At 43.8% G+C, this 72,089-nt stretch overlaps 1 protein-coding gene across 1 annotated transcript; it reads left to right on the top strand.

Moving 5' to 3' along the window:
* The first annotated feature begins 21,229 nt into the window (after positions 1-21,229).
* On the top strand, positions 21,230-59,987 carry LOC137096671 (cytochrome P450 2J2-like). The gene is made up of 9 exons (XM_067466335.1): positions 21,230-21,446; positions 35,072-35,234; positions 36,256-36,405; positions 37,011-37,171; positions 39,354-39,530; positions 40,041-40,185; positions 47,697-47,881; positions 48,658-48,799; positions 59,167-59,987. Exons 1-9 carry the CDS (start codon positions 21,270-21,272, stop codon positions 59,355-59,357), a joined length of 1,491 nt encoding a protein of 496 aa, XP_067322436.1. The 5' UTR covers positions 21,230-21,269; the 3' UTR covers positions 59,358-59,987.
* Positions 59,988-72,089: the final 12,102 nt, after the last annotated feature.

The following is a 72,089-nucleotide window of genomic DNA, read 5'->3' as shown; positions in this document are numbered from 1 at the left end:
TTTTTTCACTGATTAAACAAACAACAACTATAAAACTTGCCCCAGACATGCGGAAATAATAACGAAACGATTTCAAAACGATAATGAAACGAATACAAAACGAATTCGAAACAATTACGAAACGAATTTAAAAATTCGTTTCATTTTTTAGTTGCTCCTGAATGATTCGTTATCGCTTCGTTATAAAAAAAATAACGAATTTTTAACGAATTACGAAATTACGAAACGAAACCACCCAGCCCTAAAAGATACATGTACGGTTTTGTCAATAATCCTTTAGATGACACATATTTGTAAATTTCTTTTTGATTCCAGCTCCCATTATGATTATAATTTACGATGTGTTATGGTGGGGGATGGCACAGAGCTGATAACAATGAGGATAGGTTGTCAGTCCTATTTGGGGTTGTGTGTTGAGTTCCTTTGCTTCTTCTGGCATATGGAAATGGAATGCCCTCAACAGAGCGGCGAAGAAGGAGAAGAGCTCAATCTGTGCCAGCTCTTCTGCCAAAGAAATGGCATCTACTGTGTAAGGAGAGAGGGAAAGGGAGCAGACACATAATAACCACATCTCATAATCACCATGCCCTTCAGGACATCCATTCAGGTCTTCATGAAGTTCCTGTTGAAGACATAGGCATCCTGTTCAATAGCTATGAGATCATAAGACAGATTTAACAATCTCATAACGACTGGGAAAGTTCTCTATGTTCTTGACCCCCAAAAGCTTATCTTTTGAACCAGCCAGCTTCCAAATCCAAGAGTATGTAGATCAGGGCATTTGGAAATGATTTCTGCCATGCTTTCCCAGTTATGGGACATTATTATTTTGCGCGCTGGGCTTGAAATGAATTGCTTTTAAAACAGGACATATAATTTTAGCCCAGCGGAAAGCCAGGGGGCCTGAAGAGAAATTCGTAAGGATTTTCACTATAAACAGTCTTTAGAGGGTTTGTGAAATATAACAAAGTCTTTGATTGGTGAACAATCAACAGAAACTTCTTTGTCTTCAAAAGGTTAAACAAATGCTTCCAGGCTCTGTGCAACTGGTGGCTTCTAACTATTACTTTACTCTAAAAGGAAATCCCTTTCCAAACTTCTCCCAGGCTGACTGTGAACCTAAACCTAATTGATGTGGGCTCCACTACTGGGTTGAACTGCATCTTAAAGCACCGAGTGGACCTACCAGTAGTCACTTCAGCTGGAGTTCTTAGATATTCAAAGCTGTTTTTCCCTCCGAAATTCCTCAGAGCTTTAGGGCTGTTTCCCTGGGAATCTTTGGGAATCCCTTTGCTCTTAAGACTGTTCTCCCCCGGGAAATCTTAAGGGTTGAAGCCTTTGTACAGGAGAAGTCTGTATACGTCCTGTACATTTACTTTCTTTGCTGAGACAGACTGAAAATGGCTCCCTTCCCTTCACAATTGTCCTGAACAGGGGGCGGAACCAAACTTAACGATGATGGACAGGGGGCCTGCCCTATAACTGCAAACTTTAACAGGAAGCCACCCTTCTGCAGAATCCCAAGCCTTGGGCTGCAAGCAAACACTTAATACAAGGTAAATAAAGTGGGAGCTTCTGGTACAGTTGTACCAGCACAGACATAGAACCATAGAATCATAGAGTTGGAAGAGACCTCATGGGCCATTCAGTCCAACCCCCTGCCAAGAAGCAGGGAAATTGCATTCAAAGCAATCCCAACAGATGGCCATCCAGCCTCTGTTTAAAAGCTTCCAAAGAAGGAGCCTCCACCACACTCCGGGGCAGAGAGTTCCACTTTTGAACAGCTCTCACAGTCTGGAAGTTCTTCCTAATGTTCAGGTGGAATCTCCTTTCTTATAGTTTGAAGCCATTGTTCCATTGCGTCCTAGTCTCCAGGGCAGCAGAAAACAAGCTTGCTCCCTCTTCCCTATGACTTCCTCTCCCAGCTTATCTATCCGAACACATCTCTCCATATTGACCTTCTAGGAACTTGAGATCATCTGATGAGGCCCTGCTCTCGATCCAACCTGCCTAGGGATATTAGATCAGCCCCTTCCCTCCTGACATTAGGAAAAAGTGAAAACTTGGCATTTAATTGTTACCGGCTTATACGCCTCCCTGAGTCGCCTTCGGGCTGATATGGACGGGATAGAAATGACATAAATAAATAAATAAATGTCTCCTCTCAGCCTTCTCTTCTTCAGGCTTCTTCATGTTGAGAGATTGAATTGTGGTCTGTTCTAAATGCACCCTACTGCCATTTCCCTGCAAGCCTTCAGTTAGGATTGCTGAGAAAGCCTGCCTGCCTGCCTGCCTGCTTTCCTTCCTTCCTTCCTTCCTTCCTTCCTTCCTTCCTTCCTTCTTTCCTTTCTTTTGGCTCAGTAGAAACTGGTAAAAATCAGTTCCTTAGAACTACATCATCCTTACATCATTAAATGATGAAACTCCATTGTTATAGTTGTTTGGATGATGCAGGATCTTGGCTGCAGTGTACACCCTCATACTTCTCACTTTTTTGGTCATTGCAGAGGGAGGAATATGCTACTTCACCTACTCCGTGACTCCCATCCTCCTTAAAGGGCAAATTGCAGATGCTTAAAAGTACATGGCCATACATGTCTGCGATGCCTCCTACTTGCCACTCAGAGAGGCCCACACTGAAAGGATCTCTGCATAAACAAAACTTCAAGTTATGTCTGCCAAATTCCTTAGAATGTTAAGAGTTATGCACCAGTGGTGGATCCAGGGGCCACTTTTTTCACCCTAGACCCCTCCACAGGCTGTTCAAAATGTTTCTAAAAAAAAAAGTAGACAGACATGTATTTCTTTGAAAACAGCTTTACAAATGCAAGATCCTACAGCTCTTTCAGCAGAGGCAATTCCAGAAGTGGAATATGCCACACTTCTTAGGGCAGTGGGCAAGAAAAAGACCATGCGATCAAAAATAGCCTCGGGATCTGTATGTGTTCCAGGGTCAGATTCTAGCTACTCCTCCCTTCAACCAAGCTCTTTCTCACTGAAACAATTCAGAACTTACAGTGAGATATCTTGTTCATCTTTACCTGATCCAAATAGCAGAAAATCTTCTTTGGCTACAAATTTTCCACTCTTGTCCAAAAAATGTTATTTGTTTGTTTCTATCCTGCTTTTCTCCCAAGTCGGTACTCAAAGCAGTGAACAACATGTGAAAAGTAGAAAAACATAGGTAAAGGTAGGTAAAGGTTTTCCCCTGACATTAAGTCCAGTTGTGTCTGACTCTGGGGGTTGGTGCTCATCTCCATTTCTAAGCTGAAGAGCCAGTGTTGTCTGAAAACACCTCCAAGGTCATGTGGCCTGCATGGAGCATCGTTACCTTCCTGCCAGAACGATACCTATTGATCTACTCACATTTGCATGTTTTCAAACTGCTAGATTGGCAGAAGCTGGGGCTAAAAGCGGGAGCTCACGACGCTCCCCGGATTTGAACCATCGGCCTATCGGTAAGCAATTTGAGCAGCTCAGCAGTTTAACCCACTGCACCACCGGGTTACATACCATAAAAATGGACTGGTTGGATCTTCTCACAGTCCAAGGCACTCTCAGCACTTTCTTCCAACACCACAGTTCAAAAGCATCTATCTTCCTTCGCTCAGCCTTCCCTATGGTCCAGCTCTCACATCCGTAAGTTACTATGGGGAATACCATTGCTTTAATTATGCAGAACTTCATTGCCAGTGTGATATCTCTACTCTTCACTATTTTATTGAGATTGGACATTGCTCTTCTCCCAGGAAGTAAGCGTCTCCTGATTTCCTGGCTGCAGTCTGCATCTGCAGTCATCTTTGCACCTAGAAATACAAAGTCTGTCACTGCCTCCACGTTTTCTCCCTCTGTTTCCCAGTTGTCAATCATTCTTGTTGCCATAATCTTGGTTTTTTATATATATTTAGCTGCAACCCAGCTTTTTACTATCATAATACTAGTCATTTCACAAGCTGCATTTCATTGATGAAAAACAGAAACAACCTAAACTGCAGTTCAAACTACATTGCATCCAGACTGTTTGCAGTACAGCTTTAAAAGGATCTTTCTAGTTTTGCTAGAAATTTAAATGAGAATAAATGAAAAACAAACTATTTACTCTTTTATCTGAATACCTCATTTTGGCCAATGAATCTGGCCATTAGTGAAGTGAAGCAAAGAGAGGCCGAAATCCTCCATGTTTGCATAGCTCTAGTTCAAACATCCTACCACTGACTGGCAACTGTCAAGCTGCATGAGATAGGCATGCTGTGGTGTGGAATATAGGGATGTACATTTTTCTATGGATTCATCAAGCAAACCATAGGGTAGGTATAAATGTGCCCAGGAGGAGCAGAATCTGAGGCCATTTTTTTTCTGGATTCTTGGGATTCTGCAATATTTCAAAGAATTGTGCTTCTTCTTGAAATATTCAAAAGCTAACAAGAAAGCAGGAGATTCCAGCATTCAGGAAAGGTCAACACTCTTCCCTCCCCCACTATGCAATTTTAACTTAGGTTGACGTATTATATTGGGGAAAGAGGGGGCACATCGGTGGAAATTCAAGTTTACTATTATGGAAACTGATCTTGAGATCCTACCGATTTTGCACTAATTAGCCAGAAGGTTTCATATAAAATCACTAGAGTTATATTATTAAGGGGCGGTTTCGTTAGTTAATTTTGTATATCGTTTTTTTTCCCGTTAATTTTCCATATACGAAATGATATCAAACCTTTTTCCAAACCCGGAAGTGTATTTTCAAAATCGAAACAGCATGCGCCAAATATTTTTGTATTTCCGTCCATTTCGGAAATACGTAAGATGGCTAGATGCTTGCTGGGAGCTCCGGGAGCCAATCAGAAGAACCCACGGAGCTGATTGCCCTGTGGGTTCTCCTGATTGGGTGGGCTCAGAGGCCAGAGGGACCCTGCTGCTGGTGGTATCGAAGCCTGCTGCTCCTCCTCCTCCCATCCTCCTCCTTCTCCGCCTCCAGCAGCAGCAGCAGCAGCAGGGTCCCTCTTCCTCCCCGCCCCCATCCAGTGGCGCAGCCTGCTGCTCTTGCCCTGGCTGCTCTTGCCCCACCCCTGTGGATGGCCCCTTCCACTGCTGGCGCCCCCCGTCACTCCAGGCTTGACAGGGAGCCAGGGGCGGGGACAGCTCAGCTGGCCACCACCCCGCCAGTCTCCCTGGTCATGGGGCCTTCTGTTCCTCCCCCCCCCAATCCTCCGACCCTTTCTCTTCCTCCTCCTCCTCAGGCCGTGCCGCTCGGAGATGCCGAGGGCGAGGGGGGAGGAAGAGGAGGAGGAGCGGCAGGCCCGGTTATCAGGGAGACTGGTGGGGTGGTGGCCAGCTGAGCTGTCCCTGCCCCTGGCCCCATCTCAAGCTTGGAGTGACTGGGCAGTGGCGGCAGGAAGGGGCATCCATGGGGGCGGGGCAAGAGCAGCCGGGGGCGACCTCTCCCGCCGACCTCCTCACTCCACTCCCAACCACCCACTCCCCATGAGTATATGGCAGTGGAGAGGGAGGTTTAGGGCCCTTCTGCACAACTACATGATCCAGAATAATACCAATGGCAGGGGGATGTACAAAAACAAAAAAACCCCCCAGAGTTGAGTTTTTTTCTTTTTCTTATTTTTTTTCATATTATCTGCTTTGAATTGGATTATCACAGGGCCCTTCCAGGCAGAATTTATATCCCAGGATCTGATCCCAGGTGTTCAGTTTATCCCAGATTAAAAATTAATAATTAAATTTTAAAAATATTGAAAAAATATTGAAAAAAAAGGGCGCCATCTTTACAAAACGTTTTGTAAATATTAACGAAATTTCGTAAATACCAAACTTTTTTTAGGGAAAATTTCGGATATATTTTAAAATACAAAACGCTGAGGCACCCTAAAAACGAAACGATATTAGAAACAAATTTTTCCGTTGTTACCCAAGCCTAGTATTTTACCCTATTTTTTATTATTATTATTACATATATTATTTTACACTATTTATTTATTTATTTATTTATTTACTTTGCTTAAATACCGCAGTTCTCAGCCCGGGGGCGACTCACAGCGGTGTACAACATAGAGGGTTCAGAATTCAAACACAGGTCTTCCTCTATTTATGATTATTATTACATTTATTATTTTACTTTATTATGGCATTTATTATTTTAATCTATTGTTACATTTATTATTGCATTTCCATTTTATTATTATTATTATTATTATTATTATTATTACATTTATTATTTTGTTGGAAGGATATGTAAGTAAGTACATTTACATTAAAAGTTAGAATAATGATTTAATCAGAGTTGGGAAGTCTTATCTCAAATTACAGTTTTATGTAAATATTCGAAAACATTTCACCTACTGATGCCTCAATTAATGTAATTTTATTGATATCTATTTTTATTTTGAAATTTACCAGTAGTGGCTGCATTTCCTACCCTCGGCTTATACTTGAGTCAATATGTTTTCCCAGTTTTTGTGGTAAAATAAGGTGCCTCGGCTTATATTCGGGTTGGCAAAGAACCGAGCAAATGCTTCACAGCGTGTGGCCGAATTGTCAGGGCTCCCGCCTGAGGTGGCAGGAGTTAAAAGACCTCTGACAATCCGGAACAACTCCGCCGGACGGTTCCTTGCAGACGCAACAGTTTTCTTTGCGGCTTTTATTGCCGCGGCATATGCCCTTAAAAAGGACACAAACCATGCTCGATTTGACTCGCTCAGATCCGAACGCCACACGCTCTCTAGTTCCCTCTTCCTTCGCTTCATCACTGCCAACTCCTCAGTAAACCAAGGAGCTGGTTTAGCTCGGCTACTTGAGAGGGGACGTTCCGGAGCGATCGTGTCAATTGCCCTGGTCATCTCTCCATTCCAGAGAGTGACCAAGGCATCGACAGGGTCATTTACCGAGGTGGCGGGAAAATCCCCAAGAGCCGTCAGGAATCCATCCGGATCCATAAGCCTCCTGGGGCGGGCCAACTTAACGGGTCCTCCACCTTTGCAGAGGTTGGGGGGCGCAGTGAGCCTAAATCTGACCAGGAAATGGTCGGTCCATGGCAACGGAGAGATGGTCAACTCCTCAACACCGCCACCTTGCTCCCATCCCTGGCAGAAAACCAAGTCCAATGTATGTCCAGCACAGTGGGTGGGGCCAAATATTTGTTGGGACAGCCCCATGGTTGCCATGGCAGACATGAAGTCCTGAGCTGCTCCTGTGAGGGCCGTCTCGGCATGGATATTGAAGTCTCCCAGCACAAGAAGCCGTTGAGACTCCAACGCCAGTCTCGAGACCACCCCCACTAGCTCAGGTAGGGAGACTGTAGTGCAGCGAGGTGGACGGTACACTAACAGAATCCCTATTCTGTCCCGGTCACCCACCCTCAGGTGGACGCATTCAAAATTTGTTGACTGCGGGATGGGACTCCTGGTCAGATGGATGGAATCTCTATAGACCACTGCGACCCCGCCTCCCCACCCTCCGGATCTCGGTTGATGCTGCACGGAGAACCCTAGAGGACAAAGCTGAGTTAAATTCACACCTCCAGCTTCATCCAACCAGGTCTACGTGATGCACTGAAAGTACTGAAAACCTTGATAGTGACCTGACCCGGCAAGCTCATCTTGATTTGCAGGTCAGGCGAAGTTCTCGCCTGGCCAGCAGACAAGAGGCCAGCTTGGTGAAACATCATCGCAATGCTTTCATGTAATGTTTTCATGTTAGAAAGGTATTTAGGCTTCTTGCAAACCAAGGGAAAGCGTCAGTTCAACGTAGCTTATTAGCCTGAAAGTTTCATGGAATAACCTTAGCCTGGAAAGCAGTATGCTTGGGATTTCTTGCATTGTGATTCATGGGGCAATTGTTTCATTGCTTGTACCTGGGACTCTGGTTTAAAGTTTGCCAATAGGATTGTGTCTCTTGCTTTTACCCAAAGATCTTCAGAACTATATTCTGCAATTAACTATAATCATTGGAACTTTGCAATGCTTATTCTTTATTCTGACTTGGATTTTTTCCTCAATAAACTATAAAACTACAGCTCTTGTGTGGTGGTGTTTGAAAGCAAGGTGAAGCTTACTCTGAGTTGCAACAGTTTGAACTGACCAAAAACAAAGTCCTTGCTACCTTCAGCCACCATGAATCCAGCAGACATGCAGGTGCTGCACCAACAGGTACAGACTCTTCAACAACAGATGGCCGCTTTGGCTCCTGCAGCTCCAGTGGTGAAAACCCCTATGGCCCTGCCAAACAAGTTTTCTGGAGAGAGCCAGCACGTGAAGGACTCCATGGGGCAATGTGATGCCTATTTCCGTGTATGTGCTGCGGAGTTTCCCAATGAAGAGGCCAAAATGGGCTTTGTGTACAGTCTGCTGGAGGGATCGGCCCTTTCCTGGGCCATGGCTTTGCTGGAGGCCAACACCCCTGTGTGTAGCATGGCCGAAGCCTTCATGGATGAAATGCTCAGCGTCTGGGGAGGCCAAGTGAATCGTGAGGTGGCCGATTGTAAGTTGCGATCTTTGCCGCAAAAAGAGGGGCGGTTGGCCCAATACATTTCCGAGTTTTGTGTTTTACAACGGGAGCTTTCCTGGAACAATGCTGACTTCATGAGTCACTTCAAGGCAGGGCTCATGTGGGACATGCAGTTGGAAGTAGCCCATTCTCCCACCCTGGCCAACTTGGAGGAGTTGATGACTGTGTGTCCGGCTTACTCTGAGTTGCAACAAATTCTATCTATATAAGTATCTTAATTGTACTTACAATGGTTTCTCAGAGCTGCCTTAGCTTGACCTAACAGCACATCTGAGGTTTTTTTTTTCTAAACTGAAGGAGGCAGGGGAGATTCCAAAATGGAGATCTCATCCCCAGGAAAAAGGGCGGTCACTAGACCAAAGAGATACTTTTCTAAACCAATAGCTGCAAAAGGCTTGCAGGCAGACTTCCCACCTATGTTTAATAATTATTATTTATTTATTATTTATTTATTATTTGCACTTGTTAACCGCCACTCTCAGCTCGAAGGCGACTCGTGGCGGTGTACAGAACATAGAACATAAAGGACAACAGGTTACAATAGATCAGGAACAAACCACACATCTTACTAATACACAACTACTTAACTAAAAATCCGCTTCGTCTAGTTTGGGCCATAATCCATCTCGTAGTCATGGTCCATTCCGGTGGTCATTCCAAAAACATAGCACTTAGTTGAAGGCCTTTTCGAAGAGCCAGGTTTTCAGGCCCTTGCGAAAGGCCATGAGGGAAGGCGCCTGTCTGATTTCAGCAGGGAGGGAGTTCCACAGCCGGGGGGCCACCACCGAGAAGGCCCGCTCTCTTGTCCCCGCCAGGCGAGCCTGTGAGGCAGGCGGGACCGAGAGAAGGGCCTCCCCGGATGATCTTTAGGTCCTCGTGGGCTCGTAGGCCGAGATGCGGTTTTCAAGGTATTTTGGGCCGGAACCGTTTAGGGCTTTGTAGGATAACACCAGCACCTTAAATTGGGCCCGGTAGCAGATCGGCAGCCAGTGGAGCTGGGACAGCAAGGGCGTTGTGTGCTCCCTGCGTCCCGCTCCGGTTAACAACATGGCTGCCGCGCGCTGGACTAGCTGGAGCTTCCGGGCCGTCTTCAAGGGCAGCCCCACGTAGAGAGCGTTGCAGTAGTCGAGGCGGGATGTGACCAAAGCGTGTACCACCGTGGCCAAGTCAGACTTCCCAAGATACGGGCGCAGCTGGCGCACGACCCGGAGCTGTGCAAATGCTCCCCTGGTCACCGCCGAAACCTGGGGATCCAGGCTCAGCGATGAGTCCAGGGTCACACCCAAGCTGCGAACCTGTGCCTTCAAGGGGAGTGCGACCCCGTCCAGCACAGGCTGTAACCCTATACCCTGTTCGGCCTTGCGACTGACCAGGAGTACCTCTGTCTTGTCTGGATTTAATTTCAGTTTGTTCGCCCTCATCCAGACCGTCACAGCGGCCAGGCACCGGTTCAGGACTTCGACAGCCTCCTTAGTAGCAGGTGGGAAGGAGTGACAGAGTTGGACGTCATCTGCGTACAGATGACACCGCACCCCGAAACTCCGGATGATCTCACCCAGCGGCTTCATGTAGATGTTAAACAGCATGGGGGACAGTATGGAACCCTGAGGAACACCACAGGTCAAAGGCTGTGGTGTTGAACAGGAGTCCCCCAATGACACCTTCTGGGTACGACCCTCCAGAAATGACTGGAGCCACCGCAAGGCGGTGCCCCCAAGGCCCATCTCTGCAAGGCGTCCCAGAAGAATACCGTGGTCGACGGTATCGAAGGCCGCTGAGAGGTCCAGGAGCACCAACAGGGACACACTCCCCCTGTCTAGCTCCCGACGGAGATCATCCACTAAGGCGACCAAGACCGTCTCGGTACCATGCCCCGGTCTGAAGCCAGACTGTGACGGATCCAGATAATCCGTGTCTCTCAAGAATACCTGGAGTTGTGAGGCCACCACGCTTTCCATGACTTTGCCCAAGAAGGGAAGATTGGAAACAGGCCGAAAGTTGTCAAATTTAGTGGGGTCCAGTGATGGTTTCTTCAACAGCGGCTTTATAATAGCCTGTTTTGGCTCGCTGGAATCGTGCCTTCCCGAAGGGAGGCATTAACCACCACCGTTACCCACTCAGCCAATCCCCCTCTGGCCTCTTTCAGAAGCCAGGATGGGCAGGGGTCTAGGATGGACGTGGTAGGCCTCATTCCTCCAAGTATCTTGTCCACATCCTCGGGTTTCACAAACTGAAAAGAATCCATCAAAATAGGACAAGCAGGTGCTTGTGTCACATCCACAGAGACTGCATTTAATGTGGCGTCCAGCCCAGAACGGATCAAAGCGACTTTGTCTGCGAAAAACCGAGCAAACGCTTCACAGCGCGTGGCCGAGTTGTCAGGGCTCCCGCCTGAAGTAGGGGGAGTTAAAAGACCTCTGACAATCCGAAACAACTCCGCCGGATGGTTTTTTGCAGACGCAATAGTGGCCGCAAAGAAGGTTTTCTTTGCGGCTTTTATTGCCGCGGCATATGCCCTTAGAAAGGACACAAACCGTGCTCGATTTGGGTCGCTTGGGTCCGAGCGCCACACGCTCTCTAGTTCCCTCTTCCTTCGCTTCATCGCTGCCAGCTCCTCAGTGAACCAAGGAGCTGGTTTAGCTCGGTTACTTGAGAGGGGACGTTCCGGAGCGATCCTGTCGATTGCCCTGGTCATCTCCCCATTCCAGAGAGCGACCAAGGCCTTGACATGGTCACCTACCGAGGTAGCGGGGAACTCCCCAAGAGCCATCAGGAATCCGTTCAGATCCATAAGCCTCCTGGGGCGGACCATCTTAATGGGTCCTCCACCTTTGCGGAGGTTAGGGGGCGCAGTGAGCCTAAATCTGATCAGGAAGTGGTCGGTCCATGGCAACGGAGAGATAGACAACTCCTCCACACCGCCACCCTGCTCCCAACCCTGGCAGAAAACCAAGTCCAATGTGTGTCCAGCACAGTGGGTGGGGCCAGTTATTTGTTGGGACAGCCCCATGGTTGCCATGGCAGACATGAAGTCCTGAGCCGCTCCTGTGAGGGTTGCCTCGGCATGGATGTTGAAGTCCCCCAGCACAAGAAGCCGTTGGGACTCCACCACCAGGCTCGAGACCACCCCCGCTAGCTCAGGCAGGGAGACTGTAGTGCAGCGAGGTGGACGGTACACTACAAGAATCCCTATTCTGTCCCGGTCACCCACCCTCAGGTGGACGCATTCGAAATTTGTGGTCTGCGGGATGGGACTCCTGGTCAGATGGATGGAATCTCTATAGACCACTGCGACCCCGCCTCCCCGTCCTCCGGCTCTTGGTTGGTGTTGCACGGAGAAGCCTGGAGGACAAAGCTGGGAGAGGTTTACGCCCCCCGCTTCATCCAGCCAGGTCTCCGTGATGCACGCCAGATCTGCCCGCTCCTCCAGGATTAAATCCTGGATCCAGGTCGTTTTTCCGTTGACAGATCTGGCGTTCAACAACACCACCTTCAAGCCAGAGGGCCCGCTCACCTGGTTACACCAATATACCTTAGGAGACCGGTTGGGGGTTGTTAATTTGGATAAGCGGTCCGAATTAGGCCGAATTCGAGGTCTCCTTTTCCCGCATCTCCTCCTTCCCACCACGACCTCTATGGGGGCCCCTCGGCTAATGGAACACCTCCCCCCCTCCATGCCGCAGTCTAAAGACAAGATCTTGCTTTCTGCTTTGTTCGTTGTTTGATTTTTCGGTTCTTGGCCATATCCTTTCTTCCCTTCTACCCCCCTCCCCACCTCATTTTTATTTACAGGGTCCAACCCACCTCCTCTCTTGTCCCTTACACTATACAATAGTAACAAGGATAGTACACAAAGGGGGATGGGGGACCACATGGATAACAACTATACAGGTGGTGTTCGATGTTCCGGCCACACCAATCAAATAGTTCATAAAGTGCACAAGTAAGGTGCTAGGTCTAAAGTGCAATAAGTGCCCTATATTGATTGGACGGAAGCTACAGTAGCTAAAGTGCGGCACAGAGGGACAGGAAAGGGGCGAAAGTGCTGGTGCAGTTGGCGACAAGGTAGGCGCCTTAAGGTGCTCTCTTACGTAAAGTGCTATATTTCGTATTTATATCACATTATCAACCGATATAAGCCCAGGAATGTATAAGCTGATGGTATATAATCCCCTCCTATAGGGTTGAGATGATGGCAAGTTAGCTCAATGATATTATTATGACCCAGATGGAATCCCTAGACGGTTGGAATGAAGCGGATGGGAGCTTCCGGGGGTGGCAACTCGGCAGTGGGACAGCACTGTTGGTCAGTTACAGTATTCCACACTCTGTACTATGCAGAGAGGGTCGGCCCAAGGTCTACACAAGGCCAGCGCTAAGGTCTACACAGAGGTCTACCCAAAGGTCTGCACAGAGGTCTACACAGGGAAGGCCAACACAATATAAGGTCTACACAAGAAGGTCAGCCCAGCCCCCACAGTGGGGCGGCAACGGACCCGTCTGGGCGGTGCGGCCCAGCCGCGGCCCAGCCGCAGCCTGATGGTGGAGGCGGCCGCAGCGGAGGCGGCTTGGTAGAATGGCAGACGCAGCGGCAGCGGCCCGGCAATGGACTCGCTTCTGCAACGGGCGGCCGAGGTCCCGTCTGGCAGCGTTCGGCGGTGGAGCGGCAGCGATGGGAAGGCGGCAGCGATGGTGGGGCGCGGCGCCAAAATGGCAGCCGCCAGCAGCCGCGGCGTTCTCTGTGCTCTGTCTCGGCCCAGCGGCCCAGCGACGGTCCGGTAGCAGCAGCGGCGGCAAATGGAGGCGGCGGTGAAGGCCAGGCGAGACGCCAAGATGGCGGCCGCGACAGCCGCGGCGCGCTCCGCGTTCCGCCTCGATCCAGCGGCCCAGCGGAGGCCCGGCAGCAGCAGCGGCAGCTACGGCAAGGCGGCGGTGATGGCCAGGCAGGGCGAGACGCCAGGCAGGGCGAGGTGGTGGCCCAGCAGCGACCCAGCGGCAGCCGCAGCAGCGGTGGCGAACGGCCAGGCAGCCCGGCGGCCCAGCGGCGATCTAGCGGCAGCCGCAGTGACTCGGCGGCAGCCGCAGCGAGCGGCCAGGCGATGAGGCGCCAAGATGGCGGCCGCAGCAGCCGCGGCGCACAGCGGTGACCAGCAGCCGCAACAACAATGCTGCGACGGCAAGGTGGCGAGGCAGCTCAGCAGCAGCAGGAGCAGCGAAAATCCCCGCTCTCCAGGCGGCTCGCCCTACTCCCCAGGCGGGGGGGGGGGTGTTTCAGGCCGCAGCTCCCCCAGCAATGGCGGCTCACTGCTCCTCACTACTCCTGGCGGGGAGGGCGCTTCTGGCCGCGGTTCGTCACTCCGTCCTGCTCCCGGGCGGGGAAGGTGTTTCTGGCCGCGGCCTCCGCAACAATGGCGGCGAGGACGGCCTGAGCGGCGATGGTGTGGCCGGGCGATGGTGTGGCCGGGCAGCGATGGTGTGGCCGGCAACAGCTCTTCCCTTTCCCTTTCCAGTGCCCAGTCCTCAGCCGTGATCTCTGCGTTGGCTGCAACTTTTATGGTGCTGCTGCAGCACTGGGGAAAATGCAAAAGGATGTTATTTTATGCAAGTAAAAAGCAATGCAAACCAAGCTTCTGGAAGACGGAACACTCCCTGCTTAAATTTCCCAGGATATGGAAATTTACCACTTAAAAACATGAAAATACCTTTGTGTCAGCTCACGACAGCTGGGCTCAATGATGACACGAGACTTCCATCGTAATCAAACAAAGAACTTTACTATCAGATACTCAGACACAGAAAAGCTGGAATTGCCTGGACGCAGCAGACAACCCCTTATATACCCTCCCACTTGTTCGAACAGTAAATTCCTGCCAGATCCAAAACCCCGCGCAAAAGCTTCCCGCCATCAAATAACTGCTTTCTTCAAGGCCACCAGCTGCAGGGTTCTTATCAGGGTAAAACGTCAGGAGTTCAGTTTCCGGTGCCAAATTCTGGGCTCTGGAAACTGGATCCTGACACCTTTGCATACATAAACACTTTCAACAAGCAATACAAAATCGCTGATTGATCTGTCCAGGACAGACATTTTGTCTTTGCTATGAGTCTTTAATTGAACTTTCCTGACTTTACCGTCAGGGCAAGGAAGCCCTTTAGTATGATGCCCATGGGCCAGGCATGGCGGGGCAAGTCTTTGTCCTTTAGCAACACAAGGTTGCCCACCTTGATATTGTCCTTTGGGTTTTGCCAGATTCTCCTGGTTTGAAGCTGGCTTAAATATTCGGCCTTCCACCTCTTCCAGAAGTAGTTGGCTAAAGTCTGTACCTGTTTCCACAGGACATGGTGAGATCCGTCTGGAACTGGATGCATAATGTCTTTCCATCCTGGCACTTTCTGTGTCAGAATAAGTGCAGGAGTCAATGGTTTTAAGTTCTCTGGGTCACTGGTAAGGGGAACCAGTGGCCGGTTGTTGATGATTGCGGTAACTTCTGCCATAAGTGTCACCAAAACATCATGAGTCAAAGACTTATGGTTTAAGAGCATGGCATTAAGGATCCTGCGACTAATGCCAATCATCCTTTCCCAAACACCACCCATGTGAATTTGTTCACAGTTGGTGAAGTCCTGAACCTTGGTGTCCCTCTCAAACTTAGCCACACAACTAAGTTCTTTGGTTGCACCTATAAAATTGATGCCACAGTCTGACCGAATGGACTTAATAGGCCCTCTAAAGGCTATGAACCTTTTTAGTGCATTTAAGAATGATGAAGTGTCCATTCCCTCTACAACCTCTACATGACAGCTCATATGGACAAACAAGTAAACAAAAGCACCCATCTTTTATTATTTACAACACTACCCCCAGCTTGTAAATAATACAACACAATCCCTTCAGGAGGATGAAAGAAAAGCCTATTAAAATTATGTTATGATTTTACAAATTAAGCACCAAAACATCATGTTTTACAACAAATGGACAGAAAAAGCACTTCAATACACCGTAACGTTATGTAATAATTACTCCATTCAGTTCTTGTGGGTTTTTTCGGGCTATATGGCCATGTTCTAGAGGCATTTCTCCTGACGTTTCGCCTGCATCTATGGCAAGCATCCTCAGAGGGTGAGGTCTGCTGGAGCTGGGAAAAAAGGGGGTTTATATATCTGTGGAATGACCAGGGTGAGACAAAAGGCTTTTGTAAGTGGGCTAGGTGTGAATCTTTTCAACTGACCACCTTGATTAGCATACAATGGGCTGACTGTGCCTGGAGCAAACTCTTCTTGAAAGGTGATTAGATGTCCCTGCCTGTTTTTCTCTCTGCTGTTTTAATTTTAGAATTTTTTAATACTGGTAGCCAGACTTTGTTCATTTTCATGGTTTCTTCCTTTCTGTTGAAACTGTCCACATGTTTGTGGATTTCAATGGCTTCTCTGTGTAGTCTGACATGGTGGTTGTGAGAGTGGTCCAGCATTTTTGTGTTCTCAGATAAAATGCTGTGTCCAGGCTGGTTCATCAGGTGCTCTGCTATGGCTGACTTCTCTGGTTGAAGTAGTCTGCAGTGCCTTTCATGTTCCTGGATTCTTGTTTGGGCGCTGCGTTTGGTGGTCCCTATGTAGACTTGTCCACAGCTGCATGGTATACGGTAGACTCCTGCAGAGGTGAGAGGATCCCTCTTGTCCTTTGCTGAACGTAGCATTTGTTGGATTTTCTTGGTGGGTTTATAGATTGTTTGTATGTTGTGTTTCCTCATCAGCTTCCCTATGCGATCAGTGGTTCCCTTGATGTATGGCAGGAACACTTTTCCTCTGGGTGGATCTTCATCTTTACTCTTGTGGCTTGTTCTTGGTCTTGCAGCTCTTCTGATGTCTGAGGTGGAGTATCCATTGGCCTGTAGAGCCCAGTTGAGGTGGTTCAGTTCATCTTGGAGGAGGTGGGGTTCACAGATTCTTTTTGCACGGTCTGCCAAGCCTTGGCAGACCGTGCAAAAAGAATCTGTGAACCCCACCTCCTCCAAGATGAACTGAACCACCTCAACTGGGCTCTACATACAAACAATATACATACACCAGGCAGATGGGATGACAGACTCTGTACTGGTGCAAGTCAGAGCACAGCTCAGTGCAGGCGACTGCTGAAACTTCTGCCTGCATCTGTGGTGCAGCCTACTTGTCGGTAGCTTTGAGAGCTGGCCTTTCCTTTGAGGAAGTGTCCCCTTTGATGTGGGAGATGGCATTAGAGCTGTGCATTGTGCATTGTGGTGCACAACACTTAAAACAGATACCCTGTTTTTGAACTATCTGTTGTCTTTCTTTATATGGCTTTTTGCCAAATTCCCGGCAGTTGGCCAAACTGTGAGGCTTTTGATGAATGGGGCAAAGCACCTCTTTCACCTCCGACCTGGGTTTGTCAGTCTTGTGTTGAGTTTCAACCGCCTTCACACTGACCAGTCTTTTGGCCTCTCTAGACGGTTTCTTTCCACTTTAGGCACCTTCTCTGGATGAATTCCTTGGTCTAAGTGGGAAGGCCTGTCTGTGGATCATTCCTTTCCCTGGCTGCTCTGGTGATGAATTGGACCAGATGGGAAAACATCTGAGAATGGGCTTCCTTGTAGCTAAAAACGTCCTTCCCCCAGGATTCTTGAAGGGTGAAGGGAAGTTTGCTCAGAATCTGCCGCTGAGACAGGTGCTCATCGAGGCACTTCAGTCCAGGTAACTCTGGATTCCCCTTAGCTGACTCTAGCTCTGCAAGGAGATCACTGAGGTCCCACAAGAGCTTAAAATCCTTGAGCTTTAAGGTAGGGAATCTTTGAAGCTTGTCCATTAGAGATGCTTCAATCTCTGTGCTGGCTCCATACCACTGCTCTAATCTGGCCCAGGCTTTTTCAAAGGCTTTGTTGGGATCAGCTATGTGGGCTGCGTATATCTTTTTAACTTGTGAAGATGAGGCTGGACCCAACCAGGTGCCCAGCAGGGTCAGCTCTTCTTCAGGCAGCAACTTTAAGTCTCTAATTGCTCTCTGGAAGGTAATCTTCCAGAGAAGGAATTCTTCAGGCTTGTCTGAAAACCTTTCGACTCCAAAGGATCGAAACAAGCTGGGATTCTGGTGTCGACGGGAACAAGTGTGGCATTGGCTGTTGTGGGGTGAAATCCCACCGTGCTCCTTGTGTCGACCTTTGACTCTTTGGGGGGATGACATTGTCTGCAGATGGACCGATGGCTCCCTTTGAACTTGTTTGTAGGGCCCAATTGGTGCTCGGTTTTGATGGTTTAGTTGGCTGTCCTGGGATCTTAGTAGGAGGCACAGGTAACCTGAGCAAGGACGAGCTCCCCGCTATGACGCACCGCACTTCAGGCAACCCAAAGGCAACTTTAGGGCCCTGCTCTGACCAAAAAGAGAAGTCTTCATTTTCCTCGTCAGAGAGCTGGCTGTTTATTTTGTTGAGGTGCGCAATGTGTGCTTCCATTTGAACTGGACACAGAATTTGGAACTTGTATAGGACAGAAATGCCAGCTATATCAGTAGAGGGATGTAAACCTCCAGAAGAAGAAAAAACTCTCAGGACGTATTAACAATTTCATATTATTTTTGTTTTCCACAGGTGCCATCCAGTCTCATTCATGAAATATGCTGGGCTTCCTTTCTTCTGGCTGTGTCCCTGTCCTCTCTCCCCCTCTGATTATATGTCACATCCAGTCTCGTACAGTTGATTTTCATTCATTTCTACTAAATATTCAGGACTTAAAATTAAAATGGTAGAATTATCATAAAAGCTAATCATAATATGTGCTCCTATAAGCAATAATGCCATATGCCAGAAAATATGGAAAACAGAAGAATGGCCACCAGATTGGAAAAAAATCAACTTATATCCCCATACCAAAAAAGGGACATGCTAAAGACTGCTCAAACTTCCATACAGTGGCCCTTATTTCTCATGACAGTTAGGTAATGCTCAAGATCCTGCAAGGAAGACTCCAGCAACACATGCAGAGAGAGTTGCCGGATGTACAAGCTGGGTTTAGAAAAGGCAGAGGAACGAGAGACCAAACTGCCAATATCCGCTAGATAATGGAGAAAGGCAGGGAGTTTCAGAAAAACATCTATTTCTGTTTTATTGACTATTCTAAAGCCTTTGACTGTGCGGATCATAATAAATTGTGGCAGCTGTTAGGATTTCTAGGAGTTGAAGGCCAAAACATCTGGGGACCCACAGGTTGAGAACCACTGGACTAGAGGAAAAGAGATTCCACCTAAATGGTAGGAAGAACATTCTGGTGGTAAGAGCTGTTCAGCAGTGGAGAATACAGCTCTGGAGTGTAGTGGAATCACCCTGTTCTGACGCCAAACCACCTTCCAGAATCCTAACAATAGCGCAAATTGTATCCCCTCCTAAACTCCATCCCGCCAGTGCCAATGTACCTATTAAACCTGCTGCCTGCCAAAAGGAACTTCTCTCACTGGATCCTAAAGTTCCAGCCCCTGTTTCTTCCTTGATGACCCTCAGATCTAAGCCCAGTTCTAAGCCCAGGACAAATAGATGCATTAGGCAAGACCTAGAAGGTCTCTTTGACCAGATCAGCCATGACGATTGATGCGAGTGGCCCAGGAGTGTTTTCTACTAAGGGTTATCTCCTGGAATATTGCGGGCTGGGCAAATAAATGGGTCGACAGCCTCGATGAGATCCTTCTGTAGGAAACTTGGGCCATAGATAACATTGCTCTAAATGGCTTTGTCATTTATTCCCTGAATGTCAGCCGGCTTAATTCAAAAGGCCGGGCTATGGGGGGCATTGCTATTCTAGTGTCCGCCTCATTGTTGGCCAACATTAACACCTTGGACAAATGAGTTACCTTCTCTGGAGGTTTTTAAGCAAAGACTTTGGGCCAAGTTACATGTATTTCTTGCATTTCTTTACTTAGTGTGGCCAGGCTAAGAGAGGGTGCCCAAGATCATTCGAGGAATTTAATTTAAGCTCCAGTCCAGTGCCTTAATTACGTTGCTATGGCCATCTATAACTAATTTCCCATCCTAATCATTACTCATGTAGAATGTGATCTGGACCACCCAAGTTCTCTCACTTTATTAAATTAATTTATTACATTTTTTTTACTTCTAAAGTTTTTTTATCATATCAGAAGCAACCTGAGAAACTTCAAGTCGCTTCTGGTGTGAGAGAATCGACCATCTTCAACGCATTGTCCAGGATGCTCGAATGTGTTACCATCATATGGGATGCTTCTCTCATTTCCCCTCATGGGAAGCTGGGGCTGACAGATGGGAGCTCACTCCATCTCGTGGACTTGAACCACCGTTCCTTCAGGTCAGCAGGTCAGCTGGCACAAGGGTTTAAACCCATTGAGTTCATCTGCAATCAAAGAGCACTCCAAACCCAACCAATGATAGACCTGGACCTCACTCGGCACTCAGAACCCCCATGACCAACTGAATGTACTGGATTTAATGCCACTGACCTTTCATAGTGGGAGCTGTAATTCATCCTGCAGCTGGAGAGTATACTGAACCTCACCAATGATGCATCTAGAGCAAATTTGCCCAATATGATAAACTTTACGTATTGATAGAGTTTCAGGGGGTTAATTTTTTAATTTTTTTTAAATAATTTTTTAACCAGGCATGATGGGAGTTGTAGTACACCCACAACCTTATGCATTTTGCAAAATAAAAAAATGACTTCTTCTAATATCCCGGGCAACGCCAGGTACCCAAGCTAGTGTTTATATAAAAATACTAGGCCCGGGTAACAACGGAAACATTTGTTTCTAAAATCGATTTGTATTTGGGGTTTTTTTTTGTTTCGATATTTAAAATAATTACAAAATTTTCCTTTTAAAAAGATCGATATTTACGAAATTTCGTAAATGGTAAAAAAATTAACGAATCGATTTCCGAAACAATAACGAATCGATTCGTTAATGGCGGACGCGACCGCGAAATACGCTAAAAAACCTCCAAAACCTTCTGAAGCTTCCCTCTCCCTCTGTTGTTGACTGTTGGTGTGATATTATAATTTTTTTCACTAATTAAACCATAAAACTGGCCCAGACATGCGGAAATAATAACAAAACGACCTCAAAACAATAACGAAACGAACACAATATCGAAATACGAAGCATTTACAAAACGTTTTTGAAAATTCGTTTTTTTTAATAATTGCTCCAGAATGGTTCGTTATCGTTTTGTAATTGAAAAAATTAACGAATTATTAATGAATTACGAATTAACGAAACGAAACCGCCCAGCCCTAAAAAATACATATAGAACTATAAATTAACCTAAGAATAAATTCAGTCAAAATTAAAACCAGCTACCAAATCCTTGATCTAAAACTCTACAAACAGTAACCAACTAGAATGCTAACACACTAAGGAACTCAATGGCCAGGAGCCCTATGAATCTTGGTGGCCATCTAGAAGCAGTAATAGTGGCCCAGTCTGCCCCCTTTCTTCTAATTTGTTTGAGCAACACACAACATATCACAATTAAAGATGTTGCAAACTGAATTGTATTACTTTGGATTGTTGCCACGAGGGCAAAATGTCAAGGTGACTAAGATAGAACATCAGAATATGAATTGCCTGTTAATTTTTTCAATTCCTGGAAACACACATACATACATATACATATTTTAAATATGATTTTTGTAGGAGAGATAAGAGGGAAGAGGGTGAGGACAGAATATCCAACCCATCTCTCCCATAGCTGGTTGGAAATATTGAGAGTGGAAGAAGAGGCAGCAGAATGGTGGCGATCCAGGAGACTTTGAGTGCTCTGCTGGTGATTCTTCTGCTTCTATACTTGATGAAAAGATGGTGGTCACACCGACGTTACCCTCCTGGGCCTCTTTCTCTTCCCCTCATTGGAGGCATATGGCGAATACGGTTTGGGATTGGATTTAATGAAAGAACACTGAACGAGGTACTTCTTTCTAAATATGCAAAAATAACTTATGGATCTGAATCAAAGGGTTATGAAGATAACTATGTTTTTTCTGCATTAACTGTGGGCTAGAAAAAAGTTTGATATGGAAAATTGTTACTAGTATGTTTGGTTGTAGCATGGTGATACTATTAGCTTATCTCTTTTTGCCAACTTGTAAATACTATGTCATACATCTCTAGAATTTCCAAGATAGTAATGCTTTTGCATGTTGCAGGTGCAGTTCAAAAAGTAACATTTCCCAGCTCTGCTTTTATCATAAGTAAGGAGAAATCCAATTTTTTAGTTAAAAATATAGACGCTAAAAGTCGCAAGAAATTGGAGGCCACAGCAGACTGCGAGGTGATAAGGAAAGTAAAATATCTAGGAATATAGCTCTCAAACAAAAATATCAATTTATTCCAGGATAATTATGTTAGAACATGGGAAGACATAAAAAAAATCTCACCAGATGGCAAACAATCCCTCTAACTTGGATGGGCAGAATTGCGGTAATACAAATGATGGTACTCCCCAAAATGCTATTCCTGTTTCTAAATATACCTATTATTAAAGGAACAAAAATATTTGCGAAATGGAAAAGAGAGATTACTAACTTTATTTGGGCTGGAAAAAGAGCAAGGATAGCATACCGAAATTTAATTGATGATAAAGGAAGAGGGGGCTAAGCTTACCCGATTTAAGGACCTATTAGGCTGCAGCAATGTCCTGGCTGAAAGAACGGATAAAATTAGAAAACAAGACCCTACTAGATTTGGAAGGATTTGGAGTACGATTCAGCTGGCACGCATACGTGTGGTATAATGGAGATAAATTAAATAAAGATTTTAATAAACATATAATTAGGGGGGGACTATTGGATATTTGGAAAAAATACAGAAAAGGTATGGAACCAAATCCTCCTTTGGCTGAGGCCACTAGAAGTAGTTACAAGACCAACCTTAAGGGTAGAAACAAGAACATATAAAGAATACCTTATTAGAGAAAATAAAAAGTGGAAATTAAAAGGGCAGGAAGAATTGGAGATTAATGATTGGTTTTGCTATAACCAATTGCATGGAAGATACAAAAAAGACATGAGGATTGGATTTGCAACTAAAGAATCAGAATTGGAAAGAATATGGGAAAAGGGGGATAAAGGGTTAATCTCTAGATTATCCAAATACATATTAAGCTATAACATGGAGGACAACAGAGTCAAGACAGTAATGATATCCTGGGCCAAGGACCTAGGTAGACAAATAGAATTGGACAACTGGGAATACCTATGGAATAAGGAGTTCAAATTTACATTATCGGGTTCAATTAGGGAGAATCAATATAAAATGTTTTATAGGTGTTATATCACTCCAGCAACATTGGCTAAAATAGGCAAATCACAACAAGGTATTTGCTGGAGGTGCAGGAAACAGAAAGGGACATTCCTCCATATGTGGTCGACCTGTGTTAATCATACAGGAATTTTGGGATAAGGTAATTAAGGAGACAAATACAATGTTACATAACAAGATTAAAAAAAGTTCAGGATTGTGTCTGCTAGGTCTACAGAGAGAAAACAATAATCAAAAGGACCAAGAAATATATCAATATAGCTTTGCAGCGGCAAGATTGACCATAGCCAAAGACTAGAAAGGGGAAAAAGGTCTAACCAAAAAGGATTGGAGGGAAAGGATGTGAGAATATATGCTAATGGCCAGACTAATTTATAACAAGAGGAATCAAAGCAATGAGGACTTTTTAGAAAAATGGAAGTTGGCCATGGCATATCTGAATAGAGAGTCAGTAATATAGAGGAGCTCCATTGGGAATTTAGGGTTATCATTAATAAGGAGAGATAAATAGGCTTAAAGGCTTCATAATGTTTCGGTGTTGGAAATATGGTGAAGGGTGCACGGGTGTGGGGAAGAGGTTTTCTTCTTCTTCTTCTTCTCTTCTTCTTAGGCGATCCCTCGTTTTCCGAGTATGATGGTCCTCCAATGTTCTTGTGGGTCTGTAAGTGGCTGTGGAGCCCTATTCTTGCTCTGCATCTTCTTCCGCAGTGAGGGCATTGGTTTCCAGGTGGAAGGCGGTCCCGGTCGGGGTTGGCTTGACGTGCCTTCCTCCTAGCACGTTTCTCTCTTTCACCCTCCACTCGTGCCTCCTCGAATTCTGCAGCACTGCTGGTCACAGCTGACCTCCAGCTGGAGCGCTCAAGGGCCAGGGCTTCCCAGTTCTCAGTGTCTATGCCAGAGTTTTTAAGGTTGGCTTTGAGCCCATCTTTAAATCTCTTTTCCTGTCCACCAACATTCCGTTTTCCCTTCTTAAGTTCAGAGTAGAGCAACTGCTTTGGGAGACGGTGGTCAGGCATCCGGACAACGTGGCCAGCCCAGCGGAGTTGATGTTGGAGGACCATCGCTTCAATGCTGGTGGTCTTTGCTTCTTCCAGCACACTGACGTTTGTCCGCTTGTCTTCCCAGGAGATTTGCAGGATTTTCCGGAGGCAGCGCTGATGGAATCGTTCCAGGAGTTGCATGTGACGTCTGTAGACAGTCCACGTCTCACAGGCGTATAGCAGGGTTGGGAGGACAATAGCTTTATAGACAAGCACCTTGGTCTCCCTACGGATGTCCCGGTCCTCAAACACTCTCTGCTTCATTCGGGAAAATGCTGCACTTGCGGAGCTCAGGCGGTGTTGTATTTCAGCGTCGATGTTGACTTTGGTGGAGAGGTGGCTGCCAAGGTAGCGGAAATGGTCAACATTTTCTAATGTTACACCATTAAGCTGTATCTCTGGCATTGGGGAGGAGTTGGCTGGTGACTGCTGGAAGAGCACTTTGGTTTTCTCAATGTTCAGCGACAGGCCAAGCTTCGTGTATGCTTCTGCGAAGGTGTTTAGAGTGGCTTGTAGATCTTCTTCTGTATGCGCACAGACGACATTGTCATCAGCATACTGGAGTTCTATAACAGATGTTGTTGTAACTTTGGTTTTGGCTTTCAGTCTGCTGAGGTTAAACAGCTTGCCATCTGTCCGATAGATGATTTCCACTCCGGTGGGAAGCTTCTCATCAACAAGGTGAAGTATCATTGCGATGAAGATGGAGAATAGGGTTGGGGCAATAACACATCCCTGTTTGACACCCGATTCCACCTTAAATGGGTCACTTTGGGAGCCATTGCTGTCCAAGACTGTTGCCATCATGTCATCATGGAGGAGCCGCAGGATGTTCACAAATTTGTTAGGGCATCCGATTTTGTGGAGGATGGTCCAGAGAGCGCTGCGATTCACTGTGTCGAATGCCTTGGCAAGGTCGATGAATGCCATGTACAGAGGTTGGTTTTGTTCCCTGCATTTTTCTTGGAGCTGTCGTGCGGTGAAGATCATGTCCACGGTTCCTCTGGAGGGGCGGAAGCCGTTCTGGGATTCTGGGAGGGTGTCTTCTGAGAGGGGCAGGAGGCGGTTTGCAAGGATTCTTGCGAGGATTTTCCCAGCGGAGGTTAGAAGGGAGATACCTCGATAGTTTCCGCAGTCTGTTCTTTCCCCTTTTTTGAAGAGGGTGATGATGGTGGCATCCTTGAAGTCTGCTGGGATTTTCTCGGTCACCCACACTTTTTCTATGAGCTGGTGGAGTTGGTGTGTCAGCTCAGGTCCTCCCTCTTTGAAGATTTCAGCAGGGATCCCATCTGGTCCGCTGGCTTTGTTATTCTTCTGCTGGCTGATGGCATTGCTGACTTCTTCCAAACTAGGCGGTGCTGCAAGCTCATCCCTGGTTTGTTGTTGCGGGATTTGTGAGAGGACCTCTTCGGCCACATTGGAGCTGCGGTTCAGGAGGCTTTGGTAGTGTTCTTTCCAACGTAGTGCAATTGAGTTTTGGTCCTTCAGGAGTTTGGTTCCATCTGATGAGCGTAGAGGCTGTATGCCATGGTTTCTTGGTCCGTAGATGACCTTTGTGGCTTTGAAAAATCCCTGAGCATTATGAGTATCTGCCAGGTGTTGGATTTCTTCAGCCTTCTTTGTCCACCAGATGTTCTTGAGTTCTCTTGTCCTTCTTTGGACCTCGGCTTTTGCACTAGCGTAGATCTTTTTCTTAGCAGCACAGTTGATGTTTCTCTGCCATGTTTGGAAGGCTTTCCTTTTCTTGTCAATTAGCTGTTGGATCTCGATGTCATTTTCATCAAACCAGTCTTGATGTTTCTTGGCTTGGTATCCAATAGTTTCTTCGCAGGCTTGGATGATGGAGGTCTTCAGTTTGTTCCAATGTTCCTCAACGTTTTCGGGGTGTTCTGTGGGTAGATGGTTCTTGAGTGCTGTTTGGAGATGGGCTCGTCTGGAGGGCTCCTGAAGGGCTTGGGTGTTCATTTTGCGCCTTGTCTTTCTGCCTTGGAGTCTGCGCTTGGGAGCGATCTTGATAGCCATCGAGGATCGGATTAGCCTGTGGTCAGTCCAGCAGTCGTCAGCACCTGTCATGGCTCTTGTGAGGAGCACGTCACGGCGGTCTCTGGCACGTGTGATTACATAGTCTAAGAGGTGCCAATGCTTTGACCGGGGGTGCTTCCATGATGTCTTGAACTTGTTTTTCTGGCGGAAGAGCGTGTTGGTGATGACAAGGTTGTGTTCCGCACATTTGGTGAGAAGCAGGATGCCGTTCGGGTTGCTGTTTCCAACCCCGTCTTTTCCGATGGTCCCTGGCCACAGGTCGAAGTCTCGCCCGACTCTTGCATTAAAGTCCCCCAGGAGGATGATTTTGTCCTCCTTAGGTATCCCTGATAGGACGGTGTCCAGCTGACAGTAGAATTTCTCCTTGATGTCTTCATCAGCATCTAGTGTTGGTGCATAGGCACTTATGATGGTTGCCCGTTGGTTTTTGGCAAGATCGATTCGGAGGGTTGAGAGTCGTTCGTTGATGCCAGTGGGTGCTTCGGACAGATGTTTCACCAGATCATTTCTGATGGCAAAGCCGACTCCGTGCATTCTTTGGTCTTCTTCAGGCAGTCCCTTCCAGAAGAAGGTGTAGCCTCCTTTTTCTTCCTTCAGCTGTCCCTCCCCTGCTCTCCGGGTCTCCTGAAGGGCTGCTATGTCGATGTTGAAGCGTCCCAGCTCCCTTGCAATGATGGCAGTTCTGCGTTCGGGGCGTTCACTGCCACTGTTGTCCATCAGAGTCCGTACGTTCCACGTACCAAAGTTCATTTTTCTTTTTTGGCCGCAGGGTGGTGACCCCACTGGACGCGGCAGTCCAGTCAGGGATGAGAGAGGCAGACTATGTTTAGGGCACCTTTTCTAGCCCCCTCCCCGTGTGGGGTGAGCAGAGTGGATCCTCAAAAGGGCTGCTCAGTCGCGGATACAGCTGCCGAACTACTCAACTGCCTCGGTCCTTGAGGTAGAACGACTGAGTCCATACCCACCGCCCATGTGCCAGTCTGTGACTAGGGGCTTCCAGATTTCACAGTCCTGCCCCCGTCGCCACTCGCTAATCGCCATGGGACTTTGTGTTGGTTGGTTTTTATTTTCTTTGGAAGACGCCTGTGCGTGGGTTTTTTTAATGTGTGGAGGTCAGTGCACAACTGATCAACACACAGTCTTCACAGAGTGAGGTTCCACTGGTGATGTAGTTTAACACAATGACCGTGGCTTCTCAGTCTGTTGCAGCCTTCTTCCGCCTACGCAGCCGTTGTAACATGGGCCATGTTATCCTCCGCCTGCTCCGCCGTTGAGGTCTTTGGGTCTTCGGACTGTTCTTGGTCTGGGACCTCCCCCGCAGCCACTCCTGGGAGTGCACGACTCCAGTTGCTGTGCCTACAGGTTCATCGGAACACGCAAGCCCCCTCACCACGGCAAGGTGACAGTCCGTCGAGGGGGGGAAGAGGTTTTATTTTGTGTGGGATAGGGGTTTTGGGATGTGTGTATGGTCCATTGTGTGTAATATGCTATGTGCAGGGGCGGCCCTAAGTAATTTTCAAGTGTAAGCAAACAGCAATACATGGAGCGAGAGTTGCCAGATGTTCAAGCTGGATTTCAAAAAGGCAGAGGAATGAGAGACCAGATTGCCAATATCCGCTGGATAATGGAGAAAGGCAGGGAGTTTCAGAAAAACATCTATTTCTGCTTCATTGACTATTCTAAAGCCTTTGACTGTGTGGATCATAATAAATTGTGGCAAGTTCTTGGTGGAATGGTCATACCAAACCACCTTGTCCCTCTCCTGAGGAATCTGTACAAGGACCAAGTAGCAACAGTCAGAACTGACCACGGAACAACAGACTGGTTCAAGATTGGGAAAGGCGTACTGCAAGGCTGCATCCTCTCACCCAACCTTCTTAACATGTATGCAGAACACATCATGCGATGTGCGGGGCTGGATGAATGCAAAGCTGGGGTGAAAATTGCTGGAAGAAACATTAACAACCTCAGATATGCAGATGACACCACTCTGATGGCCGAAAGCGAGAAGAAGCTGAGGAGCCTTCTAATCAAGGTGAAAGAAGAAAGCGCAAAAGCCGGGTTGCAGCTAAACATAAAAAAACCCCAAGATTATGGCAACAAGAATGATTGACAACTGGAAAATAGAGGGAGAAAATGTGGAGGCCGTGACAGACTTTGTGCAAAGATGACTGCAGATGCAGACTGTGGCCAGGAAATCAGAAGACGCTTACTTCTTGGGAGGAGAGCAATGTCCAATCTCGATAAAATCGTAAAGAGTAGAGACATCACACTGGCAACAAAGATCCGCATAGTCAAAGCCATGGTATTCCCTGTAGTCACCTACGGATGTGAGAGCTGGACCTTAGGGAAGGCTGAGCGAAGGAAGATAGATGCTTTTGAGCTGTGGTGTTGGAGGAAAGTTCTGAGAGTGCCTTGGACTGCAAGAAGATCCAACCAGTCCATCCTCCAGGAAATAAAGCCCGACTGCTCATTGGAGGGAAGGAGACTAGAGACAAAGTTTAAGTACTTTGGCCACATCATGAGGAGACAGCAAAGCCTAGAGAAGACAATTATGCTGGGGAAAGTGGAAGGCAAAAGGAAGAGGGGCCGACCAAGGGCAAGATGGATGGATGGCATCCTTGAAGTGACTGGACTGACCTTGAAGGAGCTGGGGGTGGTGACGGCCGACAGGGAGCTCTGGCGTGGGCTGGTCCATGAGGTCACAAAGAGTCGGAGATGACTGAACGAATGAACAACAACAAGCAAACAGTATTTTGGCGCCCCCCCCCCCCAACCAGTCACTAAAAAATAAAAGGTAGAAGGTAGAGGTAAATAAAAGAGTTACTTTTCAAACCAGAATTTTACTTACAACATTATGTTCATATAGTACATTACATAGAATTAACACAAATTAACTTTTTTTTAGAATGCAAATATTTTATTAAACTTAGCAACAATTTTAAGTTTTGTTGTTATTTTTGGTCTACAAGTACCTGGTCATGCTGTCTCTTCAGAAGATTCGGACCAAACTTGGCAAACAGAGCCTCCATGACCAGCAAAAAATACTGGAGGTCTTTGGGGAAAATTCACCTTGATTTGGGGGAGTTGTAGTTCACCTACACCCAGACAGCTCTGTGAAACATAACATTGATGGATCAGGACCAAACTAGGCAAACATACCTGATATGTTGAAATTTGATTACTGGAGGGGTTTGGGGGGAACTGACCTTTCTGAGAGTTGTAGTTCACCCACAACCAGAGAAACTGTGACTTCCACCAATGATGGACCTGGTCTGAACTTGGCACACAGACTAACTCAACCTACTGGAGGGGTTTGAGGGAACTGACTCACCATAGTGAGAGTTGTAGTTTACCCTACAGTCAGAGAGCATACTGAAACCCACCAATGCGGCATCTACAGCAAACTTACTCAACATAGCCAACTTTAAGTACATATAGTAGTATACAGTAAAAACAATAGAAAAGAGTAAGAGCTCATCACAGGAAGATTGGCACAGTCAAGGAAGCCACACCCCTGAGTTTGCAATACCTGAGCAGGGCTGTAAGTAAAAGGGCATCTAATTAACAGGGCTGCCATGAAGCAAAACTGACTTGACAGCACATAATAACAACTCCAAATGTATTTTCCCCAAGCTGTGCATAGCATAGCGTATTGTCTGGGCTCTGTATGACCCGATAACAATGAATACAAAACTACTGCAACAGTCAAGAAGGTGGATTTGCATGTCGAAGCATATTTATGAACACTGATTCCAGGTGCATTTTTGCATGAGAGAACATTTTTGTGCAACAGTGAATCCTGTTCAATTGGCCAGATTCACTGCAAACAGGGAGCAAGTATCCTTACCTGGGGTTTCTAGTGGTCATTTGCCACCACTATCTTTATTTATAGCCTCCTTCTCCCACCCCCCTACCTCACCTCAAGATTGACCCAGATAGAGATGTGTATAGGAGGTTCATGTTTTAGCCCAATTGGTCCAATCTGTTATATGTGCACCTCACATTAAAAGAAAGAGTTTAAAAATGTCTGTTCCTACATTTGGCAACCCTGTTATTATTATTATTATTATTATTATTAACTTTATTTGTACCCCGCTAGCATCTCCCGAAGGACTCGATGCGGCTTACACGGGCCGAAGCCACAAAACACAATACAATAGAAAACATAACACAGCAATAAACAAAGCAAATCAAACAGTTAAGCAAAATAACCACAATGAACAATACATCAAGACACTATTAAAAACTGGTTCGGCCAGCGCAATGGGGTACAGGGTTAAAAGTGCTGAGATGGCAGGAGGAACGTAGGATTAAGTGCGGTGTGCAGCAACATTAGTTGTGCTAAAGTGCATCTAGGACTTGGGATGGGGATTCCTAATCTGCGAAGGCACATCGGAACAATAATATAACAACAGATCTTTTGGTTCAGCCAACCGCAGCCTACACTCAGGATCATCATCCATCTGCCTCTGTTTATCAATTGGTCAGCAATGTCCACCGCGAACATGTCAGTTTGTAGATGATGATCCTGAGTGTAGGCTGCGGTTGGCTGAACCAAAAGATCTGTTGTTATATTATTGATCGTCCTCTGAGCGGCCATCGTAGACCGCTGCCACTCCACAATGTTCTCAATCCTATGACTGCCCAAAGATTCTCCCCTTCCCTCAGTCGACTCATCATTCAATCCTCGTTCAGCCCCCAGATCCCCAAGGTCCGACATGCCTTTCTCCCCATTTTGACATAAGTCCTTAGCTAGATCTGCACACAAAGAGTTCTTAGTCTTTGGGGGAATTGATTGCACAGGAATTCCTGAGAAAGAGGCAAAACCTCTAAGGAGGTGGTCCATTTTCTCGTTTAAAAACCTGAGTTGTGACCAAGAATTAATTATATGAATTTAATAGATAAGAAAACAAGAGGAGGATTGGGATTTCCTGATCTGAAGACCTATCATGAGGCCTGCGCACTGTCCTGGATTAGGGATTGGATGACTTTAGATAAAGAGAAGTGCCTAAATTTAGAAGGTCATGACTTAAGAGTGGGATGGCATGCGTATATATGGTATAATAGAGAGATGAAGGAGAAAAATTTCGGCAACCATTTCGTGCGAGCCTCCCTGTTACGGACATGGATGAGGTATAAAGCTCTTTTCTATAAAACAACACCATTATGGATTTCAGCAATGGAGGCGCATCAAAGAAGACTACTAGGATGGAGGACATGGCCAAGATACAAGGATATATTGGTGAAGGGGACAATAGAGATGAAATCATTTGAACAATTAAAGACTTTATTTAGCAATATAACTTGGTTAAATTACCTACAAATTAAAGACTATTTTAAACAAGATCAAAAAACAGGTTTTGATTGGAACGAGAATATATGGGATAGAATACTAAAAACACAAAGGAAAACGGTTACAATATTATACAATAAATTGCTCCAGTGGATGACAGAAACAGAACAGGTGAAAACCTCTATGATTAAATGGGCGGAAAATATAAGAAGGCCCATCCACTTTGGGGAATGGGAAAGGATGTGGAATAAAAAATTGAAATACACATATGCTATGGACTTAAAAGAAAATTGGTATAAAATGTTTTATAGGTGGTATTTGACTCCGAGTAGACTGAGCCATATGTATCAAAATGTATCAGATAAGTGCTGGAAATGTAGTGAGCAAGTAGGCACCTTTTACCACATGTGGTGGACATGTAAAGAAACAACAAAGTTCTGGTCTATTATTCATGAGGAGTTACAAAAAATATTAAAGAAAAGCTTTAAGAAGAAACCTGAATATTATCTTCTGGGATTTACAGATGATGACTGTAAACTGGATGAGAATGAAGATAAATTATTTACCTATTGCACAACGGCGGCTAGGATGGTTTTTGCCAAATACTGGAAGAATGGTGAGGTTCCGAGTATTGAAGACTGGTGGAAGAAAATTAAAGAAATAAGAGACATGGACGAACTAACTTTTTTGTTGAGAAGAAATGAAGGAAGAGTTTTGAGGAGGACAGATTGGTCCCTGATATATGATTATGAAAAGAAAGCTGAAAAAACAATGGGATGAGAATAGATATTAAGGTGAAGAAATATCTTGAAAAGATCCTGAGGTTGGAGTGGAAGTCATTTTAGAATAGTTTGAGTAGTTGTATTGTATGTATTAGATGGTAGTTAGATATGGTGGGTTTTTGTGTTTTTTTGTGTGTACCTCTCCCTTTCCTACTGTTCTATCTTCTTGTTTTTTGTTCCCCCTCTTTCCTTGTGTGGATTGTGAAAAACTTAATAAAAATCATTTCAAAAAAATAATAAAATAAAAACCTGAGTTGTAACAACACATGATTAAACGATTCCCTCAGGAGGTCGTAAAAGTGCAAAAGATCATTCTTCGCATGGGGTTCTGCTCCACCCATTCCTATGTCTAAAAGGTAGCTCACACAACACTCGTATCTAAACACTCCCACCAGCTTACATTCACATACAACTTCCGGCGCAAACAGCCACTCCCAGACACTCCAAGAGCCCACACACTTCTCTCTTTCCCACAATTCACTCAACCAACCAATGCTAAACCTGCATTCTCACTCACTAGACTAACCTATGTTGCTAACCTATGACTGGGATTTCTTGGCAAGATTTGTTCAGAGGGAATTTGCCATGTCTGTCCTCTGAGGCTGAGAGAGTGTGACCTCTTCCACACTGCCCTATATCCTAGGATCTGATCCCCAATTATCTTCTTATCCCAGATTACCTGGCTGTGTGGAGTTTAGATAATCTGGGATCAGATCCTGGAATAGAGGGCACTGTGGAAGGGGCCCCAGTAGGTTTACATAGCATAACAGCAATTCATGCTCAACCCACTATACTGTACTGGCTCCACATACTAGAAAACCTATCACTGGGTCTCTTGGCAAAATCTGTTCAGAGAGGGGTTACCTTTAGCTACCTTACATTGTCTTATATCCCAGAATCTGATCCCATAATATCTGCTTTGAACTGGGATATCTGAGTCCACACTGCCACATAATCCAGTTCAAGCAGAAAATGTGGGATTTTATTCAGTTGAGTGGAATAGGACAAAGATAATCCAGTTCAAATCAGATAATGTGGATTTTCTGCTTTGATAAACCTAGATTATCTGGCAGTATAGAAGGGGCCTTCCACACAGCCATGTAACCCAGAATATCAAGGCAGAAAATCCCACAATATTATCTACTTTGAACTGGGTTATCTGAGGGCTCTTCCACAGCCCTATATCCCAGAATATCAAGGCAGACAATCCCACATTATCTGAGTGTGGACTCAGATAACCCAGTTCAAAGCAGATAATGAGGGATTTTGTGCCCTAATATTCAGGGATATGGGGCTGTCTGGAAGGACCACACTGCCATATAATCCAGTTCAAAGGGCCCTAGAGTTGGGAAGGCAAAGGAAGCGGAGGGAGAGTGGGAAGGAAGAGAGCAGGCGGTAGTGCATGCGCAGATGAACAGGAGCCATGAGGCCTCACGAGGGAGGGACTTCCCGGTTTGCTCTGCCCTACTCAGCTGTTCTGAGCTCTCCCTCTCTCTCTCTCTCTCTCCCTGTCTCTCGTGCCTGCCCTCCTGTAGTGCTGCCTCCCTCCTCCTGTCCGCACATGGGGCCGTCTCAGCTGGGCAAAGGCAGAGAGAGAGAGAGAGAGAGAGAAAGGAAGAAGGGAAACCCGCCTGTCTTCCCCTTCCTCTTTCCTCTGGGGCCATAGTGACTCCGGTGCCCGGCTGGTAGAAGAGCACCCCCTGCCCGAGTGGCGCCACCCGCAAATGCTTACTTTGCCTAATGGTTCAGCCGCCTCTGGCTATGTGCTGATTTTCTGAATGTTATGGAAAAATTGAATAGAAAGCTTTGACTGAAAGTAGTGGAAAACAGGCAGAAATAGCAAGTCTATGTGTATTAAGTTATGTAAATGATAATAATTTGTACTCATTGTCAAAATTAACTGGTTGATTGACTAAGGTAGATAGACATGTACACATCAAAAATATTGTTACCTGATTATATCAGCCACGATTTGCTTTTCTGTTATGTACCATAACCAAAATAAACAGTTTTAGTTTTTAAAAAAGTAACATTTCCCAGCTCTGCTTTATGCCCCCAGGATCCGCTTGTGCAGTTGTTCTCAACCTTCCTGATGCTGCGACACCTTAATACCGTTCCTCATGTTGTGGTGACCCCCAACCATAACATTATTTTCACAACTGTAATTTTGCCACTCTTATGAACTCAATATGTCCAAATGTGAACACTGATGGAGTTTGGGGAAAACAGACCTTGACATATGGGGATGTAGTTGCTGGGATTTATAGTTCACCTACATTCTAAACTCCACCAATGATAGAATTGGGCCAAACTTCACACACAGAATCCCCATGATTAACAGAAAATACTGTTTTCTGATGTTCTTTTGTGACCCCTCTGACACCCCCATGCAACCGCCCCCCCAGGGGTCACAACCCCCAGGTTGGGAAACACTGCCCTAGTGATACAAATAGTGAACATGCAATGAACAGAATGCAGTGTTGAATGGGAATGTTTCTGTGCATTCAATTAGACTTGATGCATCCCTTTCTTCCACATAAGTAGCTGTTGGTGCATAGCATGGGCCCAAGGTAATTAAAGTGGTGTCAAAATGCATTACTTCAACAGTGTAGGTGCACCCCGTTCTTGCCCACAGATCTGCTATGGATTGTCCTCCAAACCTTCAGAGCAATTTTCATGACTTGGGAGATATCTTCCTTCTTCCCAATCCTACAAATAGAAACTGTTGCATCTGCTGGATTGTTGTAGGTTTTTTCGGGCTATATGGCCATGTTCTAGAGGCATTCTCTCCTGATGTTTCGCCTGCATCTATGGCAAGCATCCTCAGAGGTTGTGAGGTCATCTGCTTTTTAAAATAGTAGTATAGAAATTAAAATATGTTCATTAATGGTGGGTTATGCCATCACTGCTCAACTAAGCGTCTCCACTTTTTAAAAGCTGAGAAAGCTTGCACTAGCATTATAACCTGTGGGTTTATTTGATATCTATGTCAAGCAGGGTGCAGCAGAGCCAGTGAAATATGTGTTTGAAAGCATATACATATTGTAGAGATTCAGTTCTTGACTGAAATAGTTCATAACATTTCTCCTTCTTACTCTAATCCAAATGGCAGGTGTCAAAACAGTATGGAAATGTTTGCACTTTGTGGATGGGAGATATTCCAGTAGTACTACTGTCTGGACTCGAAACTGTGAAGGAAGGACTGATCAGTCACTCAGAAGAATTTTCGAAAAAGGGAACCAGTCCATATGTTAAATTTTTAGGAAGAGGAAAAGGTAAGTTTCCTTGGGCCTTGCACTGTTAGGTAGCCCCTGTGCTTTTTTGGGGTGGCATTGCTCCACTAACCAAAAAGCAAAGACTTAATGGAAAATAGTCCTACACAATGCACTGGGAACACAGGTATAGGCTATGTGAATGCCAGAATCCTTCTCTCTTTGAGTCATAGAACCATAGGGTTGGAAGAGACCACACAGGCCATCCAGTCCAACCACCTGCTATTCAGGAAAAGCACAATCAAAGCACTCCTGACAGATGGCCACCCAGCCTCTCTTTAAAAGCCTCTGAAGAAGGAGCTTCCATCACACACTCAGAGCTTCTCCCTTCCCGTCACTCGCCTTCTTCGCTGGAGCCACTTCTCCTGCCACTTCACTGCTCTTCAACACAGCTTGGTTCCTTGGGGCTGCCTTGCTCTTCTTTTAGTGGAATCTTTAAACACCTTAGACAATCCCTCTAGTGCCAAGTAGCATTGATACATCGTTTTAAATAATGATTTTCCAAAGATTAACATAAACACTAAACCCTTGGCCCACATTTTTTCTCACTGGGAATGGGAATGAGTAGGAGAGATATGGTGCAATCCTCAGAGCCTCTCGTATCCAACTTGCAAATGTTACATGTAGTACCTCTGCTTCAGCAGAGCTGCTAAATGTCATTGCAACATGGCACTATTTCAATCTGGAGGCAGAATTCATTTTAAAAATGGAATCACGTCACATCTTTTTAATTCACTAATTGTGTAGCAATACTGGAGAGAGATAAGGGTTGGTGGGGAACTTTTTTCCTCTAACCACAGACTTTTGCCTTCAAGGTTGTGATTATGATAAGGCTAAAAGTTTCAACTTCTGAAAATTTTGAGATCGCAGAATTCTTGATAAAGGAGGCTCAATCGATATGTCATAGGTTTTGAAATCATGAGCAATATCTGGATGCATTGACACGGTGCATAATAAGCTTACTTATTTTATTTGGCTTGAATTTTGTGAGTAATAATTGCATATTGATTTTGGGTGCCCACAGGCATTATATTTTCAAATGGAGACCTCTGGAAGCAACAGAGGCAGTTTGCAGTGGGTACCATGAGGAAACTGGGGACAGGGAGAAAAAGCATGGAGAGCCAAATAAAAGTGAATGCCCAGAAGCTTGTAGAGATTTTTGCACGTAAAAAAGGTATGTAATACTATAATAATAATAATAATAATAATAATAATAATAATAATAATAATACTTTATTTATATTCTGCCCTATCTCCCCAAGAGGACTCAGAGCAGATCATAGTAAACATACACGGCAAACATTCAATGCCATTTTGGATATACAGAACAGAAAGGAGGTATGTTGTGTCAACATCCAGCTTTTTTGTGCCTTTGGGGATTGTGTTTGAATGCAGCCACAGGGGGTGCTGTCACTCCATCCTCTATGACAAAGAGCCATCAGGACTTCCTCCTTCCTTTTTGGTTGCCGGGAATTTTCTAATCTTTTTTCTTTAAGGTGTGTAAAATACCTCCCCTTGCTTGTTTTAGCAGTACCTAATTTCTCTACTTACATCTCAAGCAGATCTTATCATTGCTGGTGATTTGCCAGCTGTGCTAAAGCCTGACCCAGATATTATGTTGGTATGTCTCTCAGATTGCATAAATCCTTGTACTTGCCATTGGTGTAGTGTTTGTCATATCTTTGTTGATGTCACAAACATAAGTTCTCTTTCTCCAAAAGGAAATCCAAATCTGAGTATTATGAAGTTGAACTGATATTAATGGAACTTCATTTACAGGGCAGCCATTTGATCCTAAATTGCCTATCACCAATTCAGTCTCCAATGTGACATGCAACATGCTTTTTGGACACCGGTTCCCTCTTGAAGATGAAAACTTTAAACAACTGGTTGATGCCATTGGATTTACCTCCAAATTTGGAGGATCCTTTGGTCATATTGTAAGTAAAACTTGGTAATTACATTCAATTAAATGGATTTTCAAAAGATTCCAAGTCCTTAACAACTATCATCAAACCCTTGCAATGGTGTTGAATTTGGTCAAGGGAGACCAGAACAAATCCTGTGTAAAGATGAATACTTTCTGCTGAGTTACATGATGTGTGTGTGGGGGGGGGGGGGAGGCAGAAATCCTATTGAGAAGTGACATCTTTCTAAGTGGACGAATGCTTGACCCAGCATCCCAGACCCAAGTTTGAGCCTGCTTTGTGAATCAGCTGAGTAGGGCCACCTGAAGTCCGTGCCTTGCGAGACTTATCAGCTTTCCATAGGGCATGTAAGACATTTGTTTCGACAGGCCTTTGATCTTTGATGTTGCTGTTTTTAAATTGTTTTAAATTGTTTTAAAATTGTGTTAGATTTTAGCCTGTTCTCGTAAACCGCTCCAAGCCCCAGGGGAGTGGGTACATAAAAGATTGAATAATAAATAAATAAATAAATAAATAAATAAAATATTACTTCAGTGTCTCAGCACTCTGAATTCAGTTAACCATATCTGTAGTCATCGTTTGTCATCATCATCATCATTGGTGATCCCTTGTGTCTGAGTATGATGGCCTTCCAAGTGTTGTGTCTTGGCGGTTGGTCTGTAGGTGACTGTAGAGATCTATTCTTGACCTGCATGTTCTTCCACAGTGAGGACATCAGTGTCCAGGTGGAGGGCAGTCCCAGTCAGAATTGGCTTGACGCGCCTTCCTCTTGACACCTTTCTCTCTTTCTCCCTCCATTCATGCCTCTTTAAATTCCACAGCATTGTCAATAACAGCTGACCTCCAGTTAGACACTCAAGAGTTTGGACTTCTAAGTTCTCAGTGTCTATGCCACAATTTTTAAGATTGGCTTTGACCCATCTTTAAATCAATTTTCCTGTCCACCAACATTTTGTTTTCCAACTTGAATTGAGAGTATAGTAACTGCTTTAGGAGACGGTCATCAGGCATTCGGACAACGTGGCTTGTCTAGCGAAGTTGATAGTTGAGGATCATGGCTTCAATGGTGGTGGACTTTGCTTCTTCCAATATGCTGACATTTGTTTGCCTGTCTTCCCAAGAGATTTTCAGGATTTCTTGGAGGCAATGCTGATGGAATTATTCCAGAAGTTGAGTGTGACTACTGTAGATGGTCCACGTTTTGCAGGGTTTAACAGGGTTGGGAGGACAATAGTTTTACCTCATATAAACAAGCACCTTAGTCTCCCTATGAATGTCCAGATCCTCAAATGCTCTCTGCTTCATTCAGAAAAATACTGCACTCGCAGAGCTCAGACTTTGTTGTAGTAACTGTAGTAAACTGAGGACAAAGTAGTAGTGGGAGGGGAAAACTGGAACATTTGAAAAGTAATTAAGAAAGTGGGTGAACACAGAATTAATTAGGAGCATCCTTTCTAATTAATTGAGAAATTACTATGAGTTATATAGCAAAAGTGAGAAAATTAATCAGTAAGGAAACAAGTCTCCTTTCTTCCAAGAAACGTAGTGATGGCAAAGGGCTCATCTAAACCAACCAGCTAGCTTTAAACTGTGGTGACTGAACTATGCACATTGCAAAAGCATGCTGCAGTGATTTTAAGGAGTTTAAACTGTCTTAAATTAAATTGGGGAAATGTCTGGAATAAACCCCTGAATGCATTGCAGTGCTGCCACAATATAAGGCACATCACACAATGAAACCAACTCTGTGATGTGAACACCGAATGCACTGATGTATATTGGAGACAACAAAGCATGGCTAGGCATCAGTTGACCAACTGAACCCCTAGGATAGGGTGTTGCAAACCTCCACTGCTAACTGTCACTTCAGCGTATGTTGCACATTCCCCAAGGAGGAAATTGCAAAAATAATATATTCTCCTTGGCTGTCAAACTGTTAATATGTGAATACTGTGGATTCTAGAACTGGTTTGAGCCCACCTTCCATCAGCATCCTGGTCTCAACCCTGTTGAGAAAATGGTAACCCAGTCATCTGCACAATAATACCAGTTTCTGCCAAACCAATTTGAAACCAATCAAAGTGGTCAGTGTAGAAAAGTCCAAAGCAACTTACATGTGTCAAACCTGTTTTGACTGATGGACTGTGTTGCCTCCTCCATGTTAATAATAGGCCTTTGCTTTTCTCCATTGTAGTTGTTTGAATTGTTCCCATGGATCATGAAGTGTCTTCCAGGGCCTCACATAAAAGCAAGAGAGGGCATGAACCTTATGCTTTCATTAGGAAAAAAAGAAATACTTAAACATAAGAAGGAATTGTCCTCTCATGAGCCACAGGATTTCATTGATCACTACCTTCTTCATATACAGAAAGTAAGTATCTGACAGGCAGCCCCATAATTACAAACATCCATCTTACAAACCACCCATATGACTTCATCAAATGCGACCTTATCCCACGTGGGTGGGGTGGTGGGGTGGTGGTGGCGGTGCCTTCTTTTCATTTCTATTCATTTTAATGCTGGAGTACCATGATGCCCATCAATCGGTACTGCTTCCAATGGATTTTATCTTTACAATGAATAGAAACATTAGACTCGTGAAGTTGGGGAAAATATCAACTCCATTGCTCTCTCTGCGCATAGATATAACTAAAACTGGGTATTTTAAGGTGGGATGGGAACTACTGTTAAGTTCTCAGTTTACTGTGTAAACAGAAGGCCTCTGAATGTCACACTTGAAAGATGATTCACCCAACACCCCCCCCCCCCTCCTTATTGAATGAGGCCCTTAAGGCTCATACATACATGCAGGATTAAAGACAACATTGTGGAGTAGCTTTGTTATCAGTCATAAATTATACTTCACCATTTACATTTTCAGGAACAGAAGAACGATCCTACCTCGACATTTGATGAAGATAACCTGGCTCATTGTATTAGTGACCTCTTTAGTGCTGGAACACATGTATCTGCATTGTTTCTGCAATGGGCAATCCTCCTTTTGACAAATCGTCCAGATATCCAAGGTAAAAAAGGTCTTTGTGTGCAGAAACATGGGGAAATTAGATCCATCTTCTCCTCTAATAATTCCTCCCACTAATGAGATTGAACATATGACCAGTGGCACAACAGGTTAAACCGCTGAGCTGCTGAACTTGCTGACTGGAAGGGTGGCAGTTCAAATCCGTGGGACGAGGTGAGTTCGCACTGTGAGCCCCAGCTTCTGTAAACCTAGCAGTTCGAAAACATGCAAATGTGAGTAGATCAATAGGTACCACCTTGGCAGGAAGATAAATGGCGCTCATAGAATCATAGAATCATAGAATCATAGAATCAAAGAGTTGGAAGAGACCTCATGGGCCATCCAGTCCAACCCCCTGCCAAGAAGCAGGAATATTGCATTCAAATCACCCCTGACAGATGACCATCCAGCCTCTGTTTAAAAGCTTCCAAAGAAGGAGCCTCCACCACACTCCGGGGCAGAGAGTTCCACTGCTGAACGGCTCTCACAGTCAGGAAGTTCTTCCTCATGTTCAGATGGAATCTCCTCTCTTGTAGTTTGAAGCCATTGTTCCGCGTCCTAGTCTCCAAGGAAGCAGAAAACAAGCTTGCTCCCTCCTCCCTGTGGCTTCCTCTCACATATTTATACATGGCTATTAGGCCTGTCGGTTTTAGTTCGTTAATTCGTTATTTCGTAATTAAATCATTATTTTTACCATTTTCGAAGCGATTTCGAAACACATTTTCAAACCCGGAAGGGTTTAAAAATATCGAAACAGCAGCCCCATATATTTTACGAGCTTCAGCTCGTGTCGTTAATGGGATGGAGGCTGCTGTGCTGACTGAGTGCTGCTGCTGGTGCCTGGGAGCCAATCCGGCGCTCCCAAGCACCCCAGCAGTGCACCGTGGCAGAAGCCGGAGCCGATTGGATGGCGCGCGCGCCATCCAATCGGCTCCGGGCGGCTTCTGCGCCCCCCCCTCCTCCTCCTCCTCCCAGCTGTGTTGCAGGAAGTGCTAGGAGGAGGAGGAGGAGGAGGAGGGGGGGCGCAGAAGCCGGGAGCCGGATGGCGCGCGGAGGCCGCTTGTGAGCGCACGCACGCCATCCAATCGGCTCCGGGCGGCTTCTGCGCCCCCCTCCTCCTCCTCCTCCTAGCACTTCCTGCAACACAGCTGGGAGGAGGAGGAGGAGGAGGGGGGCGCAGAAGCCGCCCGGAGCCGATTGGATGGCACGTGCGCGCTCACAAGCGGCCTCCGGGCGCCATCCGGCTCCCGGCTTCTGCGCCCCCCTCCTCCTCCTCCTCCTCCTCCCAGCTGTGTTGCAGGAAGTGCTACGAGGAGGAGGAGGAGGAGGAGGAGGAGGAGGAGGAGGGGGGCGCAGAAGCCGCCCGGAGCCGATTGGATGGCGCGCGCGCGCTCACAAGCGGCCTCCGCGCGCCATCCGGCTCCCGGCTTCTGCGCCCCCCTCCTCCTCCTCCTCCTCCCAGCTGTGTTGCAGGAAGTGCTAGGAGGAGGAGGAGGAGGAGGAGGAGGAGGGGGGCGCAGAAGCCGCCCGGAGCCGATTGGATGGCGCGCGCGCGCTCACCCGAGGAGGAGGAGGAGGAGGAGGGCGCAGGAGCCGGAGCCGGATGGCGCGCGGAGGCCGCTTGTGTGAGTTTTCAGGGCTGTATGTATGACCATGTTCCAGAAGCATTCTCTCCTGACATTTTGCCCACATCTATGGCAGGCATCCTCAGAGGTCTGTGTTGGAAACTAGGCAAATGGAGAGTTATATCATCTAATATTATCTATGGAATGTCCAGGGTGGGAGAAAGCCATTCAATGCTAATCAAGGTGACCATTACTGCAACATTCACACTTACTAGGCCTGTTTGATCAAGAAAAAATTTGTTTCTAAAATGTTTTGTAAATATTTACGAAATTTCGTAAATAACAAAACATTTTTTTGGAAAGTTTTGTAAATATTTTAAATATCGAAACAAAAAAACACCCCAATTACGAATCGAATTTAGAAACAAATTTTTTCTTGATCAAACAGGCCTAATGGCTATCATATCCCCTCTCAGCCTTCTCTTCTTCAGGCTAAACATGCCCAGCTCCTTAAGCCGCTCCTCATAGGGCTTGTTCTCCAGACCCTTGATCATTTTAGTCGCCCTCCTCTGGACACATTCCAGCTTGTCAATATCTCTTTTGAATTGTGGTGCCCAGAATTGGACACAATATTCCAGGTGTGGTCTAACCAAAGCGGAATAGAGGGGTAGCATTACTTCCTTAGATCTAGACACTATGCTCCTATTGATGCAGGCCAAAATCCCATTGGCTTTTTTTACCGCCACATCACATTGTTGGCTCATGTTTAACTTGTTGTCCACGAGGACTCCAAGATCTTTTTCACACGTACTGCTCTCGAGCCAGGCATCCCCCATTCTGTATCTTTGCATTTCGTTTTTCCTGCCAAAATGGAGTATCTTGCATTTGTCACTGTTGAACTTCATTTTGTTAGTTTTGGCCCATCTCTCTAATCTGTCAAGATCGTTTTGAATCCTGCTCCTGTCCTCTGGAGTATTGGCTATCCCTCCTAATTTGGTGTCGTCTGCAAACTTGATGATCCTGCCTTCTAACCCTTCATCTAAGTCATTAATAAAGATGTTGAAGAGGACCAGGCCCAGGACGGAACCCTGCGGCACTCCACTTGTCACTTCTTTCCAGGATGAAGAGGAAGCATTGGTGAGCACCCTCTGGGTTCGTCCATTTAACCAATTACAGATCCACCTCACAGTAGTTTTGCCTAGCCCACATTGGACTAGTTTCCTTGCCAGAAGGTCATGGGGGACCTTGTCGAAGGCCTTCCTGAAATCCAGGTACGCTACATCCACGGCATTCCCCGCATCTACCCAGCTTGTAACTCTATTGAAGAAAGAGGTCAGATTAGTCTGGCATGACTTGTTTTTGATAAATCCATGTTGACTATTAGCAATGACCGCATTTGTTTCTAAGTGTTTGCAGACCACTTCCTTAACAATCTTTTCCAGAATCTTGCCTGGTATTGACGTGAGGCTGACCGGACGGTAGTTGTTTGGGTCATCCTTTTTTCCCTTCTTGAAGATTGGGACCACATTGGCCCTCCTCCAATCTGCTGGAACTTCTCCTGTTCTCCAAGAACTCTCAAAGAGGGTTGCCAATGGTTCTGAAATGACTTCCGCTAGTTCCTTCAATACTCTTGGGTGTAGTTGATCTGGCCCTGGGGACTTGAACTCATTTAGAGTGGCCAGGTATTCCTGTACGACTTGTTTCCCAATTTGGAGTTGGATGTCCTCAAATCCCTCATCCACTCCATCTTGCTGAGGTTGAAGATAACTTTCTTTTTGTGAGAAGACCGACGCAAAGAAGGTATTTAGTAGGCCTGGGCGGTTTTGTTCGTTAATTTTGTAATTCGTTAAATATTCGTTATTTTTAACAATTACAAAACGATTACAAAACTTATTTTCAAACCCGGAAGTGTTTTTAAATATCAAAACGGCATCCTCCATCTTTTTTATGAGCTTCCGCCTGTTTCGGAAATGACGTTTTAGGGATGGAGGATGCTAGGTACGCTGGGAGCCAATCCGGCGCTCCCAAGCACCGTGGCTCATTGTGATTGGGAGGGCTGCCCTTTAAAAGTGGCTCCGCATGGCCGCATTGCTCATTGCTGGGGAAGGCGAGGAGACGGGAGGTTCGGGAGGGAGGCTTGGCTTGCTTGCATTCATTCATTGCTTGCATTCATTCCCTGGGCTGGGAGCAGCAGGGAGGCTTTGCCCTGTTTTCGCCCTACATTTTTAAATATTTCTGAAATTTTTTTCTTTTATTCTTCAAAAAATTCAAAAAATATTCTAAAAAAAGAAAAAAACTTGTGTCCCTGTGTGTGTGTGTTTGTCCCTGTCCTGTGGCTGTGTTCGCTCCACAACAGGGCAAGCATTTTGTTAATTTTCCATTTTTAAATATTTCTGAAAAATATATTTCTTTTATTCTTCAAAAAATTCAAAAAATATTCTAAAAAAAGAAAAGAAACTTGTGTGCCTGTGTGTGCATTTGTCCCTGTCCTGTGGCTGTGTTCACTCCACAACAGGACAAGCATTTTGTTAATTTTCCATTTTTAAATATTTCTGAAAAATATATTTCTTTTATTCTTCAAAAAATTCAAAAAATATTCTAAAAAAAGAAAAGAAACTTGTGTGCCTGTGTGTGCATTTGTCCCTGTCCTGTGGCTGTGTTCACTCCACAACAGGGTAAGCATTTTAATTTTCCATTCTTTATTTATTTCTTATATTTACTTTCTAAGTTTTTATAATAACATTATTTTTATTTATTAATAATTTATAATTTAATTTTATATATTATTTTTATTATTATTTATAATTATATTTTATAAATATTTTGTAAATTTAATTATATTTTATTTAAATATTTATATTATTATTTATTTCATTTATATAATATATATAATAATATATTATTATATTATATAATTTTATTTTATATTGTATATATTGAATAATTTTATATTATTTATTATATTTATTATTATTATTTATAAATTATTATTATTTATTATTATTTATATTTTATTTATTTAAATTTTATTATTATATTATTGTTTTTTTCATTATTGACTCAGTTTTGGCTACTTTATCTTATTACTTTTTTATTTAATATCTTTATCTTAATATCTTGTTCTATTTGATTATTTTTTTGATTTATTTTATGAAATGATTTTGTTTATAGAGCATTTAGCATTGCGCAATCGCGTCCGCCATTTTGACGAATCAATTTGTTATTACCTTAACGAATCGACCCCGCATCAATAATGAAGTTTCGGAAGTGATTTGCGCATGCAAATCGATTCGTTAATAATAACGAAATTTCGTAAATACCGAACCTTTTTAAAGGAAAATTTTGTAATTCTTTTAAATAACAAAACGCAAAAAACCCCCAAAAACGAATCGATTTTAGAAACAAATTTTTGCGTTGTTACCCAGGCCTAGTATTTAGTAGTTCTGCCTTTTCCCTATCCCCTGTCAGCATTGCCCCATCTGCTCCTCGAAGAGGCCCTATCGCCTCCTTGTTTTTCCTTTTTCTACTGACATAAGAAAAGAATCCCTTTTTATTGTTTTTAATGTCCTTGGCAAGCCTGAGCTCTTTTTGTGCTTTAGCCTTGCGGACCTTTTCCCTACAGCTGTTGGCTATTTGTTTGAATTCTTCTTTGGTGATTTCTCCCTTTTTCCAGTTCTTGTGCATGTCTCTTTTGTGTCTCAGCACAGTTAGAAATTCTTTGGACATCCATTCTGGCTCCTTTGCACTTGTCCTATTTTTTCTTTCTGTTGGCACGGTTTGCAACTGCGCCTTGAGTATTTCACTCTTGAGAAACTCCCATCCATCCGTAACTCCCTTGTCTTTTAGTATCTGTGTCCACGGAATGCTGCTCAGTGTTTCCTTCATTTTTTGGAAATCAGCTCTCCTAAAGTCCAAAATGCGGGTTTGACTTGTCTTAGTTTCGGCCTTTCTTTGTACCTCAAATTGCTCCATGCAGTCATGTTGGCCACATGATCTAAGAGATGTCTACAGACAATGCAGGCTCTTTGGCTTAGAAATGGAGATGAACACCATGTCCGAGAGTCGGAGATGAAGAGGAAGCCTTTACCTTTATCTGTGTATCTGTGTGTTGTTGTTTCTAGGCATTGAATCTTAGCCTTTTTGTCTGTATATGCTGGAATCCACCATGAGTACCCTCAGGGAGATAGAACAAAATACAATTTTTTATTATTATTATTATTATTATTATTATTACTACTACTACTACTACTACTACTACTACTTCTAAAATGGAAAACACCTGTATAATTATATAGTCATTAAATATAACTTATAACAAATTATTCCAAATCTTTCATTGCGGTCAGTGACCAGTAAAGAATCCCACATGACAATCATCCATCCACATTAATGTCCGCGCACACATTCAAACCTGCAAGGAAGACTCCAGCAATACATGGAGCGAGAGTTGCCAGGTGTTCAAGCTGGGTTTAGAAAAGGCAGAGGAACGAGAGACCAGATTGCCAATATCCACTGGATAATGGAGAAAGGCAAGGAGTTCCAGAAAAACATCTATTTCTGCTTCATTGACTATTCTAAAGCCTTTGACTGTGTGGATCATAATAAATTGTGGCAAGTTCTTGGTGGGATGGGCATACCAAGCCTCCTTGTCTCTCTCCTGAGGAATCTGTACAAGGACCAAGTCGCAACAGTCAGAACTGACCACGGAACAACAGACTGGTTCAAGATTGGGAAAGGCGTACGGCAAGGCTGCATACTCTCACCAAACCTTTTTAACTTGTATGCAGAACACATCATGCGATGTGTGGGGCTTGAGGAGTGCAAAGCTGGGGTGAAAATTGCTGGAAGAAACATTAACAACCTCAGATATGTAGATGACACCACTCTGATGGCCGAAAGCGAGGAGGAGCTGAGGAGCCTTCTAATCAAGGTGAAAGAAAAAAGCGCAAAAGCCGGGCTGCAGCTAAACATAAAAAAAACCAAGATTATGGCAACAAGAATCATTGACAGCTGGAAAATAGAGGGAGAAAATGTGGAGGCCGTGACAGACTTTGTATTTCTAGGTGAAAAGATTACTGCAGATGCAGACTGCGGCCAGGAAATCAGAAGATGCTTACTTCTTGGGAGGAGAGCAATGTCCAATCTCGATAAAATAGTAAAGAGTGGAGACATCACACTGGCAACAAAGATCCGCCTAGTCAAAGCCATGGTATTCCAACCAGTCCATCCTCCAGGAAATAAAGCCCGACTGCTCATTGGAGGGAAGGATACTAGAAACAAAGTTGAAGTACTTTGGCCACATCATGAGGAGACAGCAAAGCCTAGAGAAGACAATGATGCTGGGGAAAGTGGAAGGTAAAAGGAAGAGGGGCTGACCAAGGGCAAGAGGGATGGATGGCATCCTTGAAGTGACTGGACTGACCTTGAAGGAGCTGGGGGTGGTGACGGCCGACAGGGAGCTCTGGCGTGGGCTGGTCCATGAGGTCATGAAGAGTCGGAGACGACTGAACGAATGAACAACAAACACACATCAAACACATAAAACACTACTTAGCACCCCTTGATTTAGGCCCCATCTACACTGCCTTATAATCCAGTTTCTGAATCCACATTATCTGCTTTACACTGGATTGTATGGCCATGTAGATTTCTATAATTCAGTTCAAAACAGACTATCTGGGTTCAGGAACTGGATTATATGGCAGCCAAAGTCTTAAATGTCTATTTAAAATAGGATAGAAATGTTATGTTTGGATTGAGGGGAACCAGTTTAAGATTTCAATGGTATTTTGGAAGAAAAGCAGAACAAAAATGTAATCAATTGAAAGTGATTTGTGAATCATTAGACATTTCAATTGAATATAATACATCTTTATCAATTCGTTCATTTTCTCAAATAATCTGTAATATTCAAAATTCAGCTTTCATCCTTTTCTGTCTATTTCCTCAGATAAAATCATCAAGGAGATAGATGATGTTTTGGGTTCCTCTTCCATCTGCTATGAAGACCATAAGCAGCTGCCTTATACTAACGCTGTGTTTCATGAGATCATGCGTTACAGATATGTCGTGTTAATGGGGATCATAAGGATAACTACTACAGATGTTACTATAGGGAGTTTTTTCATCCCAAAGGTACAGATTAGAGTTTGGACTGCACTTCTGTATTCCAAAAATAAGGAGGTTCACAAGTTGGCATTTAGGGAGATGTAGATCCAGACAGGACAGAGCAAGCATGGTGTAGTATGTGAATGTTGGAGTATGATTCTTGAGACTAAGGTTTAAATCCCCATTTGACCATGGAAACTCACTGGTGAGCTTGGACAGGAAACACTGCTTTGTCTCAGAAGAGGGCAAAAGCATAAATGCTCTAAATAAATCTTTAACTCATTTAGGCTCCTTCTACACTGTCATATAAAATCCAGATGCTTTGAACTGGATTATATGGCAGTGTAGACTCATATAATCCAGATCAAAGAAGATAATGTGGATTATCTGCTTTGATTATCTGGATTATATGGCAGTGCAGAAGAAGCCTTTGTTTTGTCTATGTTTTAGCTCATCATCCAACAAATGGTTAAATGATTCTATTTTGAGTTAAGACTAACCAAGAAGAATTTCTGCCATATTTTGGACCTTTTTGGATGGTCCACAACTATTTGTCCACATATTGATCCATTAGGATAGCAAAAATATCAATTGTCTATTCCCATTGTACACTGCACAGTAGGAACATTGGCAATAAGGCATATGTTGGAAGAGTTAAGTAACACAACCATCGTATAATTAGGTGGGTAGAAATTTACATTGTGCAAGCCCTAGCGACTGCAAAATACATGGTTGGGCTATGATAAGCTATTAGATAGCCCATTCCAACTAAATATTTGTTTTCCATTGTTTCTATATTTCAGGAGACCCTTATTATACCCGATATACATGATCTTTTTCGTGATCCTCAGCACTGGGAGACTCCTGAAGAATTCAATCCTAATCATTTTTTGGACAAAGATGGAAATTTCGTTAGTAGAAAGGAGTTCCTGTTATTTGGAGCAGGTAAACATACTCTCTCAACATCATAGGAAAGAGGCTTGGGCCTGAATCACTTTGAACGAAAATGATTTGTAATATTTGGTGGTCCATTTTGTATAACCTCCGAAAACAGAATGGGGAGGAGGGAGCAGAAAAGCTGACCAAAATGTATTAAGGGTGCCAGAGGGGGCCCTGCTGGATACTCACTTTCCCAGCATTACTTGCATGAGGTGGGCATTGAAAAGTCTCTGAGTTCCTCTCAGAGCATGATAGGTGTTGAAGATTTTTTTAATCTCTCTTTCTGTTTCTCAGCCAAAAAAAATCCTGGTTGTGTCCATGCTCTGATTGGATGAGAATGGACACAACCAGCGACTACAATTCAGCACCCTCTCTTGCGATTTGTCTTATTTCATAAATGTTATGGTAAAAAATTAAAAGAATTGTAAAATATCAGTAGATTGGTGAATGGTTTTGAAACTTGGCAGGCCTCCAGTTGTAAATGGCATCTAAAATTGATGTAGGTTTCATGCAGAGGGGCCTTAAAATGACTGAGGATTCAGCCTTTAAAGTTTCCATTGTAGTCAATGGGCCAAATCTAGGAGGAATTTAGAAGAGTCTCGCCCTGGAAGGAGAGACCCTGTGAACCCACCAAACAGGGCTTGCCAATTTGGTGAGGAAAAGAAAGAAGAAGCCTCAGTTTAAAATTTCCCTAAGTTCTCAAAAGAATCTCACCAAATCTGAAGGAAGCACCACCAAGTTGATTTTATTGCGATCCAGCTTGAAAGGATGCAAAGCCGCAATAATTCAACGAGCAAAGCATACTGTGTACACAAAATAAAGCCTTTTTATACATAAAACAGAGCTGTCAGATTTGAATTTCCCGCTCCCCACCCCTCTGCCGGCTCGACAATGATTGGCTGGCACTCGACAGCTGGGAGGAGGCTTGGCCTTAGCCAATGGATGAGCTTCTGCCGCCTCAGCTTCCTGGCCAATCAGGAGAGAGGTAGGGGGGTCGAGAGGGAAACAATGAATTCTTGAGTGGATTATGGAAATATGTGGTGTCCAAATGGCCGGCGAGTCCCTGGGGGGCCTTCTAGCCGACCAGCCTATTGTCTTGATGAGTAGCAATCAACGTTGAGGTCTGGAGAGCTAGCCAAAATCCGGATTTTCTTTGAGCCAGGATATGGGAACAATGAGTCAATCTTGGCTGAAGTTTCGGCAGAGAGAAGCTTGAATAAGCAAACAGATGAGGATAAAGTGCGGCTTTCCGAAGGTCCTTTGTCCTGTTGAGATATGATTGTTTATGCCACGTGGGCACCTTCCGCTGGGGGGGGACCAACTCTGAGCTCCCAGGTCACGGCCCATTGTATTTTTCATGCAAATATGTCTTTTGACAAGGTTCTTTTCAACAGGAGATTTCCTACTTCCCAGGGTCACTGAGAGTGGCTTCTTATATTTTTATACAATTTTTTAATAATAATTTTTATTATGGTTTTTGATTGTTGTACATCAATTGGATGTTAATCATTGACGTAACCGATATAACTTAAAATCCGGGGGAAAGGGAGGGGAAGTAGTGGGAGGAAGGGGGGGAAGGTACCTAACTTTTTTTGTTAGCCATTTTGTTTTCTTTTTATTTATGATTAGACCTGCAAGTGCGCCAAATTCTTCAATTTTGTTTAGCCATAATTCAGAGTTTTCTACAGGGTCTTCAATTATACATATTATGTCGTCCGCGTATGCTCTCAGCTTATACGAATGTTTCCTTATTTTGGCACCTTTTAGTCTGTTGTCGTTTCTTATGTTATTCAATAGTATTTCCAGGGACATTATGAAGAGCAGTGGAGATAGCGGACATCCTTGTTGCGTACCTTTTGAGATCTGTATGTTGTCTGTGATGCACCCATTTATGCTAATTTTGGCTTCTTGTTTGTTGTAAATTGATTCTATTGAGTTGATGAAGTGGTATCCCATGTCCAATTCTTTCGCTAAGGCTACAAAAAACTCCCAATTGATTCGATCAAAGGCTTTTTCCGCATCTAACGAAAGCAGTGCACATTCCTTATCTATAATTTTTTCGTAATATTCTATGATGTTCACTACCGTTCTCATGTTGTCTTTGATTTGGCGGTGCGGAAGAAAACCTGCCTGTTCTTCTTGGATCCATTCTTTAAGGAATTCCTTTAGTCTTTCGGCGATTATACTTGCATATATTTTATAGTCCACATTAAGCAGCGATATCGGACGATAGTTCTTTACATCCAATCTGTCTATCCCTTCTTTATATATCATTATAATTTTTGCTTGTTGCCACGAATTTGGGATTCTTTTTGTTTCTAGTGCCTGATTCATTAATTTTTTCAATTTAGGTAATAATTCTTTCTCATATGTTTTATAATACAGAGCTGAGAATCCATCTGGTCCTGGCTTTTTTGAGACGTCTAACTTATTTATCGCGTTTTGTATTTCCTGGTTTGTTATTTCTTTGTTTAAATTCTCTCTGTGTTTTTCGGAGAATTTTTCCAGTTTTTGTTTTCCTAGGTAATAAGTGATATCGTCCATCCGGGATTGCTCTCTTGAGTATAGCTTACTATAGTAATCATTGAATTGTTTTATTATATCTTTATCTTTAGTGTATTCCTTATCCTCCGTAACTATCTCTGTGATATATTGCTTTTGCATCTTTTTTCCAATTCTTCGTGCCAGCCATGTTCCGATTTTATTTGCGTTGTAGAAATATGATTGTTTCACAAATTTTAGTTTTTTTGCTATCATTTCTGTTTCCAATTCTATTCTCATTTTTTGAAATCTTGCTATTTCGAAAGTTAGTTCTGAATTTTGGGGAGTTAGTTTCAATTTTCTTTCAGCCTCATCCAATTTTATTGTTATCTTATTCATCTGTACGTTTCTCTTTTTATTTCTTATCGCCATTTGTTGTATACACATTCCTCTCATCACTGCCTTTCCCGCATCCCAGACTGTTTGTATATCTGTGTCTTCTGTTTCATTTGTGGCAAAGTAGTTGATTAGTAGGCCTGGGCGGTTTCGTTCGTTAATTTTGTAATTCGTTAATTATTCGTTATTTTTGGCAATTACGAATCGATTACAAAACACATTTTCAAAGCCGGAAGGGTTTAAAAATAACGAAACGGCATCCCCCATACTTTTAACGAGCTTCCGCCCGTTTCGGAAATGGGATGGAGGATGCTGCTGGTGCCCTGGGAGGCTGGAGCCAATCAGCAAGCCAGCAGTGCACCGTGGCAGTGTCTGATTGGCCGGCAAGGCCTTTAAAAGCGGCTCCGCGTGGCCGCGGAGCTCATTTGTTGCGCGGAGGCGAGGGAGGAGAGAGGTCCGGGAGGGCTGCTTGCTTTGGGTTGGCTTGGCTTGGGTAGGAAAAAGACTTGCATTGGGTTGGCTTCGTTGGAAAAGACTCTTCTGTGTGTGCTCTCGATTGCCCTGTCTTTTGGCTGTGTTAGCTCTACATCAGGGCCAGTTTTTGGTTAATTTTCCATTTTTGAATATTTTTTAAAAATACCTGTGTTTTATTCTTAAAAAAATACAAAAAATATTCTAAAAAAAGAAAAGACTCTTCTGTTGGTTTGTGCTCTCGATTGCCCTGTCTTTTGGCTGTGTTAGCTCTACATCAGGGCCAGTTTTTGGTTAATTTTCCATTTCTGAATATTTTCTAAAAATACCTGTGTTTTATTCTTAAAAAAATACAAAAAATATTCCAAAAAAAGAAAAGAGTCTCCTGTTGGTTTGTGCTCTCGATTGCCCTGTCTCCTGCCTGTGTTAGCTCTACATCAGGGCCAGTTTTTGGTTCATTTTCCATTTCTGAATATTTTCTAAAAATACCTTTTATTCTTAAAAAAATACAAAAAATATTCTAAAAAAAGAAAAGACTCTTCTGTTGGTTTGTGCTCTCGATTGCCCTGTCTCCTGCCTGTGTTAGCTCTACATCAAGGCCAGTTTTTGGTTCATTTTCCATTTCTGAATATTTTCTAAAAATACCTGTCTTTTATTCTTAAAAAAATACAAAAAATATTCTAAAAAAATAAAAGAGTCTTCGGTGGCTGTGTGTGCGTTTGTCATTTGTGTAGTTCCAACCAGTGCGGTCCTTTTGCTCATTATTTGTGTAGTTCCAACCAGTGTGATGAAACGCTTCCTTCCCGGCTTTGCTAGTTGCAAGGGCCAAGTGCTATCGCGAATACCGAAGAAAGGCAGGGGACTGGAGATGAACACATTGACAAGAAGGGAACATTCATCCAACGAGATGGTTATTGAAACACTCACAGATGCTTCAACCAGCTGTGAGATGGCAGAACCTTCTTCTTCATCAGTTCAAAAGACTCTACGTTCAGATCCTGATGTCCTTCCAACTACCTCTGATACTACTTGTTATGAAGAGGAGGGCGAGGAGGCGGACGTGTCAGAGGAATGGGAGGAAGACAAGATGGAATGTGCTTCCACCACAGGAATTAGTGATCAAGACGAGGACTGCATGCTGATGCAGGGCGAGCTACAGAAACAACCAACAATTATACTCCCTTCCACAAACACCGACAGTCCAAACACGAGCATGAGTACATCTGAAGTGCCTAGTAGGGGTAGGCCGAGATCGCTCCTATGGGATCATTACGACGTCCATAATGAGAGGGCCACTTTGGCAGTTTGCAGGCATTGCGGTGTGAGCGTCAGCAGAGGAAAAGATATGAGGCATCTTGCCACAACAGGGCTAAGGATGCACATTAAGATACACCACCCAAATGTGAAGTTGGTCCTTCTTACTTAACTTGCAATACTGCTACAGAAATTAGTATGTTATTATGCAATACTTCCCAGATAATTTTCAGAGTTTTTTCAAAGTGCAATTTCTGTTACTTTTTGTTACTTTTTCTTTATTTATTTCTTATATTTACTTTCTAAGTTTTTATAATAACATTATTTTTATATATTAATAATTTATAATTTAATTTTATATATTATTTTATTATTATTTATAATTATATTTTATAAATATTTTATAAATTTAATTATATTTTATTTAAATATTTATATTATTATTTATTTCATTTATATAATAATATATTATTATATTATATTATTTTATTTTATATTGTATTGTATATATTATATAATTTTATATTATTTATTATTATTATTATTAATTATTATTTATTATTATTTATATTTTATTTATTTAAATTTTATTATTATATTATTGTTTATTTCATTATATTATTAAATTGACTCAGTTTTGGCTACTTTATCTTATTACTTTTTTATTTAATATCTTAATATCTTGTTCTATTTGATTATTTTATTTGATTTATTTTATGAAATGATTTTGTTTATAGAGCATTTAGCATTGCGCAATCGTTAAAATCGCATTTTAACGAATCGATTCGTTATTAATTTAATAGCGAATCGATTCGTATTTGATAACGAAGTTTCGGAAGTCGTTTCTGCGCATGCGCAAATCGCGTTCGCCATCTTAACGAATCGATTCGTTTTAACCTTAACGAATCGACTCCCGCACCAATAACGAAGCTTCGGAAGTGATTTTGCGCATGCGCGGGGGTCCGCCATCTTAACGAATCGATTCGTAAATATTTACGAAATTTCGTAAATACCGAACTTTTTTTTGGGAAAATTTTGTAATTATTTTAAATATCGAAACAAAAAAACACCCCAATTACAAATCGATTTTAGAAACAAATTTTTGCATTGTTACCCAGGCCTATTGATTAGATGTGTTCTGAGAGTTTGTTGTATTTCTTGGTCTTTCATTAAATTGTTGTTCAGGCGCCAGGTGTTTTGTCTTCTTTTTTGGTTATATATTACCTCTATTGGGCTGTGGTCAGAGTCTTTCTTGGTGAGTATTTCAATTCGGTCTATCTTGGACGATAATGAGAATGAATTCCACACCATGTCTATTCTAGACCAACTTCTGTGTCTCCCCGAAAAAAATGTGAAGTCCTGTTCACCTGGATGATGGAATCTCCAAGCATCTTTGAGGTTTAATTCTTTTAACAAGTTTATCATGGTCTGAGGAAGTAGATTTGTCTTTGTAGTTTTCTGCCTTTTGTTCTCCGATTTTCTATCTTCATTGCTGCTTATTATTACTCGGTTGAAGTCACCCATTATTGTTAAATGTTTGTATTCTATTTCCTTAATTAGGTTATTGAGTTTTTGTATGAATTTTGTTTTAGGACCATTTGGTGCGTAGATATTGCACACTAAGGTTTTTTGGTTGTCTATTGTTAATGTGATTCCTATTACTTACTTACTTACTTACTTAGGCGATCCCTCGTTGGACGAGTAAGATGGTCTTCCATTATGGATTTCCTTGTGGGTCCGTATGTGGCTGTGGAGCCCTATTCTTGCTCTGCATCTTCTTCCGCAGTGAGGGCATTGGTTTCCAGGTGGAAGGCGGTCCCGGTCGGGGTTGGCTTGACGCGCCTTCCTCCTGGCACGTTTCACTCTTTCAGCCTCCACTCGTGCCTCCTCAAATTCTGCAGCACTGCTGGTCACAGCTGTCCTCCAGCTGGAGCGCTCAAGGGCCAGGGCTTCCCAGTTCTCAGTGTCTATGCCAGAGTTTTTATGGTTGGCTTTGAGCCCATCTTTAAATCTCTTTTCCTGTCCACCAACGTTCCGTTTTCCGTTCTTAAGTTCGGAGTAGAGCAACTGCTTTGGGAGACGGTGGTCAGGCATCCGGACAACGTGGCCTGCCCAGCGGAGTTGATGTTGGAGGACCATCGCTTCAATGCTGGTGGTCTTCGCTTCTTCCAGCACACTGACGTTTGTCCGCTTGTCTTCCCAGGAGATTTTCAGGATTTTCCGGAGGCAGCGCTGATGGAATCGTTCCAGGAGTTGCATGTGACATCTGTAGACAGTCCACGTCTCACAGGCATAGAGCAGGGTTGGGAGGACAATAGCTTTATAGACAAGCACCTTGGTCTCCCTACGGATGTCCCGGTCCTCAAACACTCTCTGCTTCATTCTGGAAAATGCTGCACTTGCAGAGCTCAGGCGGTGTTGTATTTCGGCGTCGATGTTGACTTTGGTGGAGAGGTGGCTGCCAAGGTGTTACACCATTAAGCTGTATCACTGGCATTGGAGAAGGGTTGGCTGGTGCCTGCTGGAAAAGCACCTTGGTTTTTTCAATGTTCAATGACAGGCCGAGCTTCTCGTATGCTTCTGCGAAGGTGTTTAGAGTGGCTTGTAGATCTTCTTCTGAATGTGCACAGACGACATTGTCATCAGCATACTGGAGTTCTATAACAGATGTTGTTGTAACCTTGGTTTTGGCTTTCAGTCTGCTGAGGTTGAATAGCTTGCCATCTGTCCGATAGATTATTTCCACTCCGGTGGGAAGCTTCCCATCAACAAGGTGAAGTATCATAGCGATGAAGATGGAGAATAGAGTTGGGGCAATAACACATCCCTGTTTGACACCGGATTCCACTTTAAATGGGTCACTTTGGGAGCCACTGCTGTCCAAGACTGTTGCCATCATGTCATCATGGAGGAGCCGCAGGATGTTCACAAATTTGCTTGGGCACCCGATTTTGTGGAGGATGTTCCAGAGAGCGCTGTGGTTCACTGTGTCGAATGCCTTTGCAAGGTCGATGAACGCCATGTACAGAGGTTGGTTTTGTTCCCTGCATTTTTCTTGGAGCTGTCGTGCAGTGAAGATCATGTCCACGGTTCCTCTGGAGGGGCGGAAGCCGTTCTGGGATTCTGGGAGGGTGTTTTCTGAGAGGGGCAGAAGGCGGTTTGCAAGGATTCTTGCGAGGATTTTTCCAGCGGAGGTTAGAAGGGAGATTCCTCGATAGTTTCCGCAGTTTGTTCTTTCCCCTTTTTTGAAGAGGGTGATGATGGTGGCGTCCTTGAAGTCTGCTGGGATTTTCTCGGTCACCCACACTTTTTCTATGAGCTGGTGGAGTTGGTGTGTCAGCTCAGGTCCTCCCTCTTTAAAGATTTCAGCAGGGATCCCATCTGGTCCACTGGCTTTGTTATTCTTCTGTTGGCTGATGGCATTGCTGACTTCTTCCAAACTGGGCAGTGCTGCAAGCTCATCCCTGGTTTGTTGTTGTGGGATTTGTGAGAGGACCTCTTCGGCCACATTGGAGCTGCGGTTCAGGAGGCTTTGGTAGTGTTCTTTCCAACGTAGTGCAATTGAGTTTTGGTCCTTCAGGAGTTTGGTTCCATCTGATGAGCGTAGAGGCTGTATGCCATGGTTTCTTGGTCCGTAGATGACCTTTGTGGCTTTGAAAAATCCCTGAGCATTATGGGTATCTGCCAGGTGTTGGATTTCTTCGGCCTTCTTTGTCCACCAGATGTTCTCTTGTCCTTCTTTGGACCTCAGCTTTTGCACTGGCATAGATCTTTTTCTTAGCAGCACAGTTGATGTCTCTCTGCCATGCTTGGAAGGCTTTCCTTTTCTTGTCAATTAGCTGTTGGATCTCGATGTCATTTTCATCAAACCAGTCTTGATGTTTCTTGGCTTGGTATCCAATAGTTTCTTCGCAGGCTTGGATGATGGAGGTCTTCAGTTTGTTCCAATGTTCCTCAACATTTTCGGGGTGTACTGTGTGTAGATGGTCCTTGAGTGCTGTTTGGAGATGGGCTCGTCTGGAGGGCTCCTGAAGGGCTTGGGTGTTCATTTTGTGCCTTGTTTTCCTTCCTTGGAGTCTGCGCTTGGGAGCAATCTTGATAGCCATCGAGGATCGAATTAGCCTGTGGTCAGTCCAGCAGTCGTCAGCACCTGTCATGGCTCTTGTGAGGAGCACGTCACGGCGGTCTCTGGCGCGTGTGATTACATAGTCTAAGAGGTGCCAATGCTTTGACCGGGGGTGCTTCCATGATGTCTTGAACTTGTCTTTCTGGCGGAAGAGCGTGTTGGTGATGACAAGGTTGTGCTCCGCACATTTGGTGAGAAGCAGGATGCCGTTTGAGTTGCTGTTTCCAACCCCGTCTTTTCCTATGGTCCCTGGCCACAGGTCGAAGTCTCACCCCTCTTGCATTGAAGTCCCCCAGGAGGATGATTTTGTCCTCCTTAGGTATCCCCGATAGGACGGTGTCCAGCTGACAGTAGAATTTCTCCTTGATGTCTTCATCAGCATCTAGTGTTGGTGCATAGGCACTTATGATGGTTGCCCGTTGGTTTTTGGCAAGATCGATTCGGAGGGTTGAGAGTCGTTCGTTGATGCCAGTGGGTGCTTCAGACAGATGTTTCATCAGATCATTTCTGATGGCAAAGCCAACTCCGTGCATTCTTTGGTCTTTTTCGGGCAGTCCCTTCCAGAAGAAGGTGTAGCCTCCTTTCTTCTCTCCATCTCGGTTGGCCCCTGTACTTTCCTTTCTTTGTTCTGAGGGGTTTTGAGTAACTCACCTTCGCATGGAAGTCTCCAACGCCCTTAAAAAACAGTGGCGGCTGTTGTTCCCGTATTCCAGATCCCTGGATGGGGATGCCTCTTGCACCAGCCGCTGCCCTCTCCCGTCTGGGTCTGCCGGCTGACCCCCTTGAGGGGGGCCCGCATTTAGACCATCGGATTGGGTTGTAGGGGGCTTCGCGTTGCTCCGGCACTCGATCCGGCCCAAGGTAGGAGGCTTGATTTGCCTCCGCTGGTCAAATTTAGAGGTTGACTCAGAGGAGCTCCTCTGAAGTCCAGCCAGCCGCCATGACACCAACCCGGAAGTCCATTTTTTTATACAATTTTTATAAAGGGGAATAGCACAGAAAGGTCAGGCTAGAGTCACATTCATAAGAAAAAAAATACAGAAATCATAGTGTAGGAAACATACTCACTCATCCCTCCCACCAATGTTCCATAGTGAAATTGATGAGAGCCTCGATCATGGCTCAGTTTATGTCCATGGGTTCACCCTCACCCCTACTGATTAGAGTAACTTCCCAGTAAACAGAACGAGGGGTTAGCCTAGGCATGGGCAAACTTCAGCCCTCAGGGTGTTTTGGACTTCAACTCCCACAATTACTAAGGTTGGGAGGACAATAGCTTTATAAACAAGTCAATCTTCCAATGTTAGTTCTCTGGTTTGATTTTTCACAAGTTTATATTTTATTTTTAGGGAAAGTGTTTACCAATGAAGTGGTTGTAGACTTGCTTCTGCATCATTTACTCCTTCCTCTCTGTTTCTCACTATTCTTTTTCTGTTTGACAGTAGTAAAGAAATATTGCTGTTTAAATTTAATGTGTCCTACCTAATGTTTAAGCAGAGTTGCTTCTATTCTCATTTGAATCTGATGGGTTCCTTTAAGAAGGAGAAGTATATCATGACTTATACATTCATAGCCCAATTTTCAGATTGTTCTCTGTTTACTGAATGTGATACATATTCATTTTCTGTCTTTATTTCCCTTGCAGGGGCTCGGGCATGTTTGGGAGAACACATGGGGAGGATACAGTACTTCCTCTTCTTGACCAGCCTGTTGAAGTCATTCCATTTCCAGCTGCCTCCAGGAGTCAAAGAGCTCAGTGAAGAAACTGTAGCAGGAATGTTTCTGTCACCCAAACCTCACAAAATTTGTGCTGTTCCTCGTGAAAGTTCATCATAAAGTATACAAAATGCAATAGACTCTGAGTTAACCAACTAGCACTCATAGGGATTGAGATGCAGAATAAATGTTGAGAGTTATTTTTGGAAACAGGTCTGACCAATATTATATCTACACCATACCATAAACTCTGTAATGCTTTGATATTAATTCTGAAATTCAGTAGTTGAAATTAGGACAAATTAAGACAAAAGATAAACCTACTTTAATGTAGTAGAGCTTTCCTGAATTATAGATGCATTTTAACAGTCATTTAAAGCATTTTTGCTGGTTGCTTGAGAGCTCTGATTGGTTTTGTTTTGGTTAACTGAGAGTCTACTGTAATTCCAACGGCTTACAATTTAATCCTGTGATTTTAAAGGAAATTTACTCTTCATTTAATGTTCCGAAACTTCTTCCCCACTCACAGGGCCTGAAGCAAACTTGACTCATAAGTTTATCACAATCATAAAGAGATTTTGTCTCATTCTGTTCTACTGCCTTTGCATCAATTGCTCAGCTGAAACTAGCCTACGCAGAGTTCTCTGTCAGCTATCACCACCCCCAGCTCCTTCAAAGTCAAGCCAGTCACTTCAAGGATACCATCCATACACCTTTCCCTTGGTCGGCCCCTCTTCCTTTTTCCTTCAATTTTCCCTAACATCATTTTCTTCTCTAAGCTTTCCTTTCTTCTCATGATGTGGCCAAAGTACTTCATCTTTGACTCTAATATCCTTCCCTACAGTGAGCAGTCAGGCTTTATTTCCTGAAGTATGGACTGGTTGGATATTCTTGTGATCCAAGGCACTCTCACAATTTTTCTCCAACACCACAGTTCAAAAGTGTCTATCTCCCTTCACTCAGCCTTCCAAAAAACACACACACACAATCAAAAAGCTCTACAAATTTACCATTCTCTTTCTGTAAGCTATTATCCCTTGGTAGTCTACTCCCATTAAATGATATTATATAATCATATTTCTTTTGTCAGCACTCTAAGAAATCATGCACTCTAAGAAATCAGCACTCTAAGAAATCAATTTTGTCAGCACTCTAAGAAGGCAGTTGACAAATTGCCTTCATCATTGTTGTGAAAAGATAATGAACAAGTTCCAGTCATTCTAAAACATTTCTGCTCAATCAGCACAGTCAATTTGTCCAATTTGGTTTAGGTAAAGGTTTCCCCTTGACAATAAGTCCGATTCTGGGGGCTGGTGCTCAGCTCCATTTCTAAGTCGAAGAGCTGACATTGTCCATAGACGCCTCCAAGGTTATGTGGCCAGCAAGACTGCATGGAGTTCTATTAAAGTCCCGCAAAAGCAGTACCTATTGAGCTACTCACATTTGCATGTTTTTGAACTACCAGGTTGGCAGAAGTTGGGCCTAACCGCGGGAGCTCATCTCACTCCCTGGATTCAAACCGCCAACCTTTTGGTCAGCAAGTTCAGAAGCTCAGCAGTTTAACCTGCTGTGCCACCAGACCCCCCCCCCCTCCCAATTTGTTTCATTCATTCATATTAAGTTCACTTTTCCTATATGAACTTTTCAAAATTCTGCAGCTCCCCAGGTGTTTGGAGAGGGAACTCTTCATAACCTTTGTGAGCAATTCTAATATTATTTACAAGAAGAAAGAGAGTGTATAGCACAATGAACATGTTAGAGCCCTGCCAATGTCCTCTCCAAACACAATACTGCCCACCATCCAAGGAACTCTTTCATTGGGGGACAATTTCATCTTAGATTTTATGTGTTTCCTCCATCGAAGACACCTTCCAGTGTTTTCTCTCTCTCTCCATTTGTACAGAATTTGAAAGAGAGTGCATAGCACAGCATAGAAGAATTGTATTATTTCAGCTGTGACACTTCGTCTCCATCCTCATTTGATGTAATAGCTTTTTTCTATCAATTCTCACCAAACATCTTGCTGTATGACGTCTTTTGTCCTTTTCATCTGTAAAATGTCTTCCTGAATAAACCATTTGAAAACAAGAAACAGCAATTTTCTCATGTTTACACTCTCATGGACATATTTTCTGATAAGCAGGCGATGTGATGGCTGGCATTGATGTGCTAGCAGGGATAGGAAGCAGTTGCTTGGGAATCTCGCCAGAATTTTGGTGAGCAAAGCTGAGATGTTTTATTAACTGACGTGAGAAAATCAACACCTGACCCACAACGCTAGAAAACAGGATGTTCCTGATCACTTCATGAAGCTATTGATGTGAAATGTAGAACAGACAAAGTGAAGTATCTCTTCACACCGGACACAGTTAAACTCTGGGATTTTCTCCCAGAAAGAATGATAACCTCCAAGTTTAAAATGATATTCAAGAAAAATTGTATATTTTGTAAAATGTTATATTTGTGTATAGGATCATATATTTTGACAAATGGTAGAATTGCGTGAAGCCCAAATAAGTGGATCAACAACAAATAGGATAGGATAGGATTCAATAAGATTATGGGGAGTGATAAGGCTATCAAGTGTTATTGTCTCTAGCTCAGTGGTTCTCAACCTGTGTTTTAGCCTTCAACTCCCAGAAATCCAAACAGCTGGTAAATTGGCTGGGATTTCTGGGAGATGTAGGCCAAAACACCTGGGAACCCACAGGTTGAGAATCACTGGTGTAGATGCACCCAGGGAAGACAAACGGAGTGCTGCAAGGTTCCATTCTGGGCCCGGTCCTGTTCAACATCTTTATTAATGACTTAGATAAAGGTTTAGAAGGCATGATCATCAAGTTTGTCTAGCAATAGTTCTTCCTAGAAGCAACTATATAGAATCTATACCAAGTTAGACTTCCTTCAATTCTTCACTGCTATTTCCTAAACTACAATGTTCACTCCTAAACTGGCAGATGCGATGATACTTGCAAGGATTTTCCCAGCGGAGGTTAGAAGGGAGATGCCTCAATAGTTTCCGCAGTCCCTTCTTCCCCCCTTTTTGAAGAGTACCTGGTATTTGGTGCAGGTAAAAAGAAATTCAAAGCAATTTGTGGTTTATCAGTGTGTCTTTCTGGGGAGTTTTCAGGATAAGATCTGCTTATAGACCTTATCCTTTATGAGGCATTGCTGTACTGTGGCAGTATTTTTTCAAAGTCCAATTTTTGCTTTAGGACATATACTCACGTGGGTAATAAAGCAAAGAATTATACACACTTTATGAAACTGCAGATCCCTTAATACTATAGTATGGAGAGATCAAATGATTGTGACTGCCTAACTGCTGAAGGACCCTTCAAAGAAAAGACCAGATTTCTTATTTCTTTCCATTAGGAGAATGAAGAACTGTGAGGTTTTTGTTTTGTTTTATTTTGTATTTTTTTCTTTTTCTCTTTGCTTTGTTTAGAATACAATCTTATATAAGCCTATCAGAGAAAGTCCTCTTGAAATTAACAGCACATCTGAGTAAACATGAACAGAATTAATAGTATTGTCATTGAATTATATATAAAACTAATTTGAGTGCACGGTGTTGCCTGGGCTATTTGAAAAAGTCATTTGTTTATTTTACAAAATGCATAAGGTTATGGGTGAACTACAGCTAACATCATGCCATGTTAAACCCCTGAAACCCCATCAGTGATTAAAGTTTGTCATGTTGGGCAAGTTTGCTCTCTAGATGCATCATTGGTGGGGCCTGTGTAATCTTTGTCTGCAGGATGAACTGTAGCTCCCATCATAGTGGGCCAATCCCCTCACATCACTCCAGTATATTCAATTGGTCATGGTGGTTCTGTGTGCCAAGTTTGATCCAGGTCCATTGTTGGTGGGGTTCACAGTTCCTCTGTTTGTAGGTGAACAGCAACTCCCCAAAATCAAGGTCAATCTCTCCCAAACCCCTACACTATTCAAATTTGGGCATATTTGGGATATGTGTGCCAAGCATGGTGCAAATCCATCATTGTTTGGATTCACAGTACTCTATGGATGTGGGTGGACTGCAACTCCCACAAATCAAGGTGAATTTCCTGCAAAGCCCCCCAGTATTTTTTTTTTTGTCATGAGAGTTCTGTGCCAAGTTAGGTCCAGGTCCATCATTGGTGGGGTTCAGAGTGCTCTTTGATTGCAGGTGAACTATAAACCCCAGTACCTACAACTGCTATAAATCAAGGTCAATCCCTTCCCCGCAAACTTCTCCATTCTTTTTTTGATGTTAATGGGAGTTCTGTGTGCCAAATGTGGTCCAGGTCCATTGCTGGTGGGGGTCCCAGTACTCTATCTTGATGCAGGGTGAACTACAGCTTCCATCAGGTTGAGTCACTCCACTCATCCCCTCCAGTATGTTCAGTTGCTGATCAATGCTGTTTTGTTTTTGTGCCCTGTAGAAAAGAGTACGAAAGAGTTGTGGGAGAGGCAGTGGGCAGGATCATGCAAATTCCACACCAGGGGAGAGAGTTAGAAACACTGAGATGTCTGTGGTGGAGGAAAAACATAAAATCTAGGAGGAAATTGTCCCCAGATGAAAGCATTTACCGTATATACTCGAGTATAAGCTGACCCAAATGTAAGCCGAGGCATCTAATTTTACCACAAAAAAACTGGGAAAATGTATTGACTCGAGTATAAGCCGAGGGTGAGAAATGCAGCAGCTACTGGTAAGTTTCAAAATAGAAATAGATACCAATAAAATTACATTAATTGAGGCAGCAGTAGAGTAAGTATTCAAAAATATTTACATAAAATTGTAATTTAAGATAAAGCTGTCCAACTCTGATTAAACCATTATTCTAACCTTCTTCAATGTAAATGTGCTTACATATCCTTCCAATAATAATAAAGGGAGTAAAATAATAAATATAATAAAAATAATAATAGAGTAAAAAAATGGAAATGTAATAACAGTAATAAGAGAGTAAAATAATAAATGTAATAATAACAATAATAAATAGAGTAAAATAATAAATGCTATAATAACAATAAAGAGTAAAATAATAAATGTAATAATAATAATTAGAGTAAAATAATAAATGCAATAAAATAATACTAATAACAGAGTAAAATAGTAAATAAATAACATTGACTCGAGTATAAGCCGAGGGGAGATTTTTCAGCCTAAAAAGGGGCTGAAAAACTAGGCTTATACTCGAGTATATACAGTATTTGGATGAGAGGGGCAGTATTGTGTTTGGAGAGTACAATGGCAGGGCTCTTGTACCTGTTTATGGTGCTCACTATAACCTGCAATGTCGTTGGAAGGAGGGCCATTGGTGACTCTTCATAGGTGGGGATTAAAGCTGTTTGTGGAAGTGGGAGCCTGTCTGTGAAAATGGGCACTCCAGCCAATGCACACATGCATATTTTCACCTTTCTAATGGATATAGAACAGTGTTTCTCAACCTCCCTAATGCCACGACCCCTTAATACAGTTCTTCATGTTGTGGTGACCCCCAACCATAACTACACAACTGTAATTTTGCTACTGTTATGAAGCATAATGTAAATATCTGATATGCAGGATGTGTTTTCATTCACTGGACCAAACTTGGCACACAGAACTCCCATGACCAAGAGAAAATACTGGAAGGGTTTGGTAGGCATTGACCTTGAGTTTGAGTTTTGGAGCACTGTGGACTCAAACAATAATGGATCTGGACCAAATTTGGCATGACAATCAATATGCCCAAATGTGAACTCTGCTGGAGTTTGGGGAAAATAGACCTTGACATTGGGAGTTGTAGTTACTGGGATTTATAGTTCACCTACAATCAAAGAGCATTCTGAACCCCACCGAGGTTAGAATTGGGCCAAACTTCCCACACAGAACCCCCATGACCAACAGAAAATACTGTGTCTTTGGCGACCCCTCTGACACCCCCTTGTGACCCTTCCAGGTTGAGAAACGCTGATATAGAAGGTATAGAGACAGTATCCCTCACTGTTCTGTGACCTTGTGGATCCAATAACACTTTTTAAAGCTATCTTTGTGCATGGGAATTTTAGTGAACATTGAAATAGAACAAAAAAGCATTAAAAGGGTTTGAAACTATGTTTAAACAGAAAGAAATACCATTAAAAGATTAAAAGCAATTAAAACGGTTCAGTTTAAGATAGTACAGGAAATGTTTCATATCTTCTTGTGGTCCATTTTCCATTATTACTCAATCCATTTTGCCATACAACAAACCATTCCCTACCTGCATCACGCCTACAGTGAAATCTTCTGTTGTTAGTTCTTTGGTCCAATTTTTCATAGCAGTTGTAGGAACAGTGTTTACCAATGAAAAGAAGTGTTTATCAACAAAGGCACTTGTGAAAGATACCCTTCCATCCTCGAGATGCCTGTGGAGCAGAACAGACAACTCCGCATCTGTATGCTTGTCCACTGTGCCCTGCCTCATGTACAGAGGAAGAGTTATTGGAGGCTACAGACAAAGGATATTTAGCCGCCCACAATCCTTGGGCAAAGGATATTTAGCCGCCTACAATCCTTCTATTTTTATCAGTTTTATACTAATTTATGCAATGCTTTTGATATGAAATAATAAATAAATAAATAAATAAATAAATAAACAGTGTATTCCACTCCTGAGCATCGCCTTCAGTCAACAAGTTCTTATATATGTAAATATGTGAGAGGATGCCACAGGGAGGAGGGAGCAAGCTTGTTTTCTGCTTCCCTGGAGACTAGGACGCGGAACAATGGCTTCAAACTACAAGAGAGGAGATTCCATCTGAACATGAGGAAGAACTTCCTGACTGTGAGAGCCGTTCAGCAGTGGAACTCTCTGCCCCGGAGTGTGGTGGAGGATCCTTCTTTGGAAGCTTTTAAACAGAGGCTGGATGGCCATCTGTCAGGGGTGATTTGAATGCAACATTCCTGCTTCTTGGCAGGGGGTTGGACTGGATGGCCCATGAGGTCTCTTCCAACTGTTTGATTATATGATTCTATGATTCTATGAGTGGGTGGAATGGACCATAACCTACTAATCCATAGTCCAGTTTTCAGATCCATCCTTATTTGTTGAATGTGATAGATGCTCATTTTCTGCCTTTGTTTCCCCTGCAGGGGTTTGGGCGTGTTTGGGGGAGCAACTGGCAAGGAAGGATTCTTCATCTTCTTCATCAACCTGCTGAGAGCCTTCCATTTCCAGCTGCCTCCAGGAGTCAAAGAACTCAATGAACAACCTACAGTAGGACTGACAACATCACCCCACCCTTATAAAGTGTGTGCTGTTCCTCGCTCTAGTTCATAACTAAACATACAAATATAACTACAGTGCCTTATATTTAATTGTTGTAATTTCATCTTTAACTTTCTTTGATGTTCTCAAACTTCTTCTTTAAGCACAGAACCAAGAATGTAGTCATAAATTGATTTTATTTTGGTTTTTCGTCAACGGATCTGTTTAAAGAATTTCTGCTATATCAATATTGTTCAGGCAGCTAAATATCAATTTTTTATATTTCATTCATCCTGCAAAACTCAACACAAAGTCTCCCTATGGACCATCATGGAGATTAAGATCCTCCGGGGAGGCCCTGCTTTCCATCCCGCCATTGTCACAGGCACGATTGGTGGGGATGAGAAATAGAGCCTTCTCAGTGATTGCTCTCCAGCTATGGAACTCCCTTCCTGATGAGATCAGGTCAGCCCCCTCGCTCCTGTCCTTTAGAAGGATGGTAAAAACTGTTACGCAGAATCAATTTGTTGCACAGTAGCTATGTCCAACATGTCCAAAAATCCCAATGCCAAGGACACAGACCAGTCAGAAGAAATAAAACAGTAGAACTTTACTCTTGGATGCAGAGTTGAAAATAAAACAGTTTGCAAAAGCTTCAGAAAACTGTTACCTAGAAGAGGCGTGGCCTAGCCTTGCTGAGCTGAGCTAGCTTCTGCAGCTGCAGTTAATCATTAACACATTTGCAAGGCTTTTCTGCAAGGTTTCCTTTAACACACACACACTGGACTTACAACAATATACCGTAATACCCCTCCTTGTGTTAAAGAAACCTTCACAAAGCAAATTCAAATATTCCCAAGTCACTTAGAAACTGGCTATGTTACAATCAGGGACTTCCGGTTGGCGTCCATGGAGGTAGGACGCGGCTAGGAGAGCTCCGGCTCTCTCGAACCTAACTCGCAACAGAGACCGCTGGGTAGAGCCTCTGCTCCCCTCCCCCGGCGGATAGTCATGGGGGGGTACGCATGGGCCTAGTTGGCACTTAAGGGTGCCTGGGGCGCGCGAGCAGACTGGCGAGAAGCAGACTTGGTCTGCACCTACTGCCTCCCGATGTCAGCAGAGATTGCGTAACAACAAGAAAACATAGGATACTTAACAAGGGAAAATTTGGTCTCCGAAAGAGAACGGGAAGGCGACCCTATCCGAAAGCCCAAGCCAGAGACGAGGAACGTAGCCCTCGTGAAGACCAGAGGGCAAAGGACTAAGAACATAGGAGAAAGACTCTCTGGAAAAGTGTCTCTTCGGCAGGAGATAGACAGTATCCGATACCCATGGAATTAGAGTGGAATCAAAGTTTATAAATCCCCTCTTGCTCTCTTTGGGAGCGGGACGGGACGGGCTTTCCCGAAAGAGACCGAGGAAGAAACGCTACAGGTCAGTTCGGAATATATCTTCGACATTATCCTTTTTGCCTTGCTGCCTTTGCCCTGACCAAACTGACTTAACCGACCAGCAAAGACTCTATTCAAATAGCTGCTAAGACTGTGAAGGCTCGCCAATAGCCGCTAACAGCCGCCGGCAGTAAAGGTCTACATGTGAGTAGAACCAGTAAACCCTGTCTGCCATTTTCCACTTCGTTCCGTCCCAACCCCATCCACGGCTTCACCCCAACCTCCGGTCCAAGGCTCACCCACTTACTCGAGGAGTAGACGGATGTTTGCCGACTGAGTAGGTCATCGAGAGGGGTGGTTCTCCTCGCGGGTCGGCGTCTCGCAGCCCGCGGCCCGAGAGAAGGAGGCGGCTCTCGGAAGGGGGCGGGACGTGGAGGGCAAAGAGGAAGCTCCAGCCGCCCGATAAAAGAAGTGAAGGCAGGAGGCGGGCTTAGTGTAAGAAGCCAATCAGACCTGTCAACCTACTAGTCAATCATATCCTTTTCTCAAAGTCTGTTGGCGGGCCCGCTCAGCCCCCCTTCAACAGCAATACAGGCCGGCGGTGAAGGGAAACCACGACGCGCCGAAGAAACGGGACGACTAGAGGCGACAGAACAAGCAGTATACACGGCTTACAACGCCTAGACCCTGAAAGAATTTACACAAAGGCCTGCATAAGAGGGTAAGACTCTGTATTCAGCAAGCCCCGCGCCGCGTTGTAAAGGCCGCCCCACCACCTTTCAAACATTTTTATCCCATTCTTCATGACAGTAAAGACAGTGAAGCAAGGCGTACGATCGCCAGGGAAACCAGGCAGGTAAAGCGAGAGGGGGTAGTAGCCCCAGACCTCCAGCGGGGTCAGGAGCAGGCAAGAAAGCCAGCACTGGAACCCCCCCCCCCCAAGTGTACCACCGCTCATTTAGACGACAATAGGGATTGTGGCTCAGCTGGCACCGGGATTGTGGCTCAGCTGGCTGAGTGTCAGCTGCATTAAGATCACTCTGACCAAAAGGTCATGAGTTCGAGGCCAGGCGGGCTGGAGTGGGTGTCCAGCCATTGTGTAGCCCGTTGTCAACCTTTGCAACCCGAAAGACAGTTGCATCTGTCAAGTAGGAAAATAAGGTACCACCTTAAAGTGTGGGAGGCTGAATTTAACTAATTTATGAGGCCATAAAGAAAGAAGACTCCGGGGAATGTGGAATGCGGAAGAACTTCATCGGTGTCGTTGATGGACGATGAAAAGCAGCAGCTCCCCTGGCGGCCAGAAAAAAAAAAGTTAAATAGCCTTGGTGTATTTGTCTGTATTTGTTGTCTGTCAAACTGGCATTGAATGTTTGCCATATATGTGTTTATTGTAATCCGCCCTGAGTCCCCTGCGGGGTGAGAAGGGCGGAATATAAGAACTGTAAATAAATAATAAATAAATAGGTAATCTCAGTTAAGAAACCAAAAGTAAGACAATGTCAATGGAGGGCAGGATGAATACTCCTAAAGCAAAGCTTGACAAAGAATTAAAAGATCCCAAGAACCCGGGAAGAAGAGGCTCAGGTCAAGAGGACATTAACATGAAAGACATCTGGAAAGAACTTCAAAAGCTAACGGAAAAAATAACCGAAAACCAGGAAGAGAACAAGAAAGAGTTGAAGACCATCAGAGAAAGCCAAATTAAACAGCAGGCCCAGCTTGAGTTAATGAGGAAAGAGTTCAAAGAAGATATAGGTATAATTAGAAAGGACATTATGAAGAATACGTCTGACATAAGTGCAATTAAGACTGATAGCAGTAAGCTAGTGAAAGAACAAAGAAGGCTGCAAAGTGAATTGGACGAACTTTCAGCTAAAAACGACAGGACAACATTGGAGCTTGAACGTGTACAACAAGAGGAGATGGAATACTTTCTGAGATTAAGAAATTTGCAGGAAGAAACTCAAGAGAACTTAAGAGCAAAAATCATTCAACTATTGGCAACCAACATCGATCTACCAGAAGGAACATTTGAGCTAGAAGTGGACCGCACATACCGAGTCCAATCTGCTTTTGCCAAACAAAACAAGCTGGCTAGGGATGTGATGGTGCGCTTTACGCGCAAACACACAAGGGATGAAGTCCTGAGACAAACTAATAAAAACCCTTTAACACAAGATGGGAAGAAAATTATAGTACTTAAAGAAATCCCGAAATCTATACTGGACAGACGCAAAAAATATTCCTTTCTAACTCAAGAATTGAAGAGATGTAACATCAAATTCAGATGGGACAAAATGGACGGCCTGATGATCACTTTTAAAGACCAAAGACACTGGATCAAAAATGTGGAGAAGGCTAACGACTTTCTACTAAGGATTAAAAGGGATGGAATAATGACACAGGCAGAAGATTCACCAAAAGAAGGAAATACAAGGAAACGGCTTCGACCCAATACTCCGACCAAAGAAGAAGACAAGCTAGACCAGGCAATGGCGATGACTATGCTGACGGACAATGTGGAAATTGGAAAGGGTAATACGGCCAACCAAATCAATCCTGAGAATGATGGAACAACAAATTAACTTTTTCTCTTTAAACGTTAACGGACTTAATTCTCCCTGTAAAAGGAAAAGGCTTTTTTAGAACCTCAATAAAGACAAATTTCAAATCATAGCGTTGCAAGAGACCCATATTTGCCATAGGCATGTTGCATATCTATCTCATAGGAAAATTGGTAGAGAATTCTACTCAGCGAGTGAATGTAAAAAAAGAGGGGTGGTTATCTACGTCAGAGAGGACATACCCGCAGAGTTAATGTTTAGAGATCAAGACGGGCGATTCGTGGCAGTGAGAGTCAAATTGGGCAGTGAGAATATTTTGGTATGTAACATCTACGCCCCTAATGGGTCAAAACTGAAATTCCTCAGAAACCTAAAAGAACACCTAGAAAAAACGGAATTTGACAGTTTGGTGCTACTCGGGGATTTCAATGGGATATTAAACAAAAACTTAGACAAAAGCCCTTGTAATAAGAAAAACAGGTGCAAGGCCACTCTCCCCAATAAATTTCTGTCTCTCAAAGAGGAGTTTGATCTCCACGACACATGGAGACATTGCCATCAGGACGAAAAAGACTTTACCTTCTTCTCGTCCCGCCACAATTCATGGTCTAGGATAGACATGATTTGGGCGTCCAACTCAATCTTAACCAAAATCGAGAAAACACAAATCCGCGCGAGGGACATATCCGATCACTGCGCCTTAACAATGACCCTATTCAAGAAAACGGACTCCAGAAGATGGAGATTAAACAACAACCTGCTCAAATCTGACCCTGACATCAAGAAAAACAAAGACCTCATCAAAGAGTTCCTAAAGATAAACGACATAGCCGAAACACCACCGCAAATCGTGTGGGACTCCCTGAAGGCGGTCATGAGGGGGTACCTCATCCAGCAGAACGCAATCAAGACTAAAAGGAAAAATGCTGAGATGAAAAACATTGAAAAACAGATCGACGAGAAAGAAAGAGAGTTAAAGAGAAAGCCAGAAGAGCGGAGGATTGAGGAAAAACTGAGATGGCTCAAAAGAAAAAAACACCACTTGGAGATTGAATCCCTGGAAAAGAAGTATAAATATATAAAACAACAAGAATTCGAAAACGCGAATAAGCCAGGTAAGTGGATGGTGAGGAAAATTAGGAAAAAAAACAGGCACAGCGAATTATTAACATCAAGAAAGGGGACAGCTTTCTGACGAAGGACAAAGATATTATTGAAGATTTCCAAGAGTTTTACTCCAACCTATACAATAGAGATGATACAAGTGAATGTGAAATCACACGCTATCTATCCAACCTCAAATTAGAGAAAATCTCGGAGGAGCAGAGAGAGGCCCTCAACAGAGAAATTTCGGAAAGGGAAATCTCGGAAGTGATTTCCAACCTGCCCGCAAACAAGGCCCCGGGTCCTGATGGCTTTTCCGCCTGTTTCTACAAAACAATGAAAGAGGAACTAGTGCCATTTCTCCATAAAATTATGAACTTAGCACTTCGTGGAAGGAGGCAGAGATAGTGCTCATCAAGAAAGGAAACACGGATGGATCGGAAAAACAGAACTATAGGCCAATTTCTCTACTGAACTCTGATTATAAAATCTTTGCTGCAATTCTAGCGAAAAGATTAAAAGGATTCTTGTCAGGTTGGATTGGTGAGGAGCAAGCGGGCTTCCTCC

Source organism: Anolis sagrei, chromosome 3, assembly GCF_037176765.1.
Source record: "Anolis sagrei isolate rAnoSag1 chromosome 3, rAnoSag1.mat, whole genome shotgun sequence".
Taxonomy (NCBI): domain Eukaryota; kingdom Metazoa; phylum Chordata; class Lepidosauria; order Squamata; family Dactyloidae; genus Anolis; species Anolis sagrei.
The sequence above is the reverse complement of the archived record's forward strand: the minus strand, read 5'-3'. Positions and strand labels throughout refer to the sequence as shown.

Coding starts and splice junctions, on each gene's coding strand:
- LOC137096671 (XM_067466335.1), top strand. CDS start 21,270: ATGGTGGCGATCCAGGAGACTTTGAGTGCTCTGCTGGTGATTCTTCTG. Junction 21,447..35,071: donor ATGAAAGAACACTGAACGAG/GTACTTCTTTCT, acceptor TCCAAATGGCAG/GTGTCAAAACAGTATGGAAA. Junction 37,172..39,353: donor GAGGATCCTTTGGTCATATT/GTAAGTAAAACT, acceptor TCTCCATTGTAG/TTGTTTGAATTGTTCCCATG.